Raw genomic sequence first — 70004 nt, 5'->3', positions numbered from 1 at the left:
GGTTCCACATGTAAGGAGTTTGGAAGTTGCCACTCCATCCTAACAGCAAGTGAAAAACTGAACAGACTGAAAAAATCAACCACTCTTCTTAGATGCATAAGAGAAGTGACCACACTGCTGCCCCTAAGTTTGGAAAGAATCATGATTTACCGGAGCAGAAACAGGAGCACGGCCTCTGTGGGAATAGGCATCAGGGGAGGGAAACCTGACCTGGGATTGACAAGTTGCTGGAGGCTCAGTGTGGACAAGCCTGAAAGTGGAAAACGCCAGGGGCAACCTGGTCATAGGGTGTCCGCCTCAATTCTGTGAGATTTCCCTCCAAGAGCCCCACCAGGTTCCCACAGTAAATATCAGAGAAAAACCCCCAGGAGCTTCCTGCAGGGGGCGGGCACCAGGAACCATTTTGAACACATTGTCCTACTCCGTTCTTAACAAGGCCTGCCCTCAGGAGAAATGAGTTAACCAGAGCCTCACCAGCTGGGGTATTATCAGGGCCTGGGGGAGGGGCTTACCCAACCCTAGTCAGCCCTAGCCTTCCACTGCATAAAGAGAAATACCCAGCTTCAGCCCCCTCCAGCCATCCTGTCCCACCTGAGGGGGAGAAAAAAACAGAAGCACCGGTGAAGTTCACAGCTAAGAGGCACAGGCACTGAAAGACTGAGGCCTTAATCATCCGACTATAGAATGCCTCCTCTCCCCTGCCCCCATCTCACCACCTAAAGGCCTAATAGGCTAAAGGCCTATTTACATCATGTCTGTCTAACAAGATAAAATTACAAGGCACACCAATAGGCAAAAAACACAATTTGAAGAGACAGAGCAAGCATCAGGACCAGATATGGCAGGGATGTTGGAATTACAGACTAGGAATTTAAAACAGCTATGATTAATATAGTAAGGGCTCTAATGGATAAAGTAGACAGAATGCAGGAACAGATGGGCAATGTACGCAGAGACATAGAAATCCTAAAAAAGAACCTAGAAGAAATGCTAGAGATAATAAACGCTGTAATAGAAAGGAAGAATGTCTCTCATGGGCTTATTAGTAAACTGGACATTCTCAGAGGAAAGAATCTCTGAGCTTAAGCCTACCTCAATAGAAACCTCCAAAACGGAAAAGCCAAGAAACTGATGTAAAAACAGCACAGAATATCTAAGGACTGTGGGACAGTTACAGAAGGTGTAACATACACATAATGGGAATACAAGAAGGAGAAGAAAGAAAGGAACAGAAGAAATATTTGAAACGAAAACGGTTGAGAATTTCATCAAATAATTTCAAACACCAAACCACAGAGCCAGGAAGCTCAAACAGCAAGTAGGATAACTTCCCTCCACAAAACGAAACATAAGTATATTATTTTCAAATTACAGAAAAGCAAAGGTAAAGAAAAAATCCTGACAGAAGCCGGGGTGGGGGTGGGGAACACTTTACCAATAGAGGAGCAAAGTTAAGAATTACATCCGACTTCTCCCCAGAAACCATGCAAGCAAGAAGAGAGTGGAGTGAAATATTTAGTGTTGAGAGAAAAAACCCTACCAACCTACAGTTCTGTACCCTGTGAAATTATCCTTCAAAAATGAAGGAGAAATAAAACAAACACAGACAAACACAAACTAAGGAAATTTATTGCCAGTAGACCTACCTTGCAAGGTAATGTTAAAGAAATTCTTTAGAGAGAAGGAAAATAATACAGGTCAGAAACTTGGCTCTACATAAAGAAAGGAAGAGTATCAAAGAAGTGAAGGTAAAATAAAAACTTTCATGCAAAAAATTCTTAATTCATCTAACAGATGACAGCTTGTTCAAAAAAAAAATAAGTCAATGAAATTGAAAACAGGAAATCAATAGAGAAATCCAATGAAACCAAACACCAGTTCTTTGAAAAGATCAATAAACTCAATAAGACTTTGGCAGGTAAACTAAGAAAAAGAGAGAGGACACAAATTACTAATATCATAAATAAAAGAGGGGGACATAGATCCCATGGATATTAAAAGGATAATAAAAGAATACTATGGCAACTCTATGCCCACAAGTTTGATAACGTAGATGAAAAGGATCAATTTGTTTTAATTAACTTTTTTTTTTTTGGTTGTGCTGCACTGCTTGCAGATCTTAGCTCCCCCACCAGGGATGGAACCCGTGCCCTCAGCAGTGAAAGCGCAGAGTCCTAACCACTGGACTGCCAGGGAATTCCCTGGATCAATTTTTTGAGAGGCGTAATCTGTCAAACTCATACCAGAAGAAATGTACAATCTGAATTGGCCTATATCTGTCAAATAAATTGAATCGGCAATTAATATCCTTCCCAAACAGAAAGGAGCAGGCCCAATGGGTTCAGTGCCGATTTCTATCAAACACTTAAGGAGGAATGTATACTAATTCTCTTCAATCTCTTTCAGAAGATAGACGCACAGGGAATAACTTCGTAACTCATTGCCAGCATTGCCCTACTAACATAACTGAGGAGTGGCAATATTAAAAAGGATAAAATCCGATCATTTCTCAGAACAAATGAAATGCAGGGGACCTCGGGCCGGGGAATCACAGCGAGCGCCCAGCAAGCGAGGAGTGTCCCTCCCAGCGCGAGAGGACCAGGTTCAGAAACCGCTAGGAAGGCTCTTCCCCTTGGGTATCTGAAAGCCTTGCCGGTAATTGTGCTTTACGAATGAAGTGTCCCAGTGTTTGCCGTTTCCTCTCTCTGGGGAGCTGCCCTCTGAACAGAGGCATCTTTGTTGCGTTCAGGAAGCTGTTTAACTACTGCGCGGCGGCCAGCGCCCGCGACGGTGGATTTTCAGTCTTACCTTCTCCTTTCCCGCTTCCTCCTCCACTCTTTAATGAGGATTCCGCCCGTTGATTTGCGGGTGCCATTAATTAGCGTGTTTGGGGGGGAGTGAGCCAGAACGAGCAGGATTCCGCAGTCAGACCCGGTCAGCCGAGCGCACGGTCCCGGCCCTGCGCGCAGATGGCCGGCTCCGCCAGGTCCCCGCGGTCCCCGCACCCAGCCAGGCCTCGGCCCCACGGCCCTCAGCCTTCACCAGTGAAAACCCCACGCGAACGAAACACAGCTGCAGGGTGGCTGCTCTGCGGCACACATCTCAAAACCTTTGTTGGAAGCAGTGAACCAAACAGCTTTGTAAAAAGAGGTACCAGGCAGGAATAAAACGCACAGCCCATCCCTGCGATGGGAGGGCCGGTCGGAGGCCTGGGCTGTGGCTCGGATGTGGGGCTCCTTCCTGCCCCTCCAGCCCTCGGGTTGCGCGGGGGGAGCCGTGCTCTCAGCCCACCCTCCTCCGACCTGGCCTTGGGAGTGGGGGACGGGCTCTCGAGGAGAAGGATCGAGGCAGTGCCGCACCGTTGAAGTTCACGTCCATCCGCCGCGGATTGTTTCCCTCAGCAAATCCTGGCCGTGCGCCGGTTGCCGGGCCCACGGGCGCCAGATGCCGGGCCCACGGGCGCCAGGACGGCCCGGCCCTTGTCTTGTGGAGCTTACCGATTGTCTAGGGGTGGGTCCCCCCAAGGCAGACCCTGAGGACGGGGGATTGGGTGAAATACTTCGTCTGCAAGGTGAAACTAGGCAGCCCTGATGAGGGGGCAAGGGAAGGCGGTGATGAGTGGGGTTTGCGGGTCTCCATCCTGACCGGGTGCTGGGAGCCACTGAGACTGAACCCATCTCAGTCCAAACTGACAAGGATGCTGGGGTATTTACCCACCAACTCCCAACCGTCCTTGGAGGGTTGCTGCTGGGGGCGTTACCCCCCCAGGCCCCCAGGCCCGGCCGGTGCACTCCCGGGGCCTGTGCACATCGTCAGGCAGAGGGGCAGGTGTTGAGGTGTGTTTGGGAACTGTCTCCAGGTGCTGCAGGTGACCTGGGCTGGTGGGCCGCCAGAAGTCAGTGCCAGCTTCGGGGTCTGATTGGGGGGCCAGGTAAGGCGCAGTAAGCCAGCAGGCAAATGAGTAATTACAATCGTGGAGGTGCGCTGGGGGGAGAGGGCAGGAGCTGAGCGCAGTGGGGCAAGGGAGGACCTCCTTCAGGTGGGAGGCGCCTGTGTCTCCGGTGGGGAACCTGCAGTCCCGCCTCCCCGGGAGAACACATCTCACCCTGGCCAAGAGCCTGGGTGGCTACACGTGAGTCAGGCCGGTGATCGTGTGTTCACTGCCACTGCAAACTGGCTAAAAGCATGTTATTTGCTGTTATATAGTTTTCTCAATTGCCAGTAGATGACCTAACACTTGACACTGGAAATGAAAGTCACCCACAGCACCCACCTGCCCTTAGTGACCCCTTCCCATGACCTGTTGGCCGACATAGCCTATGTCACCCCCCCCACACCCTGCTGATGCCCAAGCAACACACCTGCTTCCATCTGCAGGTCCCTGTCCCCTTGGGGAGGCCATGCAGGCCTTGCCGGAGTCTTCCTCTGCTCAGGGATCCCCGCTCGGTGCTGGGTGCTGTGCTCGCTCCTGCGTTTCATCTGGTCTTGGGGTTCATTGGACTTACAGATGGGACTTGAGGAGTGTGGCCATGAGCTCTTTTGATGGGCTGAAGTGAAGGAGGAGCTGAGGAGGAAGTGAGTGGGGAGAGGAAAGAGGACAGAGGTGGGTGGAGGTCAGGGAAGGAAGAAGGGAAATACAGTCCCGGGGGCCAAAGTGTTATCTGGGTTCCTACTTGGGGTTTCCCTGTTATCTCAGGACCTAAAGAGCAGAGACAGAGCATGGGCACCCGAGCCTCCTGTAGAAATCTGCCTCAAGCCCACAACACCGCTGACTGATGGCACCTGGAGCAGTGCAAGATTGAGGGCTTCATAGGCCCTCAGCACCTAGAAATTCAAAATAAAACCAATGTTGAACCTCAGAAAAGTGTAGGGAACCCCTGACATTGTCATTTTCCCCATCCTGACTTCGCTGCTTCAGGCCCGACAGTCAGGCTTTGGGTCCCGACCTCTCCAAGGCCTGCCAGGCTAGTTGCAGCTCTGCCCCTCAGTTTTCTCAACCACAAAATGGGGATAATAATAGGCCTCCCTCGTTAGGTTGGTCACAAGTATTAAATTAATTGATGTGTGTCTAGCGCTTAACACAGCACCTGGCCCAGAAGAGATTTTTACGGCTGGGTGAGGGGAATCTGGGAAGGACTCAGCCAGAGGAGCCCTTTGGACTGGGCTTCCATGGCAGGGTCACTGTGGCTGTGGAATAAAGACGGATTGCTGGGGGCGTGGGAAGGGGCACAAAGATGGTGGGGGCGACACCAGAGGTGGAAGGAAGCCCAGTGCCCAAGACAGCGTTCTTGGATGCAAACCATAGGAACCACAGTCAGCCAATTTGTGCTGCAAAGGAGTTTACAGGACGGCATCACTTTTTTTTTTCTCCCAGACTGAGGAAAGTTTGGAGAAAAAGAGCAGGGCCGTGACAGGCCAGGCATCTGTGAACGAGGCCAAATTATTCAGGGAACAGTGGGGAAGCATCAGGGAGTGCAGAGTAGCCACTGGACACTCACCACTACTCCTGTACGAAACCCAGAGTGGACTCTGAGTCTCCAGGATAAGTCGTTTACCTGGGAGGGGATTTCAGGCAATGCCAGTAGGGGAGTCCAACAGCGAGACAGGAACAGGTCTCTAGAAGCAGAGCCCAAAGCACGGTGTGGGTGCATGAGCTTTATGGGGGGGAGGGAGGGGGAATTCAGCAGTGAGGGGTCCAGAGAGGAGGGAAAGGGTGGATGAAGATGAACACCTGGGTCCAGGTGAGCCTTGGCCTGACCTGTGAGCCGAAAGGGGTTTGAAGCAGAGACGGCTCTGCACAGTTGTCCCTCAGAGGGTAAGGGGGCAGCCTCCTACCAAGTCACATGAGTCATCAACCATTGTGTATGTGGGTGTGGGTGTGGGTGTAGGTGTGGGTGTGGGTGTGGGTGTGGGTGTGGCCTGGGTTAGAGGCTTTTGTCCGCAGAGGGCAGTTCTCCTGATTAGGGGCAAGAGCCTACATTGGGGTGGGGCGTGAGGTGAGGGACTGGGTGGTGTAGGGATGGGGTGGGGGGCGGTGCAAGAGCCCAGGAAAGGGGCTCTGGGTGGGGCACCCATAGCACTTAGGAAGAAAGCAATATGGGATGTGATAATTAGTGATAACTTGAGCAAACGCGGCTGGGGACTTCTGGAAGGCCTGAGCTATCCCACTGAAGACCTGGGGCCGTGTTTATACACCGACTCCTGCTTTCTTTGGCCCTCGGCTTCTCAGGGCATGTACTCCTTGGCCCCTCTGGCCAGAGGACTCTGCAGACCAGAGAAAGTCCCCAGGCAAAGGCGTGGGTCCTGGGCACTGGAGGCCCTGCAGGCTGCAGGTGGAATGGTCAGGACACAGATGTGGACAGGGCAAAACAGCATCTGCTACAACAACCTTTAAAGGGGACACAAAAGCAACCGAGAAAGAGCAGTCAGAGGCGGGAGGAAACTCCAGAGGAGCAGAGCCCTAGGGTTCCAACGTGCAGACACACGCGACGCTCTTTATTCGCGGTGCGCATCCCACTCCTAGCGCATCTGCGCTTTATGCTACCAGCCTGGCCGGGGGCGGCTCCGAAAAGCCCGAGACGGCTGTCGTTGAGCCACTTACACCCCGGCCAGCCTCAGCCTGGCGTGGCGAGGAGCCGGGACGCGTCCAGGCAGGGAGAACGAGGGAAGCGGAGAGCACATTCGTGGCTGGCCACGGACAGGGGCTGGAAACTTTCCCTGGAAAATATTGAGCGGAGAAACCTTTACTGATTAGTTAAATCCCAGATAATCCTGGTTGATGAAGGCAGATCCGGACCCCTTAACGGATTTAGGGTTCCAAAACGACTCCGGGGGTTGACCCAGGCGGGGCGCGCTAGATGGCTCTGGCTCTGTCCGCAGATTTGTATATGTTGGGAGGGGAGCTGGGAGGCGCCTACCTTCCACCCCGCCGGCGGCCGAGGGGTTCCCCAACGCTGTCGCCCACTTGCGTAGACTCGGCAACCGCCCGAGCGCCCGGAGGGACGCGCGGAACGTGGGTGGGCTCGGAGCCGGCTCGCGCCATTTCCAAGTCTCCTAAAGCACTGGACGCGCTTCCCCCACTGGGCGGACGCTGCGCAGAGCGCTCGCCGGCTCCCCAGGGGTGGGGTCTTCTGAGCTGATCCCGCAGAATCGAGGGGCGCGAGTGGACCCGCGATCCCCCGCAGGAGCTAGGGGTGGGAGTGGTGGCGCGGATTAGCGTAGCAGGGCGGGGCGCTTCTTACCCGGGAATGGGCAGTAAGAATGCCCGCCCGCGCCGGGCTCCCGCCGCGGCCACGCCGCGGAAAGGAAGGCGCCCGGGGTTCAGCTCTCCCTCCATCCTGGTCCCTCCCGCGGTGTGGCCGGAGGAGGAGGCAGTGACTCTTCTGTCCAGGAATTGCAAGGTCCCCTTATAGCTCCAACCTCGGGGCTCTCGGGGTCTCTCTCTGCTTCGCTTTGCTCTCCTGATTTCTCTCTCCGTGTCAGGTGTGTCAGGTGTGAGCGGGTTAATACACCTCAGGTTCTCTCATCTGCAAAATGGGTTTTATAATATCCTTCCGAAGGGGTTGGAAACCGGTGTGCTGTTGGCACTGAGTGGCGGTCACCGTGTGGTGCTGTCGAAGTTGGCCTCCTCCCGGATGGCCTTTTGGTACCTCTGGGTCCCTGGCCATCTACTCGAGGCCTCCTCTGACAGAGGCTGAGGGACAGAAACTTCGGGACCCGGGCCCAGGCGAGGGGGCGCCGTCGGCCCTCCAAGCTGCAGGTGCGGCGCACATGTCTGCCTCTGAGACCGGCCCTTGCAAATGTCCCGGGCGGGGCCACCTCAAGGCCAATTGTCCAGCCTGCCTGCTCCGGACGTCTGCAAATGTGTGCATCGTTAGCTGTCTTCCTTAACTGAGGCCCCCAATTCTGATTTACAAACTTCTGCTCTGCCGGGCCAAGAGCCAGAGCATCTTGGCTGGGTCCTGTACCCCTAACACCTTCCCCTAAACCCAGAGATAAATTTAGGGAGAAATTCCTGGCGGAGCCAAAAACGACGCTGGCGTCTGAAGCCGCCCCCACCCCGAGCGACTCAAAGGACAATTATCCCAAAGGAAAGTTATTGTTTTGCTAATCCCGGGAACAGCTTGCGAGGGGGAGATTTGGGTCTTCTTTTAATAATGAAAAGTTAATGCGCAGCCTCCTTAATTATCTTTATCGGAAGCCCCTCGTTTAATCCTCAGGTTTGCAGAGGACCCACCCCGAGGCGCAGCCAGCTGTAGATCCACTTTGCCGGGTTCGGCTCCAGCTCGGGTTCCTCCTCAGCTCGGGTTCCGGTTCGGCTCGGGCTCCGGCTCGTCCCCGCTCGGCCCGGGGTCCGACTCCGGCTCCGGCTGTGCTGATGGTGCGCGCAGAGACCCGTGGGGCGTCCGCGCAGCGCTGTGAGAGCTGCCGCACCCCTCGCTGGGCGCCCGCCTGGCCGCTCGCCCTCAGGGGCGGGACTGAGAGATTCTGCTTCCCGGGTTCCGCGTTGGAGAAGGGTGGGCTCAGGGCTCCGAGCGATTCAGGTTGGGTGGGCTCAAATTTTCGGAGTGCGAGCCAGGAGAGGTTTACCCACGTGTTTCGTTTCGCGCCCACTTTAACAAATATGGGCGCTGCACGTGAAAATCACGCTTTCTTTGAATAGTCATAAAATCTGACAATAATTTGTTAGCCTCCATGAAGAGGGGTGGGTCCCAGTAGACAGGTCCTATTTTCCAATTTACCATCCCCACTTAGGGGTCGCCAGATGAAATACTGGTACACACTTATAATTTAAAAGAATCACAGTTCATCTGAAATTCTGATTTCACTGGACCTCCTGTAATGCAGTTTGCAAAACCTGGCGCCCTTCTCCGACGCCCTGGCCCGGCCCGGCCCGGCCGCTCCCGCCTCTCTCTACTTCTTCTTCTTCAGCTCCTGCAGTGTGTGAATTTTGCGACCCCGACGGCTCGGCCATTAGAACGCTGGGGTGGGTTTGGCTGGAGTTGGAGTGGGCACGGGTTAAATGAACGTTTTCCACTCCTTTCCCCTTGGGGATTTTCGGGGAAGGCCTTGCCTCCGGCGGTGGCGTTGGACGGCTGGAGGGGGTCATATTGGTTGTAGTGTTGAGAGTGTGGCTGGGAATGGGGCCTTGGTCTTAATGGGCGACTGGATGCGGGGAGGGAGGCTTCAGGGAGGCTGCGAGCGGGGCCTCCGCCGGAGTATCAGGACGGGGAGAGAACAGAATCGGGATCTGGAAGCTGCGGCTTTCAGAGCAGAGGTTGCGGGAGGGGACGACTCTACTTTAGGAATAGAGTTGTCTGCTGCCTATTTTCCTCCCACCGAGAACGGGAGTGGGGGTGGGCAGGGGGACAACTGGAAAGGAGAGGGGAGAGGGGAGAGGGAGCTGATTGAGGGGACCGCAGCTGGGAGGGCAGCGACCGAAGGGAGGGAAACTGGTGGCGTCCCCATCTCGCGGGGTCCAAGGCGTGACGCATCCGCGCCCCGCTGATTGGAGCCCTCCTGGCGCCCGACTGTATAAATCGTCCTCAGAGCTGCGCCCCCTCCGCAAAGGTGACCGAGAGAGGGTCCAGCCTCGCCGCCTAAGAAGCCATGACCGGTCGAGACGCGCTTTCCGACGGGCGTGCCAGGAGCAGGGCACTGGTGCCCGGAGGCCCGCCCACCGGCTCGCGCCCCCGGGGCTTTGCCATCACCGACCTGCTGGGCCTGGAGGCTGAGCTGCCCGCACCTGCTGGCCCCGGGCCGGGATCCGGCTGCGAAGGCCCCGCGGCCGCGCCCTGCGCGGGTCCACGGCTCTGGGGCTCCTGCTTGGCGCGCGGGGCCCTCCCTCTGGGGCTTGGCCTCCTCTGCGGCTTCGGCGCGCAGCCCCCTGCGGCCGCCCGGGCGCCCTGCCTCCTCCTCGCAGACGTGCCCTTCCTGCCGCCCGAGGGGCCTGAGCCCAGCGCCCCGCAAGTCCCCGGCCGCCCGCCGACCCCGGCCGCCCGCCAGAAGCGCAGCGAGAGCGTCTCGACGTCCGGTAAGGAGGCCAGTCCGTGCCACTCCTGTCCCTTCCCTCGGCTCGGGCGCGCAGGGTGACACTCCGGGGCCCCGCCAAGCCCAACGCAGCCCCCCAGATCTAGGGAAGTCGGGACCCCAGAGCGTGGCCTCGCCGGGGAAGGCATTCTCGCAGCCGCGCCCTCTGCCCCTGGCCTCTCCTCCGGGTCTGGTCGCCGCTGCCCCGCGGACACCACCATCACCCGGTCTGGACCCACCCTGGGGTCTCAGCGACCCGGCCGCGGTCTCCGGGGGCCTTTCCCCCGTGCCCGCGCGAGGTTCGGCCTCTGGGAACGTTGGAGGGCGGGAGGCCTGGCCCTGCCTCGTTTGTCAGTGGCACAGAACCCGGTGCCCGCCAGAGCTGGAGGGTTCGCTGAATTGATTGACGAATAGTCCGGCTCTTGGAGAGCGCGGGGCGGAGGCCTGGAACTGTCCTCCCTGTGCTGAAAAGCGAGTCTGGGTACCGCGCTTCTCCCCTCCTTCCAGCACGTGAGAAGCGAGCTCGCCCGTCTTATGGTAGCTGTGCCCAGCTCCTCAGAGAAGTCGGGGTGGATTGTGGGGAACAGAAGGGAGCAATGGAAATCTACAAAGACAGGGCCGAGAAATAGAGAGGTTTGGGGTGTGGGGGAAGAGAACGGAGAATTACACGAGAAGGGGTGGATGGAGAGAAACTATGTAGCGGACCGCAGAGCTGAGCATCCAGGCAGCCGAGGCAGAAAGAGTGTAGTGGTCTCCACTGCTGATTAAAGGAAGCAGGCGGGGGACTTCCCTGGAGGTCCAGTGGTTAAGACTCCGCGCTTCCACTGAAGCGGGTACAGTGGTCCGGGAACAACTAAGGTCCTGCCTGCCCTGCAGCGAGGCAAAAAAAAAAAAAAAAAAAAAGTAAGCAGACGGGATCAGCAGGCAGGCCAGCGTCCGCCCAGCTCTAAAAAGACTTTGTTTCATGACTGTCTAGGTAAGATCAAATGAACCCCACTATTAGTTGTTTCACTAAAAATGCAGGAATCACCTTCATAGGATGGGCTCTTTCCATGTGATGACCATAAAACTAAAGGCAAAATGCATCCTCATCCTAGTCTGTGAGGGCGTTTCTCAAGACCAAGACCAACACTGTCCAGTAGAAACATCATGTGACTGCGAGTAACAATTTCTCAAAGCCACATTAAAAAGGAAAAATAAATAGTTGAAACAAATTTAAATACTCTATCTTATTTAATCCAATACATACCAAACATTGTCATTTTACATGTACTCAATATAAAAATTATTAATATTTTACTTTTGGGGGTATTAGGTCTTCAAAATCCACTGACTATTTCACATTTACAGCTGGTCTCAATTCAGATTGGCCACATTTCACGTCTCAATAACCTTATATATCTATTGGTATACCAGATTGGACAGCATGGATAGCATAATATTGTAATCCAATTTTTCTGGTGAAGTAATTGATGTAGGAGTAAAACTGACATTATTTTACTATTTTTGCATTTCTTAATTCACTTGTTAGTGTTTTGAAGCAAATATGCTTTTTAACAATGAACCTGACAATAGTTTGGTCTTCTAACCTTCATTTCAACCTAGATCTTTTGATATGATGGATCTCAAAAGATAAAGCATAGTGGAGTGGGTTCTTAAAATTATTTCACCTGCCATCTATGAATCATCTGGGCACATTTGGCAAGAATGAATTTCCCAGGTCCCACTTCCAGAGGTTTGGAATCGGTACAGCAGGGCAGGGGACCAGCTCTGATGAGGGTCTGATGTCACAAACCTCCGTCCTCCCTTTGAGAAATGTTGGTGTATTGGTTAAGATGAGGAAGGTGAGATAGAGGCAGAAGGAAGGGGATGAATTTGGAAGCTGAAGGGACAGGAAATGCAATTAGTGTTCAAGTAGCTTTGGCGTCACACAGTCTGGGGTTTGAATCCCAACCTCACTGTTGACTACCTGTGTGACCTTGGGCAAGTTACTTAATCTCTCTGTGCCTTGGTTTCCTCCTCTGTAAAAAGAGAATAATAATAGCAGCTGCCTTGGAGTTCTTTTAATTTACGGAGAAGAACGGTGGTAATGCACGAGCAGTGCTAAGCTGAGCACCTGGAGCATGGTGTGAAAAATGCGAGCTTGTAAATATTCGCATCCCCAACAGGTTCACAGCGTCAATCCTCAAAGTAAAATCCAGAAAACAAAGTGAAAAATGTGCTCACCTTGAAAGTCCTCCCTCTCTCCTTGTGCTCACAGATGAGGACAGCCCATCTGAAGACAGGAGTGACCTGAAGGCGTCCCCCGCCCCCGGCAAGAGGAAGAAGCGGAGGCATAGGTACCTGCCCTCACCCCTTTCCTTGGGACACAGTGCCTGAGAACCAGCTGGCCCTGCATTAGGGCAGCAGCGGGAAGGGCTCAGTAGCCACTTGGGAATGTAATTCTGCAGTTCCCAGGGGGCTGCAGGTCAGCCTTGGTAGCATTTTAAAGACACAATTTTGTGGGCCTTTAAAATGGGTCTTCTTAGAATGAGTTGATGGAATTCATTGAGGAGAAAAAAAGACCTAAAGAACTTTGTTTGGTCTGAACTAAATTGTGGACTTTCCAGAGGCTAATCATTCAGAGGTGGGGCGTCCAGTTTTCATGTAGTAGACAAAGAGGGGCCAGGCATGGGGTCCTCTGAGGCTGGAAGCCTTGCAGTCTCCTGTGGACATGTGCCCACGTGTGTGTTCGGGCCTCCCTCCAGGACTGTCTTCACAGCCCACCAGCTGGAAGAGCTGGAGAAGGCCTTCAGCGAGGCCCACTACCCTGATGTGTACGCCCGGGAAATGCTGGCCGTGAAGACCGAACTCCCCGAAGACCGAATACAGGTGCAGGTCCCACCACCCAGAGACACCACAGAGAACATGCTGCCCTTACATGCAATGAGTCAGCCCATAGCCACCTCTAAACAGCCCAGCACTTCCCCCTCCGCACCCAAACCGCAGGTTACTTAGATGCTAGAGCTTTCCTTTGTGTTCATTTAGAGAGGATGACCCCTGTAACCTTCAAGCCTTTTTCCCTTTTATTAAATCATTCTTAAAAATTACACAGTGTGTGCTGCATCTAGAAACTATGTCAAGATATTAATGAAAAAATGACTATCACTCCATTGCAAACCCTCAAAGAAACCAGTGTAAATAGCCTGACGAGGCTTTTCTGCAAACTGCCCCCATGCCATATGCACATGTGGCCCTGGAACATGCACTCACAGGCACACAGGATTGGTCTTTGTCTTTATAGAAAGCTGTCCTGTGTGTGCCTCGGCCTCTGTGCTGACAGCACCTCCTCGCCAGGTCAGAAGATATGCCACTCACTCTTTTTAAACAGCTTAACAATAGTCGACACTAATTAAGATAAAGCAATCCAACAACCGAGATTAGAAGAGACCATTGCCCTGGTGAACTGCTCCCATCAGTGTAAAAATCAGCTTCTTTACACACTGTGGGATACTCTGATTTTGTTTTGTCATCCCTGACCCCGTGGAGACCTCGGTGGAAACTGGTCCCGATCACCCAGCACGACCAGTCCTGCGAGCCACGAGAAAGGCCTGGGTCCCAGGTGCCCCCAAGAGGGTGCACCCGTGCCCCTCTGCGCTGCGGTCTCCTCCCGTAAGCCCTTCTGCTTCCCCTCCCACCTCAATCCAGGTCTGGTTTCAAAACCGGCGGGCCAAGTGGCGGAAGCGGGAGAAGCGCTGGGACGGCAGCAGCGTGATGGCTGAGTACGGGCTCTACGGGGCGATGGTGCGACACTGCATCCCGCTGCCCGACTCAGTCCTCGGCTCCGCGGAGGGCGGCCTGCTGGGCTCCTGTGTGCCCTGGCTCCTGGGTAAGGAAGAGGGTCCTGTGGCCGCGTCCTGCCAGAGATGTTGGGGGTCCCCATGCCCAGTGGCCGTTGCCAAGCCAAGCAATGTAAATTTACTCAGATTCAGGCCCAGAATATCACATCCGATTCTTAATGAATTACAAGGCTTGGACTCTGATCAGTTGCCTTATTTTTCATTGGAACTACGTAGGCAGTGTGTAGACAGGTCCAATCAGGCCCTGGTTTTATGAGTGGAATGACACACTTTCTTTATATGAAATATGTTTCCCAAATGTTGAGAGCTGTTAGAGGTTTTGGAAACCATACAGTTCAGAGCTCATGGTAATAGGAAGCGGGAAGGCGCAGGCAGTGAACCTGCAGACTGTTAACCCCTTGCACCCGGGACTCAGGAGGTCCAGTTCCTGGTCCTGGCTCGGCCATTAATAATCTGCCGTGTAGCTGTTCTGTCCCCTAGTTCTTGGTGCTGGGACAGTCTTCACTGGTGAGGTCCAAGCTTTGAGGCTGGTCATTCTGAGGAGCTGGCACCCTTCCTGGTCTGTTGGCTGTTACCAGAGACACTCGGGCTTGGAGGAATGAGTGACAGACAGCACGCTGGGCAGGGTGTGAGATTAGGATTAGGGGGCTGAGGGGGCATTTTAGGCTGGGGAGGAGGAGGGGTTTTGTTCAGCAAACACTTTTTGAACCCCTACCCACCTGACACTATGCCGGGACTGAAGAAATCAATCACCTTTGCCCTCAAGGGTTGGAGAGCCTGGAGCGAACTTTGGGCAGGTAACCGGGCCCACCCCTCTGAGTTTACACGAGCAGGTGGGGTGGAGCTTACTGAGTCTGCAGGTCTGTGGCCGAACGAGAAACTGGGCCTCGTGCTGCCAGACATCTGACTTTTTGAGAGAAGCTGGAAGTTTGACTTTTGATGTAAATCTCCTGATTTTAAAATGTTGCCAACAAGTTTTAAAATAAAAATTTAAAAATCACCATGTCATCCAAACAAGGCACTTTGCTGGCTGTGTCCAGCTGGCAGACACCAGTCTACAACCCCTGATGTTGAGAGTTACCTACGAGACTCTCCTGCAGGCCCCAAGACAGGTACCAATAAGGGAAATTCTAATGGGATTTAGAGAACAGTGACATGGAAGAAATTGACTTAATTGCTGTATTTAGAGATATGTTTTTATTTATTTTCCTTTTTTGCAAGGGATGCATAAAAAATCCACAGGGATGATAAGGAGAGCAGAAAGAGAAGAAAAGCTGGCAGGACTCTGGGGCTCTGACCATCTCAAGGAAGGTTCTAGCCCACATCAGGCAGGACCCCAGAGGGGCTTGGAGGAAGGCAGCCCTGAGAGCGGCTTGGAAGACGTGGCCATTGATCTCTCCAGCACCACACGTCAGGAGACCAAGAGAGCGCAGCAGGGGTCTGGTGCCCAAGGATGTTCAGACTCTGAGGGGCTAGAGGGGCTCCAGCCAGGGAAGGAGGGGGCCTTATGAGGCTGCAGGTCCCCTCTCCCCCACCAAAGGCTGGAAATGTGCACATTCCTCACCAGCTTTTTTCAAAAGACAAAAGTTGTCGAAGACAAATACTTTCAGTTGGATTTTCTTCTTCCGGTGTCAGGATGAAATGCAATGCCACTTGCTTTAAGAAGACAAATGGTGACTTACGGAAAATTCCATTTCATTCTAGAATGGAAATCATTCCTTAAAGGCACATGAATCAGTTAATTTGGTGTAAAACTTTTATTCTCTTCTGTAGAACTTGAGGAGGGAGGATATTAAGTCCAAAACCCATTTTCACTGCCAGACATCCCAAGATTTGGTTCAATGTACTGTGTAGACTCCCAGGTTAAGTCTGCTGTCCTTACTCTGAATCCAAAAATACAAAATTATTTAACCTACAGAGAATCATATATCTTCATAGATACTGAAGACTTCATGCAAACCTCATATGAATGAAACATAACATTTTTACCTTGAACTTGGCTTTGGACTTTTTCATTTTCTTGTTAGGCAATGATTCTATGTCCTCCTGAGTGTCATTTGATCGGGTCTGTCATTCCAACCAAGAAAGTCCTCTCTCCCTTCCCTTCTGAAACAGCACAGGACCATATCCGAACAACTGTTGAATATCTATAAACAGTGTTTTAAGTTCAGACCAGGCTTCTTGGTTTTTTAAAATTTATGTTTGAGAGCACTTTAGTGACTTGATTTCGTGAATGTTTCCTCGCCTGTATTTATTTATTATTTTAAAATAAACGTTTTGTGGTGTGTTGGTGTCTCACACACCCCCTCTGTCTGCACGTGCACCTCCTGCTGCCCCTGCTGAGGGCGCCTCCATTAGCCTGGAAACATTATACCCCAAGTGTTTCACGCTCGGGCTGCAGCACTTACCCTGTGTTGCTCTGTAAACTCCTATGGGGCAGCGTCGGTGTCTCATTCTCTTTTCTGAGTTCAGAGTCCAGAGCTTACACCTTGCTGATGGGAAGGCTGAGGGGGAAACACGGCTCTCCTTGAAGAAGAAAGCGTGGGAAGGAGGGTGAGGACCCTCTAAGCAGGTGGCTTCCTCTGGGAATGGGCGCCGCCGCCCTTCGGGCTGGGCCTAGCTCTGCCGTCTCTCCGAATGAGAAAACACAGTTTCCTTCCTTTGGTCTGTTTCTCTTATCCTGTGATTGTCCCAGACTTTTGTGAAAATTAAATGTCACCTATCCTTACTGCAGCAACAGCAGCTAACAATGAGCCCCACCTTCTCTCATTCATTCTGGCACCAAGAGCTCAGCTGAAGCCTGGGGCTGACGGCGGGAGGGCAGGTGCTGGGAAGAATCTGGAAGTCACCTTCTCTCTGTCCCGCTGGACCTGCAGAGCAGGCCCTGAGCGATGTGGCCACACCTGTTCTGGACCCTCTGCTGCCTCAGGCCGGTTCTCAGATTCTTGCCTCCATCTCTCTTCCTAGTTTATCCAGGCTTGAGTTTGGGGGAGGGAGCTAGTAACCTGTGCAACTTACATACAGCACACTCATCAAATAAAATATTATGCAGCCACTAAAAATGATAACAATGAGGCATACTTACATGGAAAGATGTTCATGAGATGTTGCCATGTGGGGGCTTCCCTGGTGGCTCAGTGGTTAAGAATCCGCCTGCCAATGCAGGAGACATGGGTTCGAGCCCTGGTCCAGGAACATCCCACATACCATGGAGCAACTAAGCCCCTGTGCCACAACTACTGAGCCCACAAGCCACAACTACTGAAGCACACACGCCTAGAGCCTGTGCTCCACAACAAGAGAAGCCACCACAATGAGAAGCCTGTGCACCGCAGTGAAAAGTAGCCCCTACTCGCCACAACTAGAGAAAACCCATGCGCAGCAACAAAGACCCAACGTAGCCAAAAATAAATTTTAAAAATTAAAAAAAAATTAAACGTAATTATAAGCTGATTGAAAACTCCTAAACGAACCCAAAAAAGGATACAAGTAGAAAAAAATAGGTAAAGCAGAATAAAAATGAAATAAAGAAACTTAACTGCCATAGAACTATACAAATAGTGGACAAATTTCTAGGCAAAATTATCTAAAAAAGGAGAAAACAGGAAGAGGCAAAAGAGAAAGGGACTAGAACCAGTAATATAGACCATTTTAAATGTATAAGGACACTAATGTCTCAGTTTTTTCAGTCATAAAATGGGGATCATAATAGAACACCCTTGTTTTTGTGGAGATTAAATGGAAGGATGTGAGTAAAGTGCTTACCTCGGTTTCCAGCATGGTAGAGAAAGAGCAAAATAAATACTATTGTTACACTATTACTGGCATTCCCGTTAGTATCAAGACCCCAGTGAGAACACTTGTCATCATCATTATTTAGCAACATGGGATCCACTAAGTAAATCATGGGATAATAACCGGTTGGAACACTGTGCAAACAGCGTTTAAGAAGAGTCCCAGGGGCACAGCAGAACTCCACCCGGGGGCCGCTGGGCACAGGAGAGGGACATGCCCAACGTGGACAACCATGCACTGTCCGGTGAACTTAAATCTGGGCTGGGCCTTCCAGCAGCTGGGGGACCCAGGTAGGGTCTGTCCTTCTGCCTCCTTCGCCTGTCCTGTTTGTCCAGGCCAGGGTGCTTGGCGCACGACAGGCTTTCTCACTCCCCATTGGTCAGAACTTCTGTCACTCTTGGGCCTAAACCAATCGTGAGTCAAGGGGGCAGAATTCCTCGTTGGGCTTGACAAATAATGCACCTGCGTTCCCCGAGCTTCTCTCGCCCTAAAGCTAAGTATATTTGGGCTCACTTCCAGCAAAGAAGAAAAAGGAGTGGCCGCTGACCAGCCAAGGGACAGGCTGGCCACAGGCAGGATGTGAAATAGTATATGTGACACTAAAAAAGAAGCAAAGAAGGCAGATGAAATTCCTTTGAAACGTTCAGAGCATTTATCTTTGGATCATGGTAAATGGATACTTTTGGTCTTTTTTTCATATTTTCTAAGTTTTGTAAAGTTAGTATGTAAAAATATAATAAAATAGTGATTATTAATATTAATAATATTATTAAAATAGAAATTCCTCTTTCTCAATTTAGGGCTAAGCACACACAGGACAAAATCTCATTTAAAAATACAATGAAAACGTTTAAGGATAGAGTCCTTATTTTGCCTGCATCTCCTGGCAGGTCACCAGAAGTGCCAACTTGACAGGAAACACACAGTCCCCTTCAGCCCTTAGTCAAATCATGCAGCAAATTGGAATCTGACCACTGACAGCAGGACTGAATTGTTTCCAGCGTTCAGAATTGCTTTCCAGCTGAAATGTGGCTATAAAAGCCTAAAAGGAGATTTTTAAAAAATTATAATTTTAGCAAGGCCAATTTGGACAGATTCCTACTATGAACCAGTGTCACCCCCGCTGCACTTTTGTGACAGGAGCAGCACATCAGTGCCTGAGAAACATGCGTGACTCCAGGAGATATTTTCAGAAATGGCAGAAGAACAAGATATAGCAATCAGTGTCGTTTTCTTAAGTTTACCAGTATAAATACAATAAACTAAAACTATCATTCTCTGTGGTCTACAAATCATGTCCATATTGTCTTTTTTTATTCTCACAGCAGGTGAGAAACTGAGCTGCAGAGAAATTAAGTGGACTTGCTAAGCTGATTCTCAAGTTTGTAAGGCTCAGGGCCAGAAGAGCTAAGCCAGCCTTGAAGCTGATCTCCCAAGTGTATTGTATTCTTTCCCAAATCTATTACCCGGCTGGTGAGAGCAGAAACACACCCATGACATCTGGGCCCAAGGAAAGGCACGCAAAGCTGTTCTTACAGAAGCGCCCTCCAAGTTAAGGCTTCCACACAGATATCTATCAAGGGACTTCCCTGGTAGCACAGTGGTTAAGAATCTGCCTGCCAATGCAAGGGACACGGATTCGAGCCCTGGTCCGGGAACATCCCACATGCCACGGAGCAACTAAGCCCGTGCGCCACACTACTGAAGCCTAGAGCCCGTGCTCCGCAACAAGAGAAGCCACCGCAGTTAGAAGCCCGCGCACCACAATGAAGAGTAGCCCCCGCTTGTGGCAACTAGAGAAAGCCTGCGTGCAGCAAAGAAGACCCAACGCAGCCAAAAAAAAAGGTATCTATCAAAAGGGAACGGTAGAGACCCATGGTTTCGTTCTGACTTCTTTGGATCCTCCCCACTTCTTAAAAATTCATCCAAGGCTGGCTGCCTTTTCGCCCTTTCCATCAAAATAAACGGATAAATAAATCAATCATCACCAATAACATGCTGGCGCCACCTGTTGGCAGGCATGTGGCTGTGCTCTGGCCTGACTTGTGGGTCAAACATCTAGAACCACAGCTTGAACACGTTTGTGTAGAGGAATTTGTTTTTCTACCGATCCTTCCAACCCACCCACTGAGTCACCGGTGGTGGTCGTCTCCCCTTTGAAATATCTACAGTCATGTAACTGTCTCGTTAGCCACCCTTTCTGTGGTTAAACTGCCCAGTTTATGATACTTTGTTACAGGAGCCCACACGGACTCAGACAAAAAGGTCTCATCTTTTTTCAATTTATCATCATTTAAAATAAATAATTCCCGCTATTCCCTATGCCCAGTCCACCACCTTAATCTCTCTCTGCCGCTTACACTAGATCTCTCCTCTCCTTCCCCAGATTGTCTGTCCCTCAAGTTCAGGGCTGTTCTGGACGCAACTAGCCTTCGTTGATGAGGGCCTCATTGTTCAGGATATGCTCCTGGACTTCCCTTGATGGAGACGTGGCTTCGAGGCCCGCGCTGTGTTCTTCCTGTCCGCTGGTCCTGAAGCAACTTCAAAGTTAAAGGCAGAATCCATCACTAGGTGGCAGTGTTGGCCAGCTTTAAAGTTTGTCCAAATGGGCACTGGGTACTAGAAATTTGATTGTTTTGTTTTCTATTCCTCATCTTCCCATTCAATCAATCCACAATCAATCAATCAATCCAGATTCATTGGGCCCCTGCTCAATCCACACACAGCTTCTGGGATTCTCAGCTGGTGCCTTCAGGGCTGAGCTCTGTTTAATTTCTTTGGGACCCCCAGGGGCCAGCCCCAGAGGAAGCGGTGTCCACCCCAGGCGGTCAGCACATGTTTGCTGGCTGACCCTTCCCTGTCGTGGCCTTTGTCTCAAGGTCGTGCTCATATCATAAACCCTCACTTTTGGGTTGATTGAGCTGAGAGGCTGGGGAGCCCCAGAGACATTCCTGAGGCCCCAGGTAGGGACGCTGATGTGTTTTCAGCTGCCTCTGCTGTCTCAGGCAGAAAAAGAGACCGATCTCTCAGACCAGCCCAGAAGCGTCTCCCTGGTTTCACTCCATACCTCTCATCCTCCTCTGATCCTGAGGAGCCCAGCATCCAGGGCGATCACCGCCAAACGAGCGTCTGAGCAGGGATTTCCACTGGCCTGAGACCATGAAGGGGACAGGGCAGCCACCACTGAGCATCGGGACCTCGGGTTCAGAGTGAGGGCACTGCACAGGCCTCTGCCGGACGATGGACCTGCAGGATGAACCACGAGGACAAGTGGCCACGGGGGCTTTCTGGCGTGTGTGGGAAACCCACAGGCTGTTCAGGATGAGGTCTTGGTGTGGGAGCTGGCTCTTCTAAGCAGTGTTGCCCTTGGCCGTCCTGCCCCCTTGCCCTTGGCAGTAGACGCATCCTCCCCCTCTACCTGCCCGCTGCTCGCGGTTCGGTCTCAAAGGAAACTCCGAGACTCACCCGAGAGCACCTTCCCTAGCTGCCCAGCCCCTCAGTTTTTAATTTTATGCGTGTCAAAATACAAACGTTCCCAGCCAGAACTGCTGCCATTCCCAGAAGCTGTTGGACCAAAATCCGTTTATCCCTGGTTGCACTTGAGTCCAGGATACAGTTGGTTCTAGGGGGACCGGCTTCAACAGGAGACCTCAGGAAGTGAGCTGGGGTTCGGGGGTGAGGGGAGGGAGGCATGACTTCACTGCTGGAGCCCTGAAGTGGGAGGAGAAACAGCAGACTGAGGGGAACAGCAGCCCTCTAGCTGGGAGGGGGCAGTCTACTAGTTGGGAGCCAAAGAAAGACAAGGGAAGGGGCGGGGAGGGCATGAGATTTAAGCTCATTAGCCCTTAAATACGCCTGTGCAACCCCCATGCCTTAGAAGCTATGATTTTACGGAAATAGAAAAAGCCGGATACTCTGTCTGCCATATCCCCATCGGGATGAACACAGCACCTGGCGTTCACGAGCCGAAGGATTCAGGGTCTGGCTCCCACTCGTTCATCTTGCACATGACAACACCGAGGCGCTTACTGCACGGTGGGCTGGGGGCAGTGCAAGGGCCTGGTGCACTTGTCCTGGCTCCCTGACAGCGCCCTCTGTCCACCCGGCTTCCTCGAGGTGGATGGAGGAGGAAGGCAGGGCTTGATCCACGGGTGACGGTGGCCACGGCTCACAGTTCCTAGAGCTCCGCCCTCAGAGGGACCTTCTGTGTCTGGTGATTGCCCCTGGCCTGCTGCCACAGCAAGTGTCCATGCAGAGAGGCGGGAGGGGCCGTGGCTGTGAGGTCCCTGTGGACCTGGGCAGCGAGAGAACCGGTTCCTGGAGGTACCAAAGACACATCACAGGAGATGCCGCTGTCTTCTCTGATGGCGCTCTTGACCATTGTGGACTGTGGGAGTGTCTGCTGGGGGCCACGGAGAACTCAAAAGCCAAAGTCCTTCTTGTGGTTTGTGGATGGATGACACCTCAGTCTTTCCTGCTCACAGAGGGCTAGAGGGAGTTAAGGGGTTCCAGGATCTGGTGTTGACGGCATTTAGGGAGCTTGTTGCAAGAGCTGCATGAGAACAGACCCACCCCGAGGTCTGCTGGCTCCACGTGGCCCCATCCTAAGCAGATGGGGGTCTCCAGCTCTGGGAGGACACCACTGCCAGCCCTGTGCCACCTGGAGTCTGTTCTGGTTTTCACATCTGGTCTCTCCCACTCGTTGGTGGTGAACCCTCCTGCCCTGGGGCTGCTGTGTGCATGCTCCCTCCCGGGGATCTGGTGTGCAGGGTTACAGGGTGCTGCGTGGGGGTCCTGGAGACCCAGCTGCTGAAGCCATGGATACGAGTGTGCCCACACGTCATCGCTGCCACTGAGGTCATGGGGACATCGGGAAATGCGGGCCTGGGGGCAGGGAGCCTGATACCCCTGTGCAGCCCATCCCAGACCGCCAGCAGCCGCCTCCTCTCCTTCCTCCTACCCACTTCAAGGCTCTTAGTGTGGATTTTCTGTATTGGTTTTGTTTGCATTTCAGTCATTCGATTTGGTGCCTGTCTCCCTGTCTCCCCCTTTCCTTGGTCGTGCCCTTGGGCTCAGGGGCTGTGTCTAGTTCATTGCTGTTGAGCTGACAGCCTCCATGTTGGCCCATGCACACAGGGTGGGTGGTGGTCCATCACTGAAGGGAGTTGTGGGAGTGAGGAGAACAGGGGCCAAGGAGCAGGGAGCTCTGGTGGCTCAGTGCTGGGTCTGCTGAGGGGGACAGGTGGGTCTCCCGAACCTGTATCTACAAAGCTGCTTCTCAGGAGGGTCCAGTGCTCCGAGCAATGTGGGAGGTAGGGCCTAAGAAGTCAAACACCCTAAAGCTGCTAAAGCTGTGAGCGCTGGGGGCCAAGGCCCCCAACTTGACAGCTGTGCCGCCTTAGGTGGGTGTGTCCCCTCTCTGTGTTTGTTTTTTCATGTGTAAAGTGGGGACCAGGGCAACCTTCTCTTAGGATTGTGAGGGTTGCTGTCTCCGAGTTGAACATCAGGCCTGAGACGTAAAGTGAGCCCAGCTCCCCTGAAAACCCTCCCAGGCCTCCCACATCGCACCTGCCAACTTGCAGCCTTCTGCAGCAGAGGGTCCTGCCTGTGTTAAGGGCAGGGGCTTCTGTGACCCACGCTGCCTAGACGACCGGCTGCTCTCAGAACTGCCGAGGCCCCATGGGAAGCTGCTCTGTGGATGTGGCCAGACGGGCGGTGGGGTATGGCTCTACCTGCCATAGTTCCCAGAGAGCCGCTTCCAGGAGGCAGCTGGTGGCCTTGGCCTCAGTGGCCTCATCCTGGGTAAACTGGGCTGCAGGAAGTGCAATCTGTACCACCCGATTGGCTCAGCAGTGTTTTCTGTACCCACAATCACTTCTCTTTACCCAGCCTGAAGGAAACACCAGCTTTGTACTTCTTTCTTTTTTTTTTTAGATGCTGGGGGTAGGAGTTTATTAATTAATTTATTTTTTGCTGTGTTCGGTCTTCGTTTCTGTGCGAGGGCCTTCTCTAGCTGTGGCAAGCGGGGGCCACTCTTCATCACGGTGCGCGGGCCTCTCACTATCGCGGCCTCTCTTGTGGAGCACAGGCTCCACACGCGCAGGCTCAGTAGTTGTGGCTCACGGGCCTAGTTGCTCCGCGGCATATGGGATCCTCCCAGACGAGGGCTCGAACCCGTGTCCCCTGCATTAGCAGGCAGATTCTCAACCACTGCGCCACCAGGGAAGCCCCTGTACTTCTTTCTTTAGAGTCAATTCCATGTACATTGCCCACTGTTCTTGTAATAGGGGTGGGGCAGTTGAGCCACCTTTATGTGGCTGTTACAGTCAGCTGGCGGGTGTCCTGGTGGCAGAGAGTGAATTGAGAGGTGGATTGCGGCCATCTGCCCTGGGGGGCCCGGGGACAGGCTGGGGGCTGTGTCCCACGGAGCTCCAGAGCCCTGGCCTCGGCTGCCCACTGGCCGGGCCCAGGCCGGCCTTGAAGCAGAACGTACCTCTCCCCCATCCCCACCTCCGCAACCTGATGGCGGCGGCGGTCTCCATTGGTCACAGTCTGAGGGACCTGGCCCCACTTTGGGTGACCTGAGGGCCAGCTGGGTCCTGGGCACCTGGCTCCCTCAGTGATGATGGCTGGGCAGGGTCTGGGGACTTGGCCGTGAGGGTGCCGCCAGCTGAGATCTCCCTCTTCAGTCGGGCCTGGGCACTGGCAGGAGGAGCCGGACTGGGTGCTGGACGAATGCTCCCAGGTAAGGTAACCGGCCAGCGCATGCACCCCCTCCTTTTAGCCTTGGAGGGTGAAAGTCAAGCCTTGGGACCTTGAACAAGTAAAATGAAGGGTAATGATGTTGCTTTGCTTATGGGATTTGTTAAGTGTTAAAAGCCGCAAGGAGGCATGGAGACAGAACTAAATGCCTCCCCTTCCCTTTCTTGTCAGAACAGAGAATAACATTTGTTTTGGTGGAGGTTTTCTAGGAACATCGTCACCTGGCCATGACCTAACCTCAAGAACAAAGGATCTGACACCAAGAAGTCTGCAACAACTAACCACGCCCCTCCCTCACCTTTCCTATAAAAGGGCTTTGCTGAAATCTTCTGGGGAGTTCAGGGCTTTTAAGGCATGAGCCGCCTGTCTCCTTGCATGGCCCTGCAATGAATGTTTCTCTGCTCCAAACTCCGATGTTTTGATATTGTTTGGCCTTACAGTGCATCAGGCACATGGACTTGCATTTAGTAACATTCTCTCCATGGAGTCTCTTCCTCCAGAAGGCTAGAGCTTACAGTATGGCAGCTGGGTTCCAGGACAGCAGGAGCTGCAGCTGTGGCCTTGCAGGGCCTGGACTGGGACAGTCAGAGCAGCACTGCTTGCCCACTTGAGGGGGAGCTTCTCACTTACACAAAGGGGTGAAGTTGATGGCCATCTTTGGGGCCCCCAGCCACAGTTATGGTCTTTCCCTATTTCAATTTTATTTATTCTATTAAAAAGGTGATTCAGGCCAAGTGGTGAAGCAGAAATTGAGGTGGGAGTAGGGTTCTGCCCACCATGTGCCTATTTCTTAGGGCTCAGTGCCCTCATTTGTTCCACTCAGGAGTTGAGAGTGGGCGGGACTTGATAGCATTAGGTAATTTTTAAATTAAGTGAAAAATGCAGGTCAAGCACTTGGCACAGAGCAGGGCCCATGTCTAGTGCTAGTTATCACTGGTTCCCCAGCCTAGAACTCAACCAACCAGTTTTCAAAACTACCCTTTTCCTTCTGTTTACCTTATTTATTATGTATTTAGTTTGTGGGTGCTGTAATATTTAAGAGTCTCGTTGAGACAAGTTTCTGTGGGTTCCCTTCTATCTTTCCTGGCTTGACAACAAGAACACCACCCCCACTACTGGGCTTCCTGGGTACAACCCAGGGAGGGAGGCTATCACTCCTGTTTCCCCCTCCTCAGGGCTGCATAAGAATAAAAGAGTTGGTGCCTGAAACATGCAACCTGGAAGGGGCACTCAGTGAGTTCAGTAGTGGAGGTGGTGTAGGCACAGAGACGTTAAGGAACTCGCCCGAGGTCACAGAGCTAGAAATGTCGGGTTTTGAACCCAGGCCACAGATGCTGGAGCACTGAGCGAAAACTCCCCAGGGTTCCAAATCAGCTACGGTTCGGGGAGCGTTTACTTCTCTACCACATGAAAGCACCGGACCCCAGACCACCGCCCCAGGTCCCCACAGCCTCCTGCGCCCAGGGCCAGGCCATAGCCCACAGGGGCTGCTTATGTGTGTGGGCATCTTGGTGGGGGGCGGGGGACGGGTACAGGCCGACCAGGCCGCTAGAGGGTTCACTCGCAAGGGCGCCCAAAAGGATGAATACTTTGCCTTCAGCCTCTGAGATGTTGAATTGACCTAACTGGTGGTCCTCGGACCCACCTAAGCGCCTCGCTCCGTCGGTCTCCTGAGGCCGAGCCGGCTCCCTCCCATGCCAGACAGTTCCGGGCGCCCCGGAGAGCCTGCGTCCGCGGCGCGCGTATCTGCAGGTCCCCGCGCGGCGCAGCCGTCGGGGCTTGAGGACGCACCAACTGAAACCCCGGCAGCCCGCTCTGGGACCACTTCCCCAGCTGCTCCCTCTCGCTTCCCGGCTCCGCTCTAGGGTGGGAGAAGAGAGGCGAGGTGGGACGAGGTGGGACGAGGTGGGGCGGGTAGATTCTTCAGACTGGGACCGGTAGGGCCCGGGGTTGGCCGGAGGGCGGGGTCGGGGGTCGGGGCCTGGCCGGGGCGTTGACCGGAGGGTGGGGCCTGGGCTGGGCGTTGGCCGGAGGGCGGGGCGGGAGCGGGCAGGGCGGGCGGGGCGCGGGCACGCGAGGGCTCGGTTGCCACAGCCGCGCGGGGCTCTGAGGCGCGATGGCGGCGCGCTGCTTGGGCCGCGGTGTCGTACGGCTCCTGCGCGGCCTTCGCGGGGTGGGCGCGCGGGGCCTGGCGGCCCCCCGGCTCTGGGGCAGCGCCTCCGCCCTCGCCGCGCCGGCCGGCTCGTACCAGGAGCGGATCGCGCTGGCCGCCAGCGAGCCGGCAGCCTTCTGGGGGCCGCTGGCGCGGGATGTGCTCGTGTGGGACACCCCCTACCACACTGTGAGCGACTGCGACTTCCGCAGCGGCAGGATCGGCTGGTTCCTGGGAGGCCAGTTGAACGTGTCCGGTGAGTGGGCCTGGGGGCCGGGGCGCCCCAGCTCACGCGGCCCGAGGGGACCCCGAGCCCAGCCGGCGGCGGCCCCACATGCTCCCTCCTCAGCGTTCGGGACTCGACCCCGGCGAGCTGCGCAGTCACCCCGCCCCCAACCACTAGCCCCGGAGACTCCCGGCCCGGCCCGACTCCCCAGTCCCGGCTCGGGCACCCGGCGTCCCCCAAGTTTAACTGGGGCTCCCACCGTCCCGCACGGAGAGCGCGCCGGGCCGCGGTGGAGGCGGCGAGGGGCTCCAGGAGCAGGACTACCTGCTCTCGCCCCGGCGCCAGAGACAGAACCGAAAAGCTTCTGGCCGATGTCACCGCCGGGTGCCGGCCGGCGACCCGCCTGGGGAGCAGCCCTGCTCGTGTAAACAAATCGAGCCTTGGCGGGTGGCGGGGAGGAGGAAGCCCGGCCGGCAGCGGGAGTCAGCCCGCGGGCGGGAAGGAGGCAATGGTGGGGCCTCCCAGTGCTCAGTTTCCTCCTCGCCCCCAAGACCCACGGGGCTGGCTTTAGACCTCGTGCGACTGAGATCCCAGAAACCAGCTCCACCGCCAGTCAGTCCTCTGGTGTCTGCTGAGATTGGATCCACTACTGTTTTTGTCAAGATTGGGGTGGGGTGGGGAAGGGTGCACTGCACGCACCCCCTGCCCAGCAAGCGGAGAAGGCCCAGGAAATGAGGGAGGGCCCAGGCAGGCTAGGCCTGGGGTGGGGCGGCCAGAGGGGCTGCCTGTCAAGGAGGAAGGGGGTAACTGGGGATAGGTGAGATCTAGGGGGTGTTTAAGGAAAGGATCTGTAAGTCTTGGTGGCCAAGGCCTGAACTGGGCAGTGGGGTCTGAATCTCCCAGGCTCCACCATTTACTGGCCCACTTTTTCTGTTCCTCTGAGCCTCAGTCTCCTCCTGTGTAGACCGGAGGCAGTAATGCCCACCTGAGGGACTGGTTGTGAGGCCAAGGCACGTAGAGCGATGGAACGGGCCTGGCACTTACTGGTGACCAATAAGTAGTAGTGATTTCAACTTGTGAAATTCAGAAATAGTCATAGAATTATAGGTAGTATCTTGCAGTTATTTTTCAAACAAAGAAACTTAAGGGAACTTCAGACCAGATTTTTTTTCATATGGTATATTGCTTTGCTGGTTTAATAAAAATGACTCAGTAGAGAAGTGTTTTCTCTAAACTTGAGTCAGCAGCGAGTGTCCTTGAACTATTGGGAAAAAACCAAACCCTTAGGTTTGCAGGGTTGGCGGAATGCGCCCTGGATGGGGGAGAGCTGAGTGCAGAGGGACGGCGCAGAAGGATGCAGCTCCTTTGGAAGCTGCCTTGGACTTGGGAGGCCTGAGGCTGCGGGACATTCAAGGTTGACTCTGAACATGTGCCACCTTTCAGTCTCAGATAAGACGGGGGTCGGGGGGTGGGGTGGGGTGGGGTGGGGGGGGATGGGTAACGACAGACATAATGGGACAGGCAGCAAGGGCCTCCTGAGCCTCACTTGGTCAGGGTCAAGGTCAGGGTCAGGGTGCAGCAGCAAGCAACTCTTCTGCCCCTTTTTCTTCACTTATTTCTCCTTTATGGTTACCTTAGCCAGAAACTGAACTTCAGAAAACTGCCTTGTAGAAAAACAGCTTTTCAGCCGCATTCTCACCTCAAATGTGTATGCAACCCACTCATCTGTCAGGAATATCTCTGCTGTTCGCCAGTGTCTGCAAATCACAGAGGTGATGGTATGAAAAAGGACCAGGCCAAGCCATGGCTGCCCTGGGAGCCACTAGAAAGTTGTGGGCTGGGTGGGGTGTTTTGGCATGATCTGTCTGTGTGACGATTGTGTGATGATGGCTTGTTCCAAAGGAGCATCGCTTGAAACTCCCTTTACCCCTTCAGGAAGGTCTGTACATACAGTTCTCAAAGTGTGGTCCCTGGACCAGTGGCATCAGCACGACCTGCAAACTTTTTAGAAATACAAGTTCTCAGGTCCCATCCTAGGTGGCCAGAACCAGAAACCCAGGGGTGGGTCCTCCAGGTGCTCCTGATACATACTTGAGGCTGAGAACCACTGACCTATGTCCAACCTGCTAAAGTGGGCAGAATTGGGAATTGTTTAACAGAGAGAACTCTGTTAAACAAACAAAAAGAGTCTGTGGGTGGTTCTGTACTGTTGAGTCATTCCAGGTGTGTCTTTGGAGTCACACCTGGGTTTGAATCCTTGTTTTCCCCGACTGTTCTTTTTTTTTTTAAAGTCTTGCCAAGTGCTTTTTTTTTAGTTAATTTTTTTATTGGAGTATAGTTGCTTTACAATGTTGTGTTAGCTTCTGCTGTACAGCAAAGTGAGTCAGTTATACATATACATATGTCCACTCTTTTTTAGATTCTATTCCCATATAGGTCATTACAGAGTGTTGAATAGAGTTCCCTGCACTATACAGTAGCTTCTTATTAGTTATCTATTTTATATATAGTAGCATGTATAAGTCAATCCCAATCTCCCAATTTATCCCTCCCTCTCTCCCCTAACTGTTCTTTCGTGCGTCTCCTCTTCTGTAACATGAGAATAGTGCGTAACTGAATTCTGTTCCAGTTCCTATTGTTGCCGTTTTATTAGTCTCACGGATTCCGTGGGTCAGGACTTTGGACAGGGCTGGCAGTGGCTTGCCTCTGCTCTCCGTCATCGACGTGACTCTCGTCATCTACGTGCTGCTGACTCCCAAGTCTGGGGCCTGAACTGCAGGCTGGGCTCAGCTGGAGCTGTGGCCCAAAGCACCTACAAGGGGCTTCTCACAGGGTGGTGACTAGGCCCAGGGTCGTTGGTGGCCAGAGGTCCCAGAGACCAAGGCAGAGGCTGCTAGGCTTCTGACCAGCGCCGGGTGACCTGGGGACACCTGGGGCTGCTGTTACCATTGAATGAGAAAACACTTCGAAAGCACTCTGCACTGTCTTTAGAACATTCCTTGCACCCAATCACTGGCCTTTGTTAATTATTAATGAATCCTGGAAGGGAGGCTGGGACCTTGAACCTGGTGTTCATCAGTGCTGCTGAGCCTGCTGTGCTTCCTCTGAACGGGACCATGCGGATTTCCACCTGATCAGCCTGTTCCAGGAAGCAGGCTGGGGAGGGCACACAGGTGGATGACGTGGCTCTGAAAGCCCTTCTTGGATCCTGGGAGAGCCAGGCTGTTGTTGTAGGGGTGGGTAGGTCGTGGTGTCAGAGGCCCTGGGTTGGGGAGGTAAAGCCACACCCCCCTGCAGTGCCACGTTCTGGAAAGGATTCTTCCCAGCTTTTGAAGTTTGGCTCTTTCCCTTGTAGGGCTCAACAGATGTCTTTGCTCCTTGAGTATAAACTCCGAGATGTCAGGCAGTTGCAAGTGCAGAACTGGAGGGTAGTGACGCATTGCTTTCAAAACACAAAACTAAACTCTCCTTTGAGTCTGATTTTAAAAAACAAGTGTGTTTATTCTTACTTTCAAGCTCGGGTATAGAGACACTGTTGTTAACTAAGCATTGAACACAGAGATTCCTTGGACGCTTTTGAGAATGTTCCTTGCAGCAGTGGAAACCATTTCGCTGTAGCTCTCTCCTCTTCATGATGTGCCTGGAATAATTCAGATGGCAGACACACTGAGATGGCAAGAGCCTGCCCCCCGCGTTGCATTTCCTTCCAGCGACTGAAGTAGCTCTCTCAGGTCCTTCAAGGAACTCTAAGTGGACACATGACCTCAGGTCTCAGAAGGAGCGTCCCTCAGAAAAGTCTGAATCCTCCCCAGTTGTTAGAGACGCGACCTACTTTAAATAGCAGATGCTTCTGGAAGGTTGGCAAATACAATTTTTGTGACTGATGTAATACCTCAAATTGTACCAAGGAGGTTTTCTATTTAAAGAAAACCTATTGTGAGTTCTTTTGTGAATATTAACTCCCTTATCTCTTCGGATTAAAATTGAATTTCTGTAAAGTGGGGAGGGGCAGGGATGCATTTAAACAACAAGCAAGAGTTTGTTGAATGAAAATGTCTGCCTTTGTGTGTACATGTTTATGATGGAAATGATGACCCTCTCATCACCTTTTCTTAAAAACAAACCCAAACCCACCACACACACCAGCTTACCTGCTTGCAGAGCTGTGACAGGCCCGGGTGCAGACCTGTCCTTAGGTGAATGAGATGATGCTTCATCTCCCATCATACCTGTGACACCAACATGAAGTGTCTGGTGGCCCCCTTGTACAGATGGGGAAATAAAGGCTCCAACTCATGTTTGGTGGTGAACGGTGCAGAAAATGCACCAGTGCCTCGGAGCCTGCATTCTAATGAGACGGACCACAGATCAGTAAAGGAGCAGATCCACCCTGGGGAATGTTCTCAAGGTTTTTACAGCTGCTAAGGGGAGAATTAGGAAGTGTGTTCCACCATCCCCTGCCCCCCCTCCCGTGTTGAAGGAATCTTAGGGACATGGTCTCTGCCTGCAGGGACGTTCTGACCCGGATGGGGGAGGGTTTAGCGAGCTGGGAAGATGAGTGAGCGCTGAATGGTGTGGTGGGAGGGAGAGATCATTGTGTGCTGGGAAACTTGGAAAAGGCTTGAAATAAGAGGTCCGGTTTGAGCCAAGCCTTAAATTGCACTCTGTTCTTGCCCAACTCTTCCTGGAAATACTTGGAAAGGAAATTCCCTTGTCCCACTGCCCAGTTCTTTGGGTGGAGACTTTTTTAAAAATGGGGGATGTAAGAGTTTCCTTCCCTTCCTCCTTCCTCTTCTGTTTTCCTCTCTGCTGTTGAGGCAATAGCGGGAGCCATGCATACGTGTTAAGAGCCAACATACACATGGCATTGTAGAGCCACGTCGCCCCACACCCTGCACTGTGCTTTTCTCTGGGCGCTGTGTCATCTGAGTGTTGTCCATGGCAGTTGTGAACTGTGTTTCCCTTGGGGACACAGCCACAACATCTGACCCCATGGCAGGAAAACTCCAGTGGCATCTAATTACTACTGTGACTCCCAGAGTCTGGAATCATTACCACCACCACGGATTAGGAGAGTGAGATTTAGCGGTGCTGTTTAGAGATAAACAAGTGAGTCTGCAGTTAGTGGTTAGCGAGTGGTTGGACAGCGGCCTGGCTCTAGAGCATGGTTTTAACCATGACCCCAGGCTGCCATCCAGTGGAGGCGTGGCCAGATGTCTTACAGAGCTCGCAAGAGTCTTTAATTACTCCTGTCCCCATTGGAAAAAGAAAGCCCCCCTGGAATTGGGAATATACATACCAGGTAGACGTGAGTGCATGTGTGCGTATGTCCGCCTGTGTGAGCGTGGTCCTGGACCACAGCATCATGTCAGATCTTGGTAGAAGTGAAATGCTTAGGCCCACCCCGACCTGCTCAGTCAGAGACTTAGGGTGGAGCCTCGCTACATGCTCATAAGTCCTCTGGGGATCCTGGGGCATTTAGAAGCCCTAATTTAGACCAAAAAGAAAACTTCTTGAGGGACTAAGCCATGAAGATGAGAAGAGGTCTCTTCCCTCCCCTGGGCATGGGGCCAACCTGGTGTCATTTGGACCCCACATTGCCCTCCAGCTCAGGGACTTAGGAGGTCCATCCGTCATCCATAGCTTAGGTGCTTCCTCTGCTCTGAGCCCCGGGTCAGGCTGCAGGTGTCCAAACAGGAACAGGGCATCTGGCCCCTGCCCACAGAGGGGCAGCAAGTTGGATACATTGCAGGAAGAGTTAAGAGTCTGGGAGGCATGAGGTCCAAGGGAAGAGAAGTGCTCCATAACAGAGTGAGGACGTGTAGGCTGGGACCTGTGGGAGGGTGGGCACCAGATGAAGGGCAGGAGTGGTGAGGGTGGGACGGTGTACCCCAGGCAGGGTGAATCTGTGCAAGGCCCCGAGGCAGGAAGGCCTTCAGCAGACTCGGCACGGCCAGTGAGGGGAGGGGATGGGATCCACCCCTGCTGAGAGTGGTCACCACCTCAGCTGCCAGGCGAGGGTATGGCCTCATCTGCTGCTTGTTCAAGAGAAGCCAGAAATCTGTGGTTTTAGTGTGAAAACTCTTGATTTCTAAACTTTGGACCAGACTGACACACACATCGATGTTGGGTTTATTGTGTAAATCCAGGTTTTGCCACCAAGCCCCTTCTCAGTTTGCCTTCTTGCTTTCCTCTCTTCTATTTTTGGGGCATTTTTTCTCTTCTATTTTTCTAGTCATTCAAAGAACTTTCCTGTGTAAGTAGTAATTTTTCCCATGACATCTGTCTTTATTTATTAAATTTTTTGAGGTATAATTTATATACTTGTTAGGAGCCAGAAAGTTGAAATGAAACTTTTTAATTTGTAAGAGTAAATGACAGATAAAATAACCTGAGAGGGAAAAATGTGATACACACACACACACACACAGACACACACACACACAGACATACACACAGACACAGACACACACACACAGACACACACACACACATACACACAGACACACACACACACAGACATACACACAGACACAGACACACACACACAGACACACACACACACACATACACACAGACACACACACACAAGCTAAAGTTTGTAAATGTTTTCATGTGAGTTCACCCTGTTGAGGATTATGGGAATCACGTGGTTTGTTATGGGGAGGACCTCCCATGACTTTTGTCAGAATGGTTTTCCATCAGGAATATTTGTAGTGACTCGCAGCAGGGTGATTATCAGGCGGTAGTTGACCTTGTGTTCCTGTGGTAGCACCTCAGTGTTGCCTTCCACCTGATTCTGACCCAGCCCTGTGAGTTAGATGCAGCAGTGGGTGCATCTCCCATTTATGTAGGAGGAGATTGATTTGGAGAAGATAGTAACTGCCCCAAAAAGAAAAAAAAAAGAAAAATTTATGTACCTGGACATGAGGGTGACCCTGAAGACCAGGTGAGCAGTGGCTGCTGCCCCCAGAGCTGTTTGTGGTATTTATTCCTCTGCTGATGGGGAAGTGCATAATGAAAACAGGCCACGAGGGCCGGCTGGAAGGGGCTCTGGCACAAACCGGCCAGAGCCAAGCTCACCCTGAAGTCCAGCCAGTGGTGGTGAATAGGAGGTTAGCAATGAACATGATCCTACTAATCTTCAGGTTGACGGTAAACCAGCACAACTGACCTGTTTTTGCGGGCAGTCATGTGACCTGAGCTTGGGTAATGGAGGGGAAGGGAGCAGAGCCTCCCGGAAAACTAGCAAGGCATTTTGCCATCATTGCATCACTTCTTGGGGGAGGGTGCTGGCTGGACACCTGAGAAGGGATGTGGGCCCTTGTCCTGGATCGCACCTCCACCACACGAGAGCCCACCACACGAGAGCCCACCCCACGCACGCGCACTGATTTGGGGCACCCTGTTTGCATCGAGTCTTCTTTCCCACAGCCCAGCCTGCGGCACTCAGCCCTGGCCGTGCACGTTAGAACCGCCGGGGAGCCTTGAAAACCACGGGGCCAGTCGGGTCAGGGTCCCCTGGGTGGGGGCCGGGGTTGGGACTCCTGGTGTGAAGCACCTGCTTCAGAGCATTCCCAGGGGTCACCTGTACCTGCGAGGTCATCTTTGTGTAGTGACACCTCGTTTCTGCAGGGTCTATCACCATTCTCCTTGCAAGGAAGTAGAAACCCGCCTCTGATGAGGGAAGGGTCCACCCCAGTGAGAGCAGCGCAAACCACTGCAAACCTGACCCTCCCCTTTCCAACTCCAGTGGCACCAAGTGTAACGTCCATGAACCTGTTTTTGTGCAGTCAACTGCTTGGATCAGCATGTTCGGAAGTCCCCGGAGAGCGTCGCTTTGATCTGGGAGCAGGATGAGCCTGGAACTGAAGTGAGGATCACCTACAGGTACCATGTGTCCCCTGAGGGAGGGCACCTCTGTCGTGCTGGACGTCAGCACCAAACGCTGCTGCCGGGCTGTGACAGGAGGAGCCCCGGCCTCCTTGCCTACCTGGGCAATACTTGTTGTCTTTAGATTCCCCTGGAAGGAACTGGGTCCTCAGAAACAAATATGACAAACGTTCAAGGCACAGGGCAGACTCTTGGTGAGGTCCTGTGTGACTGTGACCTCTTCTGGGCGGGGGGTTATATGAGTATCAGGGGCCATGTTTCCTCTTGGGAAATGTTCTCTGGTCTCAGGAAAAGTAAACATGAACATGGACTGAATAAAGTACACACTGGGGTAACTAAAATCAGCCCCTCTTAGTGTGCTTACAACTGTGTCACAACAAATAAAATGGTCTTTAAAAAGGGGCTAAAATAAAACAAACAAAAAGGGGCTACACCTGATATTTGTATCTGTGACTCCTTAAATAAATTCTTCACGTATCGTGTACGCCAAGCCTGTGTGTTGGGGGGTTTGAGTGGACCCGGCGTCTGGGGGCAGGTGCTGGCCTTAAAGCCCTGCCCCCTCCCGGGACTGGCTTGCTCAGAGGTCTCTGGTCTGTCACCGCATCCCTGCGGGGAAAGCCCTTTGCTCAAGCTTCAACTTACCTTTCCAGCGCTATCTCAGGAGGAGGGTTCAAAGGAGCAGGTCCTGACCGCGGGGACCCCTGGTTTCCTGCTTGTTTTTCAGACGCAGGTTTTATCACAGATCCAGGGCACCAAGCCTGGGGAAGCTGTGTTCAGCTGAACTTCTGGATGGAGCAAAGTGACATTCGTTAATCTGCTGTGGCTCCTAGTGCGTCCTGCCTTGCTTGTCCCTCCCCTGCTCCCAATACCCCTCGGCCGTCACATTCCCTCCCAGCCTTTACTGCCAGTCACTGCACTGACCTGGGTCCCCTGGACAGACACCCTCCTGACTCCATGGGGTCCACGCATCAGCAGCACTGTGGCCTGGGACCCCAGGGCCCTGCACACTGGAGTTGGGGGCACTGCTCTAATAGACAAGCTGCTCCGCTGTTCTTCACCCTTATTGGCCCGACTTGATCTCTGTGTGATTGTCCAGTAGATTAAGTCTCTATGAGTGGGGGTGGAGGAGGTCAGGGGAGTTCAGCTGTGGGCTAATTTTCTCCGGTCCTCCCGTGGACCAGGACCCGGAACTGGGGTTGGGCCGAGTTAGGCCCCTGAGAGCTGCTCGGCTGGACTGCTGAGTGTGTGTTTGTAACTGGGGGGGAGTCTCAGGACTGCAGCCATCTTGTTAAAACAAAGAACAACTTCATTTCCATAGCAGAGCAGCCCCGGGCAAGGTATAAACCTGTAAGTACAGGCAAAGAATTTATTATTCTCTCTCTAAAAATAAACAAGCTCAGCCTGAAGAAATGGTTTTACAAACTTCAGCTGGTCTTAGTGCCAGGTGACTGTTGTTATTTACTGTTTGAGGGAAAAGAGAAGTGTGTGAACGGGTTGTCTGTAATTGCAGCTAGTTTTTCTTTTCTTTTCTTTTTTTTTTTTGTGGTACGCAGGCCTCTCACTGTTGTGGCCTCTCCCGTTGTGGAGCACAGGCTCCGGATGCGCAGGCTCAGTGGCCATGGCTCACGGGCCCAGCCGCTCCGCGGAATGTGGGGTCTTCCTGGACCGGGGCACGAACCCGTGTCCCCTGCATCGGCAGGCGGACTCTCAACCACTGCGCCACCAGGGAAGCCCCTGCAGCTAGTTTTTGAGGGACTTGGATTCATAATTTTCCTGGTCATGTTAGGTTTTTGACATGAGATTTTCTTCCTCCTGTCTCAGAGGAGAGCTGACTACACTTGGTGCTCGTCGTCCTGCCAGCATACAAACTGCCACTAAGATAAAGTGCATTCCTGCCAAGTGTCTCACATGGTGGCACCCAAGGTGCCCCAGGATGGTCACAGGCCTTGGCGACCTGAAGACCAAGTTCCAGACCCATGGTCTGAGCCCTTGAAGGAAACTGCGTGGGGATGTGGTTCTCACGGGCTGGGGTGCTGGAGGTGGATTCCTGGGGACCACGCCTGCCTGGTCTGTCCTAAGCTTGGGGCACCCATCTCAGTCCTCAGGTGCACAGAGCCTCTCCCTCCTGAGTCTGCTGAATTCTTCTGAAGAGGTGCACTTCTGAAGAATCATCAGAGAGCTTGTAACGTGAACCCACTCCTGTCCCAAGCCCAGTGATATGTGGGTCCACATGTGTTGCACACGCCCTCGCACACACGCCCTAAACGTGCACGTGTCTACAATCTGCTCTTGGTGTTCAAGGATCCTCCGGAGCCACTCTCCCGGGTTGCAGGCACCACCCTGCTCCTTTTCTGGAAGTTGGGCCATTGCCTGGGGGTGGCCTGTCTGCTGTCTTCAAGGTTCTGAGTACTGGGGTGTATGTGCAGCTGCACCTCCCTAGGGTGGGGGAGGCCTGGCAGGACCAGCTTTGGGAACCCCAGGGCAGCAGAGTGTCCTCAGCCCGGCCCCACCCCGCCTGCAATTGTTGCTTGGCTGGCGGCAATTCCCAGGCGCACCCTGGCTCTAGACGGGCTGAGGCCTCGGGGGCCCGCTAGGCAGCACGTGGGGCGCCTCATGCTGGCGCCGGCTACGTGGCTCTGGGAGAAGGACAACCTCGTGGGCTGGGGTTCTGTCCTTCAGGCGCGGTGCTCCCTCCCTGATGGGAGGCGAAGGGGCAGGACCTCCGCCGTCTGGGATCAGCCTGGGATGGCCTGCACGTGTCTCCCCGGGAAGAGGGCAGCCTGTGACCTGAGGCCGGAGCCAGGGCCAGAGGGCCGCCCATCCAATTTCCAGCCTTCCTCTGCCCAGAGGTGTGTTCAGAACTGACCTGAGGGAGCTGTTCTCCCCAGCGAGCCAGCAGGCCTGCAAACCTGGGCCCCCTGGCACCGCCTGAGGCCTCCGAGGCCAGGGCTGCAGAGGCCAGGCAGGCACATAATCTGGGTGGCTCCCCGAGGCTGTGCAGCCAGATAGCACTGGGAGCAGGTCTTTCCAGCCGTCCATGTGCTTATTTCGCAAGATGGTCCTTCACATTCAGTTTAAGCAGACAGATTCTAGAGGCCCTTGGCGACGGGGATGTGGACAAACACAAATCCCTGTCCTCTAGGCAGGTGGTGCGGGGGCTCAAGACCATTGCCTGCCTGGAGCCTGGGCTCTGGGCCAGGGGTTTCCAAGCTGGGCACGGGCAGAGGGCATGGAGCAGAGCAGACGCTGTGGCTGGTCCTGGTGTTCTGTGCTCAGGACCTCTCAGTGGAGGGTGCCTGCGCTCGGACAGAGGAGAGAGCAGCCTGAGAGTATTCACCAGGCTCTGAACCAGGATCTCCCGTGTGAGGCTCTCTGAACAGGGGTCCAGACATGAGTCCTTTAAAAAAAAAGTTTCTTAAAAATTTATTTTATTGAAGTGTAGTTGATTTACAATGTTGTGTTAATTTCTGCTGTACAGCAGGGTGATTCAGTTATACACATATATATTCTTTTTCATATTCTTTTCCGTTATGGTTTATCCCAGGATATTGAATATAGTTCCCTGAGCTCTCCAGTAGGCCTTTGTTATTTATCTAAGATGTGACCTTCTAATTAATCTGTAGCATGTTTTAGCCCTGGCCTGGCCCTCCTCTGTGAACGCGGGTTGCCGTGAGGGCAGCGCTGCTGTGGTCATGGCCAGGCTGTGCAGCTGAGCTGGGCGTCTGGGCTGCAGCGGGGAGAGCAGGCCTGGCACCCCCCATGTGCCCACACGTGAGCCGAGTGGAGTTTCCACTGTGGGTCCAGCCCTAGAGGCGATGATTTCTGTAGTTGTTCCAGCTGGGCCTTCCTATGGTGGGGCGTGCACAGTGGGGAGCCCCTGCCCAGAGGCGCAGAGTGGACGGAAGGCCCCCTCCCCGCTGCCTGCCTCAGAGCCCCTCGGCCAGCGCGGAGGATGCCTCCTGCCTGGGCCAGCCGACCAGGCACTGGGCGTTACTGGTGCCTAGCGTGGGGGGCCCACTGAGAATACAGAATGGGGCCCAGCCCCTGGGGCGGCCCCCTGTCTGGGGCAGCCACACCAGCACCCCTGGGTAGAGGGTGCCGCGAGCTCTGAAGCCTGGAGGCACCTCCTGAGAAGCTGGCTTGTGCCCCGGGCCCCGGGTGTCTTTACGTGGCCACTTGTTAAGGTCACGGAAGGGCCCTGTGGGCTCTGGTGGGAGGAAGCAGGAAGTTGCTGTAATGCTGTTGGAGAAGACTTTGAGGAAGTGCTGGGGGGTTGGGTTTTGGGAGGCCGAGGAGGGGAGGCCCGAGCATGGAGGCCGAGGGCAGGGCCGGCCAGCGCACTGTGGGGTGAGGTGGCGGGGTGGGTGGAGGCCTGTGTTCCCGCCTGCTTTGTCCCCAGCTGTGTGTGACCTGGAGCAAATCTCCAGCTCTCTGACCCTGTTTTCTCCTCCACTGGGTGCTGGGTGTTGAGCAGCACAGGGGAATGAAAGCCGAGACCTGGGTCTGGGAGGATGTGGGTCTGATTTGGCTGTAGGTCGGGGCAGGTGAAGGGAGGTCAGTAGAGGATTTCAGATTTGACGAGGGGAAGGGCACGGGTGGCCCTGCGGCTGCTGCGGCCGGGAGGGCCGGGTGGGGTTTGCAGGGAGAGGTCCTCACCTCAGGAGAACAGTTTGGAGCCCGCTAAAAGGCAGCCCCCCGACCCTTGCATCTGGTGCTTCTCACTCCCAGATTAACTACAGTTTGCAGTGAGCAAACTCCTTTATTAAAATATTAGGGCAACTGAAGAGGAAGATCACTAATGGACATAGTGAGGCTGAGGGTGGGGTGCTTTGGGGTGAGCCAGGGCCGGTGACCATGAGGCTCCAGGACAGGGGCCCCTGGCAGGCAGGGTGAGTGGGTTTGTCGGTGGGCTCTCCTCGGTGGAGGCACCGGAAGCTAGTGGCTGCCAGGCTTGTGTGCAGTGTCCCCTGCTGACCTCTGAGTAACTCTGATTGCAAAACTTGGTCAGGAATCCCCGTGCTGGCTCCCAGAATCCGGTAGGAGCTCTGGGTTACGTGGATGGAGCTGGTTTTAAACCAGCATTTAACTTTCCTTTAGGACTTGGCTCCAGGTTTTGAAGCTGGCAAGTGCTTTGAATCTTTCTATATGTGACACTTAGTTTTCTTTCTCATTCTTTTGGGCAAGCTGAGGCTCTTGGAATTTCACATTTTACAATGGCCCTGTCTTGGGACTGCAGCAGGAATGACCTCCACAGAGAGTCGAACCTCCTTGATGGGGCCCTTTCTGGGAACCCTCTGGCGGACGTTTAGTTGGAGGAGCACACATAACAGACGTCTCCCTTGGAGCTGGATGCCTGCTTTTTGTGAACTCCCTTCTGCTGTGCAGGGGATGCTGGAGGGGGCTGCATTGCGGGAGGTGGAGGGGCAGCAGCCTGCGGAGGGAAGGGGCGCTGGCCCCTTGGGGACCAGTCTTTAAGGAGGTGCTTCTGTTCCAGCTGTGTGGTTCGGCTTCTGGCAGCTGCAGACCTGGTGTTGGGAGGGGGGCCGACAGCCTTGCTGTGGCTGTGCTGGGTCCCCTCCGGGGCAGCACAGAGGCCTGCTCGGGTGCTTGTTATCCCAGGCCCCTCCCCCACCCTCCCCGCCCGCTCCTTGGCCACTTCCTCTTCCGGCTGAGGTGGAAAATCAAGGCCCCTGGAAGGAGCAGCCCGGCAGGCAGCCCTGAGACCCTGCAGGGCCGCCCTGACGCTCGGCTGACATGTAGCCCCCCGTGCCCACCGTGCTGGACCCTTCTGTCCGCTGCCCAAGACCCGCTTGCAGGAGGGTTCCCTGTAACCAGCCAGGGGCTGGCTGTCCTCCAGGTCCCCGGGCCCTAACCCTGGCCCTGACCCTAAGGCGGGGGCAGCCCCCGCTGTGTGGGCCCCTGGCACTTACGATCTTCGTTTGGATTCCCGGTCACCCTGGATTGTAAAGTGAGGGACCTGATGCCCAGCGAGCTGAGGGGGCTCTCAGGCTCACCCAGCTGGAAATGCCAGAAACAGGGTTTGGACCCAGCAGTGTCTGATCTGCGAGATGTGCTGTGGCATCTTGGAGGCGGTGAAGGTGTAAATGGCGGGCTGCCCTGTGGCGCTAACTTGGTGACAGGCCTGTAGGTCTGTGTGCAGACATCGCACCCCTTCACTGACCAGGGCTATGTGTTCCAGGACCTCCAAGACAAGGAATTGCATGTTAACCGCGATTCCAGCTGGGGAGGAGAGGTCAGTGCCTGAGGGCTCCAGGTGGCCTCTAGGAGGGACAAGGGACGGCTGCGGAACAAGGTGGGCCTAAAGACTGTGGAGTCCTGGTGTGACGGCGGGGCTGTGAGGAGCAGAAAGTGCACGTGCTGGAGGGGCTCTGGGGACCTCGGGGCCCTGGAGGCAGGAGGGGTCACTTTGGGTACGAGAGGAGGGGCAATGGGCCAGGTTAGGGGGCCTGCCTGGCCCTTCATTCTGTCTCCTGACCCCCTGTGTCTGTCTTGGACCTCATCCGAACCTGGGAACAGTGGGGGTCTGGATGGGGGAGAGGCCTGGCAATTTCCCATCAACAGATCCAGTTAAACTTCCTCTGGGAAGCTGGAGCGAGGTTTCTGGGCCACTGGGAGGGTGGATTCCTTTGCTCCATCTGGGCCGACAGCCCCATTCTCCCTGCTGGTTGTCCTTGGTAGCTCAGGGCTACCAGCCTGTGGGAGCCTCTGGGGTTCTTCGTGTGTTGGCACTGCCTGCCTCGATGTGAGCGGGGCTCTGAGTCTGGAAAGGAAAGAACTTCTTTTCCGGAGACAAGACTCGGGCTGAAGGCCAGTGCCGAGGTCCAAGGGAAATCAGGCGTGAATCAGGGAAGAGGGCAGACCTTTTCTCAAGTCTGACCCGTCACTTCTGTTCCACCAGGGCTGCGTCAGGAGTGGGAGAGAAAGACTTAGGATGGGGGGGAGCTGGACCCGGGGGCAGGTGGTTCTGAATGTGGAGCCAAACACTGAAGCGTGAAGAAAAGCACGCCCACCCCGCCCCAGTTCTCCTCCGTCCTGATTAGAGGAAGGCTCGATTCAACCACAGTGAGCGGCTTTGAGCACTTCTCTTGCTCATTTCAATCCAAGGAAAAATGTTACATAAATAACGATGGAGTTGGCAGACGGCAAACATCCTCAGGTTTGGGAACCTTTGAAATAGGGTGTCAGTTATTCTGAAGCTGTGGGTTTTGAGAGCTGCCCTTGGAGCCAGGCTTGGGTTTGAATCCTGACCTGACCCTTGACCCTTTCAGCTGAATAGCCTTGAGAAGTCACTTAACTCCTCTGTGCCTCAGTTTCCTCATCTGGAAAATGGGGTCGTGATGGTAGCCCCCAGCCCACGGGCTGTTGTGAGTGCTCCACGGATGTGCCTAGGGTTCAGAGCAGCGCTGTTCCCGCTGTCACTGAAGGAACTGTGCATGTGGTGGCAGTGGGCGGGCAGGAGGAGGCTTCCTTGGGCAGTAACACGAGCGGGTTGGGGAAGGCTGAGGAGGCAGGAGCCCGTGGGCCTGCAGGTGGCCGAGGCTGGCCCGGAGAGGAGGCTCCTTGTGGTCACAGTGGGTGGCAAGCGTGGCTGGAGAAGACGGGGCAGCTGGTGGAGGTGGTGGGATGACACGGCAGTTGGCGGATGGGCGGGCTGCACAGGCATGGCGGTGGGCCTACCTTCCCTCCAGGCTCCCGGAACCCCAGGCCATTGCCAAGTGCCTGGAATCTGTAGCTGGCAGCAGCCCTGACTGTGGATGATGCATCCTCAGACCCACCTCCCACCCCAAACGAGGGCTTCCCATCAACAGCCACGGCAGGGCGCGTGGAGCAGGTGGGCCTTCAGGGGAGGGATTCTCGAACCGCATTCAAATACACTGGTGACTCTCATTCACCCTGAGCCAGTGACACGGCTGCCTAAGAGTTACACAAAAGCAAACTGGCATTTTCACTCTCCTTCCTGCTGTTAAGGAACCACTGATTTTCACCAATTTTATTTTTCTGCCATTCTGCAATAATTATAGCTACTGTTTATAGGATCCCTTTATATGTGCCTAGGACTTCATATTTGGTCTTAAGTCTGTTTGGGCTGCTATGACAAAACACCAGTGACTGGGCGGAGTGGGGGGCTTATAAATAACAGAGACTTATTTCTCACAGTTGTGGAGGCTGGAAGTCCAAGATCAAGGTGCCAGCACGGTCACCTGCTGGTCAGGCCCTCCTCCTGGGTCACAGCCAGCGCCTTCCTTTTGTGTCCACACATGGTGGAAGGAAAAAGGGAGCTCTGTGGGGGTCTCACTTATAAGGGCACTAATCCCATCATGGGGCTCCACCCTCGTGCCCTAATTACCCGCCCCCAAGGCCCCATCTCCTAATACTATCATCTTATCATCTTTGGGGGTTAGGATTCTGCAGACATTCAGACCACAGGAGTCCTCGAGACCACCTTAGTAGTCGTCCTATTATTAGGCCATTCTATGGTTGAGACAGTCTAGACCCTGGGTGTATGGGGAGCTGGGTGGGAGCCCCATCTCTGATCAGATGTCGTTCACTGAGGCATTCTCCTGAGAGGCAAATTCTCTGAGTCCAGAACTTTCTGCAGAGTGTAGCAAAACCTCAAGGAGAATACATTTATTTTTTGTAATAAATGTAGAAAACATGCAGCTTTAGTGATTGCAAGTTCACTGGCTGGCCTGGCGTCAGCTGTGGCAGTTCAGCTCTTGTTCCTGTGAACGCTGAGTGTGTCCGGGGCCTTCCTTGGCAACGGCAGCTTGGGCGTTTTTGTGTTGACATGTGGCAGCTGCTTTATATTTCACTGCAGCTTACCTTCGCTCAAGGTCATGGTCACGTGATCAGATCATGACGTGAGAGGAATTTCATACTTGGGTTATGAGCCTGCCCAGCTGAATTTCCTGGGCTTCTGTTCTCTCGGTGGCAGTAAGTAGCAGAGTAAGTGCATGTCATTACGTTAGATTAGATGTAGTGGCTACAGTAACGTCTGGGCCAGAGGAGTCTGCCAGAGGGAAGGAGTTGGTCCCGAGGCCTGGTGAGCTTCTCCCTGTGAGAAGGGGACCCTCCTGCCGTGCTCCGCTTTCCGAAAGCCAGCCCTTGCTTCTCTCACCACCTCCATCTTCCAGAAGTGGCTTGCTGAAGAGAATATCAAAGTCTAGAGAAGTGTACCGAAGAAAGATGTGTCCTGACGAGTCCTGCATCTGGACCACGGGGTTGACCCCTCCCCTCAGCACCAGGCTTGGAGGAAAGAAGTGACTGTCACAGGCCTTCCACACACACATCGACACAGTTCCCTGGGTTCCTTCCCTTATCGGCAGAAGGAAACGCAGAGGACAGGAGCTGTGTGCTGGCCTATCAGTGGGGCGGCCCTGCCCATCGCCCTCTCTGAGGGGCAGGATGTCTCCTGCCAGGGTACAGGAGGTACAGGAGGCTGGGAGGCATTTGCGGAGTGGACCCGGCGCTCATGGTTAGAGCTCGGGCTCCAGTCGCCCTGCACCCGCCAGGGCTCTCGTCCTTTCTTGCTTACCTGCTCTTCCTTTCCAGTCCACAGATATCTGTTGCATACCTTCTCTGAGCTAGGCCCGGTTCCGGATGCTGGGAGGAAGGCAAAGAACAAATCCCTGTCCAAGTAAAGCTCATACTCAGTGGGGCAGGTGGACAAAGATAGGAGGTAGCCTCTTTTCCAGTGTTTAATGAGCACAAGAGCCAGAGTAATGGTAATGGTAGCAAGTAAGCAAGGCATGCATTCCGGATGCGTTTCTTAAATACAACAGCACCACACACACACACACACACACACACACACACACGCGGCGCGCGCGCGCACACACGCACACAAACACACCCGGCTTATCTTACTTCCCCTGGGGCTGTCCAGCTGTGTCCTGTTTTGGATTGAGCTGGGCCAGAGGTGCCTTTCTTCTGTCTGTGTTTGGGCAGATGTCGTGTTGGTTACGGATTAGCACTGGATGAATGCTCCTCCCACTTGAAGCTTAGAGTTGGCTGTAGAAGGTTTCCTTCCTTCCCCCAAGGCCAGGCGGCATTTTGCTGGTGTTCAGCACCCTGAATATGAGGCCAGTCTGTGTATTTGTGCCTGTCATTTGCATGCGTCCACGTGGAAGGCATGGCCCTGAGGAGTCTACTCACAGACAAACGTAGATATCTTATTCAGAACCTGCATGACGAATGCTATATTTCTCCTGGCACTTGAAAATAGAACTCTAACTCATTTTGTTGAGATCATTTCTCAAAAGCTGCGTGTCACTGTCCCTTGGAAAGATCTCGCAGGCAAGGAGGAAGCCAGTGCATCCTGCAGTAACAGCCCAGAGCACCCATCAGTGAGTGGCTGCGTTCTCTGTTTGATAAGAAACAGCATTTCGGTTTGTGAAAGTCTGAGAAGTTATGAGTATCCAAGAACTGCTTTTGAATGATTTTTGAGTACCTCACGTAACAGGATCACTTGAATAGCACTTACTTTTTTGTGATTTGAAGACCTAGGTTTGCTGACCATATATTCCAGTGGTCTAAGTCTGGAGAAGATTGCTAATGAAAAGCAAAAGCTTAAAATGAAAAATCCAAGTTTAAAAATATAATGGATGAACTGGAAAGATGAGGAGAAATTGAGATGGAATTAAATAGGGACAAATGGATAGTCCGGAAAGTCCGATTTTAAAAATTAATTTACTGACTGTGATATGGAGGACCCCTGTTCAGAGTCCTGTTCTGTGTGTGGCGATGGTCAGTGGGTTAGTGACCTCATGCTGAATTTGGGCCACCTTTGTCAGGCATTAGAAAATAAATGTATTCTTCATTTACATGGTTAAATATAGAGTTGGGGTCAAGGGTCTGCGTTCCATATTCTGACCCGGGCAGATACCATGGGAATGCTGGGGTCCGTTTGGTAACCTGGGGGTTTCTAGAGAATGGGAGTGGTGTCACGGAGGGCTGGGCGAGAGAACCTGGGAGAGAAAAGGCTTTGCGAGGTAGTGGTGGGGGGTATTCAGGAATCTGAAGGGCTATCGTTGAATGACAGATTTTCTCTGGACATCTTTAAAGGGCTGAACTGGGACCAAGGGGTGGAAGTGGAACAGCTACAAGTCTTGGCCTGATTCTAGGAAGACTGTTTAGTGCTGTGCGGGGTGATTCCCAGCAACGTGATGTTTAAGCAGAGGCTGGACCGCTGTGGCCAGGAACCCCAGGGAGGCTTCAAGGATCTCTTCGACCTTGAGTTTTACGGCCTTGGCAGAGAGGATGGGAAGGGGAGTGAACTTGAGAGATTTACCGGATCAGATTCTTTACCAGAAACTTCTCTGGATGCAGCGGCAAGGGTGTGGGACCCAGCAGACTCAGTTCCAGGGCCCATGAGAAGGCCCCTCGATCCTCCAGGGAACACCTGGGCTACTTCAGCTTGGTCTCCAGACCTTCCCGGGGCTATAGGTCAGCTGCCCAGCTCTGACCGCCAGGCAACTTCTGCCCCTGAAGGGAGTCCTTTCCCCTTTGCTGCCTTTCTCCTCCTCCCCACGGCCAACCTTTCCAGAAAGCTCTCCCTGCTGCCTCAGTAATTGTACCAGAAGCTGAGGTGATAAACGCCCATCACACTTCCATGTGCCTTCATTTCCCTAGTGGGAGCTGGATTGCAAGAGGACACTTTCCCTCTCATTTCTTTTGTCTGGTGCCCTACTCGCCCCCATGGTGCCTAGAATGGAATTTTTAAGATCTTACAAATTCATCAAAATGAATTAGTTGATTTTAGTACTTCTAGAAAGTAATTTCAAACAAAGACGTCTGATGGTAAAGATAATCTCTACTGAATGCTTGGCCGAGTCCTGAGTGGGTGAAGCTTTTCATTAACACTCGTGACAGTTAAACAAGGTGGAAGGGGCCTGCTGTTTCTCAGGTGATCTTGTGGCAGCTGAGAAAGGTGAGCTCCCATGCCCGTGCAACTCCTATAGAAAGTAACCCAGGCCTCTCTGTCTGGACGTCTCTGTGCCTTCCTCGACTTCAAAATGCTGCCTTCCGTCTGCAGAAAAAGGACTGGATGTCATCACCACTGATCTCTGACGCACCTGAGCCTCCATCTCCCCAGCACCGACTCCTTAAGTCCTTAGCGCTGTTGAAAATGGCACCTCCGCTGGGCTGAAGTTATCTTTCTGTGGGACTGACCATAGCTGCCTCTCGAGTGCCGTCACAGACTGTCCTAGCCTCCTCCCCGCACGCAGGAGGCGTGTTTCTGGGCCCTGGCTCCGGGGAGTTTGCTGTCGGGGGCTGTCGGGGTGCTCTTTCTTTCATCACAAGCTCAGGTGCGGGGTGGATGGGGTCAGTGAATGGTGCTTTTGTCCTCCTAAAGCCTTAAGGAGAAAGGATAGGGTCCTACCAGAGAGGCAGTGTGCCAGCCTGGGCGGGAGTCGAGGGGGAGCGCAGGCTGCACTCGTGTTACCCGAACCAAACTTGGGTCCGTCCGCTTGCCCGTGCACAGTGAAGCCAATCTACTGACACCGGGTTGGAGTGAAGGAAAGTGCAGCGTTTACTGCAGACACCAAGCAAGGAGTCCAGGGCCGCTGGTGCTCAAAACACCCCACTCCCCGATGGGTTTCAGGAAAGCCTTTTTAAAGGCAAGGTGAGGGAGGGGGGTCCCAGGGTATGTGATCAGCTCCCCACAGTTCTCTGGCTGATGGTGACTAACAGGGCTGTTAACATTATCAATCCTCAGGCTCCAGTAGGTCCAGAGGCTACAAGTAGTCAATTTCTTCCGTCTGGTGGGCGTTTTAGCATCTGTAAAACAACTCAGCAATGTGCATCAGATACTATTATCTAGGTACTTTAGAGAGGAGCTAAAGCAGAGGATATGGGGGCGGGGTCTGTCCCTGGAAGGCCCCATAAGGTCCTGCTTGGTTACACTAGTGATCTCTCGTCTGGTCTCCCCCAAGGCCTGTCGCTGCCCACCCTTCATTTCCTGCTGGCCCTTGCTGGGCTGCCCCTTTCTGGGCCTCTGAGCACAGGGCAACCACAAACGCTCCTGGGTCTTGGCCAGGAGGGTAGAGCCACGTGGGTGGGGTGGACTTACTCTGCCCTTCCATGCCAGCTTTCTGTTAAATAACAAATACAGCAAGTCATTCACGCTGACATTATGAGCAACATTGGAGCTATGATTTTGAGTGTTTAAAATATTTCTGTTTAAATTGTTTTGATTTTGTTTAAAAATTATTTAAGAAACTAAGTTACAGATGTTGTATGTACTTTAAAAGTCTACAGTGACCCTTAAATTTGTGTCCTCATATGCTGTATTGAAAAGAAACCATCAATGAATTTCAAATGCAATATAATTTTTTTGTTTGGAAGAAAAATAAAAATATATATATATATAAAACAAATACAATAAAACAAGAGCAGTGAAAATGGGAAATGTCCCTTCCTGTGGGAAGTGGGGTTCAGTGGGACCACGTGGGAAGCAGTGCTGAACCCAGCGTCCACCTGCTTCTGCTCTCCTGCACTTTCCTCCATTTCCTGCTCTGGTTTCTGGTAGGCTGTCATCCTCTCGGGGTTGTGTTGGGTCACGTGCTAACCCCAAGCATATCAGCTTGTTCAGCGGGATGCTGGTCTCTGACTGGCTGGCCAAGCCTAAGCCCCTGGAGTGGAGGCAGGGGCCACGTGGGCACAGGAGGCGGGGCACAGTGTCTTGGTCCCTCACCACCCAGCCCTGCCCCAGGCTGCGGGTCGCTTTCCTTCCCAAATCACTGAGGCTTCGCAGAGTTGGGGTCCCCTTCCCGGGGTCCCCTGCCCAGCAAGGCCTGTGCTGACCCAGAGAACAGGGGCCTCTCGGGGAGGATGTGTCAGAAGGCTCCGGGACCGGATGACCCAGGTCTCTGAGAAGCTCTGCTCTCAGTGGATGCAGGGACAGGCGATTTTTCTCAGCAGTGTGGCCGTGAATCTGTGTCAGGACAAGGCTACAAAGTTACAATGTTTTCTGAAAAGAGACTTCCATGCATCAAGTGTTGGAGTGGCTGCCCTCCCCCTGGCTGGCCGGGGCTCCAGTGCCTGCAGTTTGCAGAATTATTCCAGCCAAATGACTATGCGTTCTGGCCCTCCCCCTTCTCTGACAGCCCTCCCTTCCTTGTGCCACAGGGAACTGCTGGAGACCACATGCCGCCTGGCCAACACGCTCAAGAGGCATGGAGTCCACCGAGGGGACCGGGTAGCCATCTACATGCCTGTCTCCCCGCTGGCTGTGGCTGCAATGCTGGCTTGCGCCAGGATTGGAGCCATCCACACTGTTGTCTTTGCTGGCTTCAGCGCGGGGTCCTTGGCTGCGAGGATCAATGATGGTGAGCACGTGGGCAGTGGGAGGGAGGGAGGAACCTGGGTCGCCTGGCCTTCAGGGACTTAGCGTGGTGACAGACATCACTGAAAGTCACACATACAGATGATGGACACTACCAAGGACAGCGCATGGCTGAATGAACATTTGCTCTATCAGCTGAGATCTGAGTGCGTTGGATTTAACCAGATGAAGGAAGGGAAGATTCCAGGTGGAGGGAGTGGCATATGTACCCACTGGAGGAGGCTGTGTGGCTGCAGTGCAGGAGGGAAGAAACGTAGGGTGAGATGAGGCTGGGGAGATATGGGGAAGATTCCACAGGTCAACAGCTGGAAGCCTTCTGTGATGAGGACTGATGGGGTGGGCCATCTCCTGAGGCTTGGAGTCAGGTGTGGGCCTCGTGGTGTGTCTTTAAGGCCTTCTGTCTGCAGGTAGGTCAGGGCCTCCCAGACAGGTGTGCAGAGCAATATTGTCTCCTTCCTTTTTCTGGTGTCGGAGGGCTGAGTGTCTGAATGGTGGCCTCATGTCTGTGCAGCCTGACCCCTGCTCCCTTGAGATCCTAGAGGGTTCCCTGAGCTGGCTTCCCTGGGGGCTGTTGGGAATTCTTTGTGTCTCATAGAAGACTTCCCTTTGGGTAATGGACAGAGCTGAAGGGCATAGTTCTCAGACCTCTGTTGACCACTCTCTTTAGGAAAGACTGGGGAGCCTTTCTGTTCCCTTTCAACATTTCCCCTCTAATTTCAAGCATTGGTGCTGCTACTCCTTTCTCTCTCTCTCTGAACTCTGTAGCACCTACTGTGTACCAGGTTTTGTTTTAAGCAGTTTGTGAAGGCCATCTCTCTTCATTTTAACTTAGTCTTCATAAATATTATATGAGAGAATACTCTTGCTATTTCTACCCTCTCCCTTTTTCTATTACCATTGAATCATTTTAAAGTGTACAGTTCAGAGACATTAAGCACATTCACAATGTTGTGCAACCGTCATCACTATTCCAGAACTTACCCATCATCCCAAATGGACATCTCATACCCATTAAGCAGGCATTCCTCATGTCCCCTCCATCCAGCCTCTGACAACCACTAATCTGCTTTCTCTCTCTCTATGACTTGCTCGTTCTGGAGGTTTTGTAAAAATGAACTCCTACAGTATGTGGCATTCTGTGTTCTACTTCTTTCACTAAGCATCATGTTTTCAAGGTGCATCTATGTTGTATGTGTATCAGTGTTTCCTTTCTTTTTGTAGATGAATGATATTTGACTGTATGGATAAACCACATTTTGTTTATCCATTCGTCTGTTTATGGGTATTTTTACTTGTTTCTACTTTTTAGCTATTGTGAATAGAACTGCTGTGAACGTTTATGTATAAGAATACCTGCTTTCAATTATTTGGGTATATACCTAGGAATGGAATTGCTGGCACATATGGTAAATCTATGTTTACCTTACTGACAAACTGCAAAACTTTTCCAAAGGAGCTATTCTGTTTTACGTTTCTACTAGCAATGTATGAGGGTTCCAACTTCTCCAAATCCACATCAACACTTGTTATTTTCCTTTTTAAAAAAATTATAGCCATCCCAATGGGTATGAAGTGGTATTTCATTGTAGTTTTGATTTGCATTTTTCTAATGACTAATATCATTGAATATCTTTTTTATGTGCTTGTCCATTTGTGTCTTCTTTGGAGAAATATCTACTCCCATCCCAATGGGTATGAAGTGGTATTTCATTGTAGTTTTGATTTGCATTTTTCTAATGACTAATATCATTGAATATCTTTTTATGTGCTTGTCCATTTGTGTCTTCTTTGGAGAAATATCTACTTAAGTCCTTTGCCCATTTTTTTAATTGGTCGTTTGTCTTTTTTTTATTGTTGAGTTGTGAGTTCTCTAGATATTCTGGATACTGTACCTTTGTCAGATATATGATTTGCAATTATTTTATCCCATTCTGTGGGTTGTCTTTTTGCTTTCTCAGTATTGTCCTTTGAAGCACAAAAATTTTTAATTGTGATAAAGTCCAGTTCATCTCTTTCCTTTTGTTGTTTGTGTTTCTGGTATATTATTTAAGGCTCCATTGCCAAGTACAACATTACAAAGATTTGCCTCTGTGTTTCCTTCTAAGAGTTTTTTATAGTTTTAGCTTTTTCATTTAGGTCTTTGATCCATTTTTTATTTTATTTTTATTTTTGTTTTTTTTGCGGTATGCGGGCCTCTCACTGTTGTGGCCTCTCCCGTTGTGGAGCACAGGCTCCGGACGCGCAGGCTCAGCGGCCATGGCTCACGGGCCCAGCCGCTCCGCGGCATGTGGGATCTTCCCGGACCGGGGCACAAACCCGTGTCCCCTGCATTGGCAGGCGGACTCTCAACCACTGCGCCACCAGGGAAGCCCCCTTTGATCCATTTTTAAAAAAATATTTATTTATTTTGGTTGTGCCAGATCTTAGTAGTGGCAGGCGGGCTCCTTAGTTGCAGTTCCAGGGCTTGCCGGCTCCTTAGTTGTGGGATATGGGCTCCTTAGTTGCAGCAGGCAGGTTCCTTAGTTGTGGCATGCAAAGTCTTAGGGCTCCTTAGTTGCAGCTCCAGGGCTCCTTAGTTGCAGCCCATGGGCTCCTTACTTGTGGCATGCGGGTTTCTTAGTTGTGGCATGTGAACTCTCAGTCACAGCATGCATATGGGATCTAGTTCCCTGACCAGGGATCAAACCTGGGCCCCCTGCATTGGGAGCGCGGAGTCTTATCCACTGCGCCACCAGGGAAGTCCCAGGTCTTTGATCCATTTTGAGTTAATTTTTGCATATGGTGTGAGGTAAGGGCCCAGCTTCATTTTGTTTGGCCTGTGCATATCCAGTGATACCGTTTATTGAAGAGACTATTGTTTCCTTTGTTGAATGGTCTTGGAACTCTTGTCAAAAATAACTTGACTGTATATGTGAGTGCTCATTTCTGAGTTCTCTATTCTATTCCACTGATCTATGTATCTATCCTTGATTTTCGTATGCTGAACCATCCATTCATTCCAGGAATAAATCCCACTTGGTCATGATGTATAATCTTGTTAATATGCTGCTGGATACAGTTTGTTAGCATTTGGTTGAGGATTTTTGCATCAGTGTTTATAAGGGATATTGGTCCGTAGTTTTCTTTTCTTGTGATCTGTTTGTCTGGTTTTGGTATCAGGGTAAATCTGGCCACACAGAATGAGTAAGAAAGTGTTTCCTCCTCTGCAATTTTTAGGAAGAGCTTGAGAAAGATTGCTGTTAATTTGTCTTTATCTGTTTGGTAGAATTCACCAGTGAAGCCATCTGGTCTTGGAAACTAAGGCACAGAGAGGTTAAGTGACTTGCCTAAGGTCACACTGCTACTTAGTGACAGACCCAGGATTTGAACCCAGGCATTCTACCAATGCTTTTAACATTACATTAGCTGCTCCTTTCCTCTCTTGCTGATGTGGCCACAGTTACCAAGTGTTTCTGTTAAGAGTCTTTGAAACAAGCAAAAGCAATTGACTCTGGAGAATTAGTAACTGGATGCCAGGCAACTCGCAGAACTCAGGAATCCTAAACAGCCAGGCCATGGGAAGGCAGGGGCCCAGTCAGCTCTGAGGGACTCAGCAGGGGAAAGTCCTATAACTTTTCTCTAGAACTTTGCCATTAAGTGGTTCTTCCCCAGCACCCTACAGCCTCCATGTCCAGCTATTCAGGTGTCAGTTTCCTGGGCGCAAGACCCTGTTGGGACAAGTGTCTGTGTTCTCTTGGCTCAGTGAGGGTGGTATTTTGGTTATTTATTGCTGTGTTACAAGCTACTCCAAAAGTAAGTACTTAGAACAGTATATTTTCTTATTATGTTTCATGATTCTGTGGGGCAGGAGTCAGGTGGGCATAGTGGGAATGGCTTCCCTCTGCTTTGTGATATCTGGGATATTGGCTGGATTGGTTTGAATGTTTGGGGGTGGCCAGGGGTCTCTTTCTGTTCATGTAGCCTCTTCACATGACTAACTTGGGCTTCCCCATAGCAAGGCAGCCTCAGGTGGTCAGACTTGTTACATGGTGGCTTATGGCTCCACGAGGAAGCAAGGAGACTGCCACTCGCCCTACAGGCTGACCCTGGAATATGCATAGCATCATTCTGGCTCTACTCCATTGGTCAAACCAGTCTGTAGCCACCCCAAATTTAAGGGGAGGGGGCCTAGACCCTACTTGTCCATGAGAAGTGGCGTGAGACCAGGTCAGAGAATTCACAGCTGTCTTTTGTCCACCACTGGGAAGGAGAGTGTCAGTGTGGCGACCAGGTCTCACCGTTGAGTAGGCAGCTTCTCCGGTTAGTATGTCCTATTCTACGGGCCCGGCCCCCTGGCCTGGCCTCTGGGCTCTCGCCACTCCTCTTCCTTTATCTTCCCTCCTGGTCTAGGCTGTGTGAGGAGTGGAGAGAGGGAGGCGTGGGGAGGGTGGAGAATGGCTCTGCGAGTTGCTGTGAGGGCAGATTAGTGGCCCAAGCAGTTGTCCACGCCCGAATTCCCCAGTACCTGTGAATATGTACCTTACGTGGCAGAAGGCCTCTGCAGATGTGATGGGACCCTAAAGTGGGGGGATGATGCTGGTCTGCCCGGTGTAACCACCGATCCTTAAAAGCAGAGAACTTTCTCTGGCTGAAGCAGAAAACATGTGGCAGAGAGGGAGGTGAGAGAGATTCCAAGTGACAAGGACTTGACCTGCCTTTGCTGGCTTTGAGGATGAAGGAGGTTGTGTGCATGGGGTGTAGGTGGCTCTAAAAGCTGAGGACAACCCCTGACTGACAGCAAGGAAATGGGGGCCTCAGTCCTATAGCCACACGGACCTGACTTCTGCCAACACCCTGAGCAACCTGAAAGCAGATTCTCCCCAGAGCCTCCAGGTGAGATCTTCCCGCACCCCCACCGGCACCTTGATTTTGGCCGTGAGACTCTAAGCAGAGAACCCAGCTTAGAGTCTCACGGCCGAGCTCACCCAGACTATAGAACCGTGAGCTAAAAAAAAAAATGGGGGTTCTGAGCCACTAAATTTGTGGTAATTGGCTATGGGAGCAATTAAAAACAAATACAGAAGCTGAGACCTGATCAGAAGCCAGGGTGAAAGTGAATCCTCCCCAGACCAAAGTGTCTGCTGATCCTGCCTGTGCTGATGCCGTGCACCTGCCACGGCCCCGCTGCCCGCCCTCGGGGACCGCAGAGAGAGGGTGCTCCTCAAGCACCTCCTGGGGACTGGGCGTGTCAGGCCCGGAGGTTCCTGCCCTGGAGAACCACTCGGGCAGGGAGGCCTCGCACAGATGGGCACCGGGAGTGAGGCCTGTGTCTCGGAGGCCGGGATTCCAGCACCCAGGTTGGGCAGGGGCCACTGTTTTCTCCAGAGGGTCCTGAGCTTTCTTTGTCTCTCATCCCCTTGAGCAGGGTCGCTTTCTACCTGCTTGGCCATCTCCCTTCCTGCCCCACAGGGAGCTTCCCTGGACAGTCCCAGCTCAGGGATGTAGGCCTGGATTGTCTCAGGTGGGCTCTGTCCACCTGACTTTGTCTCCCCACGGTGACGGATTGCTAAGGCTCGAGGAGCAAACACTGTGTGTGGCCGGGGCCTGGCGTGCAGAGCTGATGACACTGTCCTAGGCGCCCCAAGCAGTCCAGAGCATCTCTCTGACCCAGGCAAAGGCCTGTGCTGGTCACAGGTGGCCCGCGGGGCTGTGCCGCCTCTAGGGCTCTTGGGAGGAAGAGAGGCTGTGAGCATGTCTCTAGAAAGCACGTTTCAGACTGGAAAGCTGAGGGAGGCTGGCGCCTCAGGTAGGGCCCCCAGGAGCCGCCCTGAGGTGAGAGTTCAAGTGCAGGCAGTTCACTGGGGAGGTGGTCCTGGGAGGTGCTGCGGGGTGAGGCTGGGGAGCTCCCACTGTGGGTGCCCAGGGCTCAGACCGCAGGGAAACCCTGGAAGGCGATGGGCCCCGGGCGTCAGCATGAACCCCGAGGGGCTGGTTGAGGACTACTGGGTGGGGTGATTCCTCAACACTTCCGCCTGTGGCTCCAAATCAGGCCTCGGTGCCCATGTCACAGGTCTGAGGGCTGTGCTTGGCCATCAGCACGGCAGCTGGATGGTTGTTCCAGGCTCTTTCTCAGGGGCCAGTTGTACAATAGCCCACCTCAGCCGTGATCCCTCTGGGTCATCCCGGGTTGGGGCGTGGTGGTTGAGCTTCCAGTGGCTTATCTCCAGTTACACCTGCTCCTCCCGGAGCTGGGAAGAAGCTGGTGCTTCTGCTCTGAGCACAAAGATCCCAAAGCAGGTGGAACTTCACTTTTTTGTGTTGACTCTCTTGCTCAAGGATGGACTTTATCCATCACACCCTTAGGCCTGGGGTGTGTGGCTGTCTGGGCTGTGAAGGTCGGAGTGGGGAGGAAACTGACCAGAAATACCTGCCTTTGACTCCGATAGCCAAGTGCAAGGTGGTTATCACCTTCAACCAAGGACTCCGGGGAGGGCGTGTGGTGGAGCTGAAGAAGATTGTGGACGAAGCCATAAAGCTCTGCCCAACCGTCCAGCATGTGCTCGTGGCTCACAGGACAGACAACAAGGTCCACATGGGGGATCTGGACATCCCCCTTGAGCAGGTGGGTTTATCTCCTTTTGTATAGTTTGAGGAGAAGAGGTTGTCATTGGATTAACTGAGTCTGAGTCTTGTCAGATTGTGGTTCTCAGTCTGGGTCCCCCAGAGGTGCCCAGAGTTCCCCTTTGCTATTTGATGGGCTTCCATCCTGGTAGGGAAGATGGAACTCAAATTCCACAAACAGAGGGAAACATTTAACATAACAGAAATGACTGGATCCATCCTTTTATTTGGAATTAAACTAGGGCAGGCTAGAGAAGGTGAACTCTGAACCCTGTCTGCCGAGTCCTGAGGCTGAGGGGGAGAGGTGTTCTCGGGGAGCCGGGTGCAGGGGCGAGGTCACTACCCTTGACGGGCTGTCTGGTCTTCTCCCTCACAGGAAATGGCCAAGGAGGAGCCAGTGTGCGCCCCAGAGAGCATGGGGAGTGAGGACACGCTCTTCCTGCTGTACACCTCGGGGAGCACTGGGACACCCAAGGGGCTTGTCCACACCCAGGCGGGCTACCTGCTGTACGCCGCTGTGACGCACCGGGTAGGGCGCTGCCCCGGGGGGCTCCAGGCGGGGGGCCAGAGCTCCTGCTAACTTCTTCTCCTCGTGTGTTCACGAGCAGGGCCAGGAGTCCTGGCATCAGCGTGGTGGAGGGGTGGGCTTGGGGAGCTGAGTTTCTGTCCTTGTCGGAAGGACCTGGGTCCTTGGACCTGTGTCTTCTGCTGGTCTTTAGCCCGTCACACATGTGCCAAGCCCTCCCTAGGCGTGACGTGCTGGCTGGCACGGCTGCTTTCAGGTGCTGGGAGTCCAGTGCTCTGGCCTTCCTGTGCCCTTCTCCTATACAACAAGGTTGGTGTAGCTATGAGTACATTATTGTTATTTGTTAAGACGCGTTCTTCTACTTAAGGTATCTTTTTCATCTGATTTTGAAAGAAAGTAAAACATTTTCATGGGCCCCTAAAAGTGCTGTGGCCTCTAGGCTCTGCTTACTGGGGCCACATTTTAAAAGGAAAATTTTTAAAAAGACTTGATTTTATGAGGAGGCTTAAATTTAGTGTATGGAAATTGTATTACAGGGGACCATCCTTTAAGGATTATAAAGCAAATGATCTGGCACAGTTTTATTATAGTAAATGCATTTAAAAATCAGCACTCATTTAAACATGGGTGGGTGGGTGGATTTTGGTTAACATGCATCCCTGGTTGCCTTGGGGAATAGCTGACGCTTCCCAGGTGGGATGGGGCCTCAGGATATCGTCTGTGGACCAGACTCTCTCTCTGGCTAAAGGCAGAACTCAGCCCCAGGCAATACCAGCAGCAGGGGAGCCGACTGGCCATGTGACCGGGAAGCCCAGGCGCATCTAGGCAGGGCTTGGACGCTTAGAGCACCTACAGTCTGGCTGGGGACCAGGGCCCCGCCCACTCAGTCACTATGGTGGGGGTGGGAGTGGGATATGCTGATGGGTCGTATCAGCATATATCCCAGGCCTGGTCATCCGGAGGTGGACCTTACGGATGAGCACGGACGACGAGCGGGTCCTGGGAGGGCAAAGATGAGGCCTGGGAGTGGCAGCCACTTGCGGGCAGCACTGAAGATGCGGAAGTGAGGCAGAAAGATAGACGTGTCACAGAACCAGGCCGGGAAGACGAGGTATTATGCTTGACACAGTCCATGCTAAAGCCGCTGTCTTCTGGCCGCTGGGTGACCGTGAGCATCACAGAGCTGTTCTCGTCTGAAAGCCCCTTGCTCAGCTCTGGGTGGGCATGTTGCGAAGAATGACACGTTGTGTAGGTCAGAACACTTTGGAAAATGTAGCTACTGAGACCGAACACCAGGAAGGTCACAGAATGGGTCAACGTGTTTCCATCAATTTATAACAAAATTAGCGTTAGGGGAGCTGTAAATGTGGTGAAAGAGTCTTCATTTTTTGTTTTCAAGCGTTACCAGGACACTGCCTACATGAGCAAAAGAAGTGGGGATGTAAGGACGGGACCATCTTTTGAATTTCTCTTCAATACAGTGAGGGCATTTTAAAGCATTAGGAATAGAAACTTTCAGCCTTCTGTACATAAGCGTGTGTCTATGAGTGTACGTCTGTGTGTGTGTGTGTGTGTGTGTGTGTGTGTGTGTGTCCGTGTGTCCGTCCGCGTACCCGCTGAAGGTATTAGGACTGTTGGTTTCTTCAGGGAAAAGGACAGTTGACTCTGCAGGGACGGTGGGGACGTGGGCAGGTTTCAGGGTGAGCAGTGGGGTCAGGGTGCCCTTTGGAGAGTGGCTGGTCCCGGGCACCTGTTCTCCTTCCAAGAACAGCAGGTAGAGAGGTCGCCAGCCCCTTGAAAGATGTGGCACTGTGGGTCCTCATATTAAAAATCCTCTCAGTTCCGGAATGCTGTGGGCCTTGGGGTGTGGGGGTCCTGCTTCACCAGTGCAGTGGGAGTGGTTTCCTTGAAAGACCCCTCTGCCTTGGGTCACGGCTCCACAGGACCCTGGCAGACTTGAGACCACTGTGCTGTCTGGAAACTCCTGGGGGACCTCAGTGTGTGTCTGTGGCAGCAAGAGACTGGGCCACTCGCCCAAAGGTTAAGAAAACATCTTTATTGCAAAATAGAACACAGATATAGAAAACCACCGAAATCAAATGTGTGGCTTAATGAATTATTGTTGGACAAACTCACTTCATTCAAAAACTGGAACATTGCCAGCCTCACACAGAAGCCCCTTCATGGCCCATAGTGTCCCTGCCCTTTCTAGTTTTGTCACCCAAATGTGCATCCCTAGGTACTGTAGCTTACTCTTGCCCACTGACTGTTTTGGGTAAGCCTTTTAAGCCAAGTTTAACCAATGGGTTTTCCTCCATCCCTTCATTTCCTTGAATGTTGTCGGTTATAGCGCCCGGCTGTGTGCCTCTCTGTCCTCAGCATCTCCTGCAAAAGGGCAAGTGGACCCGCAGACAGGGTCAGGTTCAGGTTTGACTTTTTGGCAAGAATAAGGAGATGCCCGTGTCTCTCAGACTCTTAGAAGCTGATGATGCTTGGTGCGTTTCTTGGCCTTTTTGGCTTTTGTTTTTTGCAGTTTTAGAAGGATTTAAAAAACGGTGTAAAAAACCAAAAAAACAAAAAAAACTATGGTGTAACTTAATGCAGAAAGGTGCCCTTATTTTAGACATAGGACTGAATGGAGTTTTACCTGTGGGTACACGTGTGGCCAGCTCCTTCAGGCCCTGACATCCGCCCGCTCCCCCAAAACCCCCATCCCCGCCTGCCTCAGGACTAGTACTAGGCGACCTCCAGCGTATGCATGGGCTTTGTGCTGGGGCTCAAAGAGTGTCCCCTCTAAAGTCCGGCTTCTTTTGCTGTCATCTGCGGGCCTGGCGCTGCTGTCACCAGTGATTCCCCTCTCATCACCGCTGTGGCTGCTCTGCCCTCACTCCTGCTCTCGGGGGCCATGGGAGCAGCTGTGCCTCGGTGACAGAACACGCCCTGTGATGTGTGGGAACGGGTGACAGGCTCCTGACAGCCCCTCCTCCTGTTTCTGCAGTTTGTGTTTGACTACCGGCCAGGTGACGTCTTTGGCTGCGTGGCTGACATCGGCTGGATTACGGGACACAGCTATGTGGTGTACGGGCCTCTGTGCAATGGAGCGACCAGCGTCCTTTTTGAGAGCACCCCGGTTTACCCCGACGCTGGTGCGGACTGCAGCAGGGGCAGGAGGAAGGAGGAGAGGTTGGGGGGTGCGGGCTGCGGGGTGGAGGCTTTGCTCGGGTCGGGCTTGTGGGTTCTTGTGACAAAGCTGCCGGGCGGCAGGGGCCGGGCCAGGTCTGCAGTGGGATCACACACGCGATGGGAGGGGCTCCAGTCGCTGGAGCCTTCGGGAGACCACCCACGCTAGTGTCCCCCTAACCTCTGCGGCCACCTGCCCGGATCCTGCCCTTCCTCGAGGCCGAGGCCAGTGGCCAGCCTCCCCGGGCGCCCTGTTGCCCGTGCCTTCAGGCCACTCGGGCCGAGCTTGTGGTGTGTGGCCTGGAGCCGCCACTATGGAGAGGGATCCCTTTGAGGACCCACGTCTTGCTCCCCTGGCATCTTCCTCCCTGTGGCACAGCGTCTTCAAGTGTTTGTTCAAACGTGACTGAAGGTTGGCGGCTCTGCGAGGCTCTTGCCCAGGCTCTTGCCCAGGCGGTCCACAGCGCTGACGGTTTGGTGCCTGGAACTTTGGTCCCCCGCTTCCAGGTCCTCTCCAGCCTCCCGCAGGGGCCAGATGTGCTCCTGGAGGGCGTGCAGGGGGCCCGGCTAGGGATGAGAGCCGAGTCTCAGGTGGCCTCAACCTCCTGTGTGCAGAGTGGTGGCGGCGAGCTGGGGGGTTGACGGGGCGCGTGCGTCCTGGGCGCCGCTGCTGCTCCGGGGGAAGCGCGGGTCGCCACTAGAGACCATTTAAATGTGCCTGAATGCGGTTCTGCATTGGTGCTACTTCACGGTAATATCCCTTTGACCTGATTCCTCGCTGTGTCCCGTGGGTCAGGACATGGGCTGTCAGCGTGTGGGTCGGCACCCAGGGCCAGGCGGAGGCTGCAGCCTCTGACGCGGGGAGTGCAGGAGGCGGCCCCATGGGGAGCCCCTCCGGTCCCAGAGGTGGATGCAGAGTGCGTTTCGTGGACACCGTGGGTGTCTGCACACGTCCGGCGCCTGGTAACGTGGGCCGCCTCTAAGTAAGGCTCATGGAGGTGACGTGACCCGGGGCCTCTTGTAGGTCGGTACTGGGAGATGGTGCAGAGGTTGAAGATCAATCAGTTCTATGGAGCCCCGACGGCCTTCCGGCTGCTGCTGAAATTCGAGGATTCCTGGGTGAAGAAGTATGACCGCTCCTCCCTGCGGACCCTGGGCTCAGGTGAGCGGCTGCAGGATCCTCCCTGCGGGCCCCCGGCTCAGGTGAGCGGCTGCAGGCGGCATGTGTGTGCCAGAGCCAGAGCAGGTCTCTGGATGGCTTCATCACAAAGGCTGTGTCTGCGCTGAGTTCATATGATGCGGCTGCAGCCAGTAGAAAGCAGATGTCCCACGTGGAAGCCCCTTCTGGGAGCCCACAGCCGTTAAGGGTCTGGGGCTCAGTATTGTGATGTTGTCTGTGCTCCGTCTTCATTATGAAAACTCACCACCGTTGGAAGGTCAGGCCCGAGCCCTCTCCCTAATGGCTGCCCAGGATCTCACCCCCTGCTGTTCCCAGCGCTGTCATCACTGCCATTCTGCCCTTGGGTGCGTGTTTCCAGGCAGGGAGGGAGTTGTGAGATCAAAGGTTATCTCCACTCGTCGTCAGGATAGATGTCGCCAAGTCATGTGAGAACGTTTTGGAAAGGTGACCTGGGTTACCCTGAGTTGAGGTGGTCCTGGGAGGTGGAAGGCGCCAGGCCTGTTCTCCTGCAGGGGATTCGGTTACTAAGGAAGCAGGACGCAGGTGACAAGGCAGGTGCTCAGAGTGCTCTGCTGCGCGTCCCCTAGGCCAGGGGCGGGCTCCTATGGGCCTCACTCCCTAAGGGCTGTGACCAGAGCCACTCTCTGGTTGGACCAGGCAGCAGCTAGCGTGCAGGGACCCCCTACTCCCCCCAGGGAGTCCTCACCAGCTGGCTGGGCTCTGTGTCGCTTGGGGGCACTCCTGCTGCATAACCGGCTCCAGCAGCAGAGCCCTGCGGGGGTTTCCTGAGACCAGGGTATTGTCGAGGAAAATAATCAGTAACCAGTCTATAATAAGAATAGAAGAGAATTTTATTCAAACCAAGCTGAGGACTACAAGCTCTAAGGGAAGTGCTCCAGAGAAGCATGGTTTTCAGCAGTTTTATGTCTTATCAGGACAAAGAACGTCAAACCAGTCAGGGATACGTTCCTTCAAGGCTTCAAAAAAGCAGATCAGCACGTGCAGAGAGTCAGTATAGCCTTGGCTCTGGGAAGGGAGTCTTATCATCAAAGGAGTCCCAGCATTGGCGTCCCAGGGAGGCATTTATCTCTATTTCAGACATTCTTTACTTCTGGACAGCCTGCCCTTTTCTTTAATGATTAACGCAGATGTGCAGTGTATGTCTGACGGGCCACACAGGCTGTTCCAGTTAGCATAAGGTCTGAGTTAAAGGGTGTGTGAGCCAGAATGACTTTCCCGCACCTCGATGTGTGGATGTGTTTCTTCCATCAGGATCAGTGAGCCGTGCTGGCAGGTGGGTGAACAGCACGGCGGCTCCTGCACCTGGGCCAATTCATGCCTTGGCCGGTGGTGGTCCCTCACGAACATGCCACGATTCACTTCGCCATTTTCCTCTCCATGGACAGTTTTTAGCTCTTGGCCATGGGAACATCCTCGTCCGTGTCTGCTTCTGGGGGTGGGTGCCTGGAGCGACCTTCTCCAGTCACAGGACGAGTGTGTCTGGCTTTAGTGGGTTCCATCACCAGCAGGCATCCAAAGCAGTTGCCACGGGTGTGTGCACTTCTAAACGGGAAGAGAAACACTCGAATCGCCCTGCAAACCGCACTCCAGCAGTGTGTGTGGTGCTGTTTCCTCCACACTCTTGCCAACTTCTTGGCTTTTGACCCTCTAATGGTGAAAATATTTCATTGTCATTTGTGTTCTTCCATAGCCATAAACCTGATGATCTCACTGCTTTTTCAAGTCTCCTTTTGTGTCTTTTGGGAAAATTATAGAGCTGTTTTCGTCGTGAAATCAGCTCCTTTTGGTTTCAGCCTTTTGGAGGTCTCTTAACACCTTCTCTCTCTCATGTGGTGGCAGTGGGAGAGCCGATTAACCACGAGGCCTGGGAGTGGCTGCACAGAGTGGTGGGGGACAGCCGGTGCACGCTGGTGGACACCTGGTGGCAGACAGGTGAGCACATCCCCGGGGGAGGGGCAGGGAGCACGGAGCGTCAGCTCAACGGGCGCCTGGCGTGTGGGGAGAGGAAGCTTGGGGCAGCAGTTGCCGCTGAAACATGGGTGCGAAGGCTTCCCTGAGCCTTGGTTTCCTCGTCTGAAAGATGGGGCCCGGGAGGGGGCAGAGGGGCGACATAGGGCCCTGCGAAGGTTCCCTTCCTTGGCGGCCCACCTCCTGAACCCGGTACAGCCCAGTGATGGGTCCTGCTGTTTAAGCGACCTTGAGTCTAGATTTGGATCTAGAGGGAAAGGAGTTTTTTCTGCACCACTGTGTTTTGATTTGCCCCCCTCCTCTGGGGTGTCTGACTTATCAGGATTTTGGCGGCAAGAGACCACCACTGACGTAATAAACATGGCTGAGGTCTCGTCCTTCAAGAAGCCAGAAAGTGAGATGTTCCCAGTGGCGTGGGCCTCATGGTTCAGGAAGGCCCCAGGTGTTCCCTACAGCAGAGTCTTGGGGGGGCCCTTCCCATGCAGGCTGATGGAGGCCGGAGCCAGAGAAATGCCTGGGGGCAGGACCGTGGGCGTTCTTTCCCTTTGCCCTCCTTTCCGACGTCCCCACGTCCCCACAACACGGGATGGGGGCCGTGGCTCCTGGGGCTGAACCTGGCCCCCGGCCCGCTCTCATTTCCACAGTGGAGGGGACCGGCATCCAAGCCTGGTTTCTCCTCAGAGGTCCTTTTGTCACTGGGGGCTGTTTTCTTGCCCTGGATGGGCAGATCTACCCCCTCCCACTCTGGAGAGCAGCTGTGTGTGTGGACCCTGTGTCCATACGGTCTGGATACACGTGTCAGTAGCCCCAGGCCCACTGGTGTTTCTTTCTGTCCTCCCCGCAGAAACGGGGGGCATCTGCATCTCGCCGCGGCCCTCGGAGGAGGGGGCAGAAATCCTGCCCTGCATGGCGATGAGGCCCTTGTTTGGCATCGTCCCTGTTCTCATGGATGAGAAGGTGAGTCTCCCTGCCCACGTGCCCCGCCACCGCCTGGCCTCGTCTGCCCTCCCCCGTCGCGCGGCACCCACCGCAGGGTCTCCTCTCAGAGGAGAAAGCTCCGGGCAGCTCCCTCTGGGGCACTTGTCCTGTTCCTGTCTCAGGCCCGGCAGTTCGGAGAACGCGAGATGGTCACTTCTTCTGTCTCCCCATCTCCCGGGTCTGCAGGGAAATGTCCTGAAGGGTGGAGATGTGTCCGGGGCTCTGTGCCTGTCCCAGGCCTGGCCAGGCATGGCCCGGACCATCTTCGGAGATCACCAGCGATTCATGGACGCCTACTTCAAGGCCTACCCGGGTGAGCCTTTCCTGCCGCCGCTGGACTCGGTCTCAGAACCGTTTCCGAGGGGCCGGGGGTTGCGTGAACGCTCCCTCCTTTCCTTACCTCTGAGCCAGGAGCGGTCCAGCTCGGGGTTCTCCCAGGGGCTCAGGCCATGGGCTCCCAGGAGAAGAGCAGGACGCCACCTTGGCGACAATCGTGGTGGCTCCAGGCCTCCCCCCGGTCTCCATGTCGTTGTCTTCCCGGCTTGTGTCGTGTCGTTTGGTGGGAGTTCACGTACACGTGTGCCCCTGGGAACCGATGCTCTGCAGTCGCAAGCACGTCAGCGACACTTTTGGGGAAGCTCGAGTGGGCTCCTCGTATCTTCTGCTTCCAGACGTTCGCAGCCTCCTGCTGTCTGGCAGCCCCTCTGCCCTTTACTGGCACCAGCTTAGCAGCACCGGAGAGGTGTCTCCATGGGGGGTGGTGCGTCGGCAGGGGGGCTTCGGCGCTTCCTCCTGTCCAGGGGGTGTCCCTCACGGAAGGATGGGAGCCCCGCTGGGTCCCAGTTCGGAGCTGGTGCTGAATCCCCCACTGTGGTGCAGGCTACTACTTCACAGGAGACGGGGCTTACCGAACTGAGGACGGCTACTACCAGATCACGGGGCGGATGGACGATGTCATCAACATCAGCGGCCACCGGCTGGGGACGGCGGAGATTGAGGACGCCATGGTGAGCCCAGCCGGCCTCTGTGCCCTGCACTGCCACCGGCTGCCGCTGCCTGGGGTCTGGGGTGGTCGTCACTGGCTGAGTCGCTGCCTCACCTCTGCGTTCTCTGTCACGCCCAGGCTGACCACCCTGCAGTGCCCGAGACCGCCGTCATCGGCTACCCGCACGACATCAAGGGAGAAGGTGCGTGTCCCCCGAGGACCCTCCTGGCCCTGGGGCCAGGGCTCCTGTATGAGAAGCAGGCTCGGTGGGCGGGGGCCAGGGCTTTCTCGTGGGTCAGGCTGCTGGTTCACGTCTCTCTCAAGTGGAGATTTTGGGTGAGGAGGCTGAACAGGCACAAGTGTTAGAAAAAAGTCAGGACTCTGAAATGTCCTGGTTCTGCCGTCCTTTAAGGACACTCACCCACAAGCAGTTGTGACCTGTTTGGCCCAGCTGAGCTTGGGGAGCTTCCTCCCCGTCCACAGGGCCCTGGTGGCCCTGTCAGGGACAGCGTGTGCAAATGCTGTGCTGCTCACACGTCCCTCACATGTGCTCCGTCAAAGCGCCCCGTGCCTTGCAGCGGCTCCTTGACTGACCTGAGACTCTTTGGAGGAGTCTGACCTGTGGTTCCCCCTGCACAGCGATGGGCCAGGGGAGCACAGAGCCAGTGATTGGACCGGTCCTTATTGGGGACACACTTTGTTCCAAAGTCCGTCAGTTCCTAAGCGGTGGGTGTGGGAAGGGGCCGGGTCACCTGAGTGTTGTAATGCCAGGCATGTAGCAGTCACACTGGCCTGGCCTGGCCGGGCGTGACCCAGACACTCCCTGACCTTATGCTGCACTGCTGGGCACACTGACGTCTACTGCCTGGCTGAGTGGCCGGGGCACTCTCCCTCCTGCTGTCAGGATGCACCATGACCCAGTGTCACCTGCCTCCCAGCCACGTCTGTGTGCTCTTCTTCTGTTACATACTGTCCCTAAGCCAACCTGTTGGAAAACTGAACACTTATTTAAGTGTTTTAAACAAGCGTTTTCAGTTGCCACAGAAGGATGTGCCCGTGAGGATGTCGCCCATGATAACAGGGGCGGGGATGTGGGGGGCTGTTGGGGGTCGAGGGGATGAGACAGGACGGGCCCTCGAGTGTGCATCTCAGGGGCCTCGGCCCACATCATGCTCCCACCAGCAGCCCTTCCCTGCATCCTAAGCGAATCTGGCATTGCCTGCCAGGCTTTGGGGGAGAATTTGTGTATTGGGTGTGATGAGGATGTGCGTTTTCCTGATTTCTAACAAATCTGAGCATTTGTCTACTTGTAAAACATGAACAGCAGCAAAAGCTGTGGGTGTGTATTTGTCCCCACTCTCTCTGCGCTCGATCTGACGGAGGGGAGCCCCCAGGTCTTGTGTGATTAGGACGCAGACCTGGAGAGCAACCTAAGTCCCTGCCCCGGGGGCTCATGTACTGGAGGGGCTGGGGGAGAGGGGAGAGGCAGACAGACAGGACCAGTGGGGGTTAGGTGGTGCGCACGGAGTGTAGATCAGGATGGGGTGGGCTCGGTGCAGGGACGGACAGGCCAGTGGGCAAGAAGGAGACTGTGGAGAGAGCTTTGGCTTGGAGGCAGGACAGTGCGGGTCAGGGGGAAAGGACAGACCGTCCTAAGTGGCGCTGGGATAGCGATTGCTCACGTGGAGAGAAATGGAGTTGGAGTTGGGTCCATGTGCGAGATCATCCCCGGTGGGTTAAGGAGAAACGTGCTGGACACCCGTGGGAGCCATTCTGATCCTCACTGGAGTATTGAAAACAAAACCTGGTGTTTGTGCTAAAATACTGGTTGACCAGCACAGCCCAACAGAACTTCCTGCCTCGACAGAGCCATTCTTTGTCTGTGCTGTCCACACGGTGGGCCCCGGCTACGCGTGGCTCACGTGACTGGGGAGCTGCATTTTACATTTAACTTACCTTTAAATAGCCACGTGGCTGGTGCCCACAGGCTGGACACGTGCCCAGAGACTAGTGCCTGGGCGGTGTTTCCACACCTGTCACACGGGGTGGAGAGTGAATCTTCTACAGCCCACGTCACGGCTGTGTCACGGGTGTGCAGGCAGACGTGAGTCACGGCTCCAGGGTCTCTCCAAACATGCCCGCCACCTGGGGCGCTCAGAGGAGCCAATGGAGTCACTTCCACCTTGAATGAAAATGGAAATGCACCTTTGGGGTTGCAGTAAAGAGACCAGCTGCCACAGGGTCACCAGCGTATGATTTAAAGCCCCTTCGGATTTATGGCGATTTGTGTGAAACATGCTGCCCCGGGAGGTGGGTCGTGGTCTGATGCGCCTGAACCTCTGGTCTCCTTCCAGCTGCGTTTGCCTTCATCGTGTTGAAAGATGACGCGGGTGACGCAGACGTGGTGGTGAAGGAGCTCCGGTCGGTGGTGGCCTCCAAGATCGCCAAGTATGCGGTGCCCGACCAGGTCCTGGTGAGTGGACGCGCCTCAGGGGCCACAGCACTGCTCCTCCTCGCTTCCCACCATTGACGGGGGACGGTGGCAGGAGGTGGGCAAGGGCGGTGGGCTGCTGCGTCCTCGGACGGAGGGAGACACAGCCACCTGTGCAGGGGCCGGGCTGGGCCGTGGAGCATCGTGGATTGTAAACAGAGGCCTGGAGTGGGACCAGAGGTCCCCGGGACGGTGAGGAGACACCACCAGACCCTGTCTGGGAGCCTATGTTGGGGTCAGTTTCAAGGAGGAACTGGGCCACCTTCTAAGCCCTGCTGGCTTTTCACTCCTTCCTTGGCTGGAAGCTGGGCCTCGGTGGCAGGAGGGCCCAGCTTCACTCAGTGCCGTACAAAGTCAGACTGTCGGTCCGGTGACCAGAGCTTCACCTGAACTCCCCATAAGTTAACTGGACTCTTTCAAAAGACAGGCCACTGTTACAGGTCCCAAACGCATCCCTTAACATATCGCCTTGACGTTGGATGCCCGTAGTTGGAAAATGTCAAAGGCTAAGTTTCAAACACTAAGCAAGACATTTTCCTCTTGAGCACCCCTTGCTTCTTATGTTAGAAAAAGCCAATTACGGCCCCGGCTGGGGGAGGAGACAAGGCGCCCCGAGAATGCCTGGTTCTGCTGCCACCTGGGAACCCCCCAGTGTAGCGGGCAGGAGAAATGCATGTCGGCAGTGAGGTCCACCTGGGTAGGGGAGAGCCTCCCGGTGGAGGCTCAGCTAAACCCCTGACCACAGCTGATTTCAGCTTTAGGTCCAGATGGAGGAGGATAAAACCAGAGGCCACGGCCCCGCTCTTCTCTGGGATGGGCTGTACATCACCCATTCCTGTTGGGTCCCCAGGGAGGGGCGTCCTCCCTTGAGTAGTACCCTCCTCATCTCAACGCCATCGGACATGGGCTGGGAGTCTGGGCACCACCCGAAGTCTAATGCTGCGCCTTCCCTGCCAGGTAGTGAAGCGTCTTCCAAAAACTCGGTCTGGAAAAGTCATGCGGAGGCTCCTGAGGAAGATCGTCACAGGCGGAGCTCAGGACCTGGGGGACATCACCACAATGGAGGACCCCACTGTCATCACGGAGATATTGAGTGCCTACCAGGAGTACAAAGACAAGTGGGGGGCCGCCCAGTGACGATGGCTCTGCCGAGACCCCAAGCCAGGCCCCGAACTTACGCTCCTAGAACACAGCTCCCGAGTCGGCTTGTTCCTAGATGCCCCAGCGGAACCCACGCTACCCTCCACGCGAAGCCCCAAGTCCCTGCCTTCCCTCTACGTGGGGACCCATGACAGGTCCTCACACAGGGTGAGCTTTCTCCCACTTGCCCTGAATTTGGTTTCCCGGTGAAAAGTCCATCACCTCCATTCCCGTGCCTTCCCGACAGCACAGGAAGGTGGAGCCCCTGTGCCTGCTCAGGTGACTGGCAACTACAAGCAGTCATGTTTTCTCCAGGTGTTTCTAGAAACGCAAGGTGGAAATTTTATTTTTATACTTTTATATTTTAGAAGAAAAATGGTGCAAACACATACGTGCAATGTGTGGTTTACTTGTACACACTCTTCTTAACACTTATGAAAAGCTCCTTCTTTGCTTCCGCTCTTGGGGAAATGTGGAGGGTTGGAGGGTGCACTTTTGGGTACCATTTGGCCTACTTGAAATCCGAATTGGAAATGTTTGTGCCTCTGTCTGAACACAGCCATCTTGAAATCTCTCAAGCCCACAGCATCTGTTTTTAGTGTATGTTTCCACTTCTCTTGGTTTGTGTGTGATGAAACCTAACTGCTAAAAGCACCTGTGGGGATGGGCTCCCTTTTCAGCTCTGAAGGGCTCCGGTCACATGTGGTTTCTGCAGCTTGCGGTCTGGAAACATTCCCCTCCCCCCGGCCTTGGACACTCAGCAGCCAGTTGGCGCGCTCCATGCCTAGGGCTGTTCAGGGAAGCCAGGGACTCAGTAATGCAGCCGGAACTGGGTCCCTGAAAACTGCCCTACCTCCCTACTCTGAGCCATGTCTCTCCCTTTTCCAATGTGCCTTCGGTTCTCTGGACTTAGCAAGACAACGTCGACCATTAGGTTGCAAAGTGCCTATTGATAGCCAAGCACGAGAGGGACCACTTGTGGAGTGCTGGGCGGGTGGCCTGCTGAGCTGGGTCCTGGAGGACAGGGAGGGCTGCCTCAACCTGCACCCCACAGAGGGCGGTACCTTGCAGCTGTGCAGGTGTTCACGGGGACCTGGAGTGCTCAACACCCGCCATACGTGGCTGTGCTGGCCTCTCGGTGACAAGGTGAGGACGGGTGGTCTCGGCTGTAGCACAGATTGGCAGCTCTCACCACCTGTACCGGCAGCAGTTTGCTGGACTTGGCAGATTATGGTTAGGGCGCTACTTATGAAATGACAGCTATAAGCTGGGACAGCGACCAGTGCTTCAAAATGATCTGCCGGGCTGTTCAAATAAAGCTTTATTTTGTTCATTCTCTTCTTTTTTGTGGTGATGTTTTTTGATCAAATAACACTATTCTTTGTTGTTGAATATAATCCTTGGCACAAAACTGGAAGAGACCTATTCACTCCAAAGAGAACACTTAAAAAATTCACTCTTACGGGGAGGAAATACACAACAAGCGCTCACCTATCTTAAACTGTTATTTGGTAAACTTAACCTGTCTCTAGACCACTGTGCTGGCCAATCACTAATCACAGGTGGCTAGTTAGATATAAGTAAAAAAAACAATAAAATAAAATACTTAGTCCCTTGGTGGCAGTGGCCATAGTTAAATACTCAGGTGCCACATGGCCAGGAGCTACTACGCTGGACGACACGAGACCCCCCCTCGTCACGTGGAGCCCTGACCGTGGGTGCTGGCCTAGAGCACAGAGAACGAGGATGCAAAACCACACCCAGGAAGTGCCGCCCATGCAGACCCACAGGTGAGCAGCTCAACCTGCCTGCGACCCACCCCCTGCCCAGGGGTGGGCAGGGTTTCTGTGTCCTTCAGTGGATGAGATGCA

General features: G+C 53.8%; 2 protein-coding genes across 2 annotated transcripts; both read left to right on the top strand.

Annotated features, from left to right (window-relative positions):
- Window positions 1-9609: 9609 nt before the first annotated feature.
- Window positions 9610-15379, top strand: VSX1 (visual system homeobox 1; the record flags this gene model as incomplete). Its single annotated transcript, XM_082671638.1, has 5 exons — window positions 9610-10033; window positions 12290-12368; window positions 12777-12900; window positions 13717-13897; window positions 15090-15379. 5 exons carry the CDS (start codon window positions 9610-9612, stop codon window positions 15377-15379), a joined length of 1098 nt encoding a protein of 365 aa, XP_082527764.1.
- Window positions 15380-26541: 11162 nt separating this feature from the next.
- On the top strand, window positions 26542-69446 carry ACSS1 (acyl-CoA synthetase short chain family member 1; the record flags this gene model as incomplete). Its single annotated transcript, XM_082670206.1, has 14 exons — window positions 26542-26833; window positions 34597-34693; window positions 48848-49047; window positions 55490-55665; window positions 56041-56193; window positions 59189-59336; window positions 60395-60532; window positions 62411-62503; window positions 63384-63496; window positions 63704-63830; window positions 64397-64524; window positions 64641-64704; window positions 66857-66975; window positions 67951-69446. 14 exons carry the CDS (start codon window positions 26542-26544, stop codon window positions 68128-68130), a joined length of 2028 nt encoding a protein of 675 aa, XP_082526332.1. The 3' UTR covers window positions 68131-69446.
- Window positions 69447-70004: the final 558 nt, after the last annotated feature.

The sequence above is a fragment of the Grampus griseus genome (genome assembly GCF_964374135.1).
Source record: "Grampus griseus genome assembly, chromosome: 14".
Lineage (NCBI taxonomy): Eukaryota > Metazoa > Chordata > Mammalia > Artiodactyla > Delphinidae > Grampus > Grampus griseus.
The sequence above is the reverse complement of the archived record's forward strand: the minus strand, read 5'-3'. Positions and strand labels throughout refer to the sequence as shown.